This window comes from Cibotium barometz, chromosome 54 (assembly GCF_041138505.1).
Source record: "Cibotium barometz isolate CiBa-2024 chromosome 54, ASM4113850v1, whole genome shotgun sequence".
NCBI classification, from domain to species: domain Eukaryota; kingdom Viridiplantae; phylum Streptophyta; class Polypodiopsida; order Cyatheales; family Cibotiaceae; genus Cibotium; species Cibotium barometz.
The window spans coordinates 27209234-27281322 of NC_141099.1; the positions used below are offsets into that span (position 1 = coordinate 27209234).

The following is a 72089-nucleotide window of genomic DNA, read 5'->3' on the forward strand; positions in this document are numbered from 1 at the left end:
GACGCAGGTCTACTAGGCTCCAATGCTTGCTTGCTGCCACTCACTCAATCCATCCATTTTGCATCATCACAACTACCTCAATAGGTATAATTTCTTCTTCTGAGGCTTCAAGTGGGATCCATGTCCCGTGCTTTTGCATCCATCTTTGGTAGTGCAGATGGATGTACAAAACAGAGCGTGCCTTCAAGAACCTGAAAGACACTGTAGAATCTACAACATTGCCCTTGTACACATCACCTTGGTGTGACCCCTCATTCACCTCCCAACCCTCTCCTAGTAATCCTCGAATGAGGTCAGACCACCGTACCTCCTTACAAATATACATTGTTTTTGTTTGGTGCATTAGCATGGAATTGAACATGTGCACAAAAACATGTAAAGGACAAAACCAATTTAGCCCTACTGACCTAGATGCCTTTGAAAACTTGAGTGATGTCTTGATATCACTTACCATCTTAAACTTTAAGCATAAGATGGTCCAAGCATCAGGTTTGGGCCATTTGGGATTGTTAAGAGGGGGGTTGGGGATCTCTTCTAGCTTGCCAATTAAACCTGGTTTTTTATCTACAAAATATGAGTGAGAAAAGAAAAAGATATTGTTCTATACAAGATCACTTGGGCTTTGAGATACAAACATTGCCTCTCCAATGGATGCATGCATAGCATAGAAAACTCGAGTGAGGCTTTGGAGTATTTGTTCCTCAATATATTTAGAGGGGAAAATATCTGCAGAGAGATAAGAAAATGGAGGATCATAAGATAAATTGAAACAAAAAATCCAACATTAGCATGTTGTTAAAGTTGTGTTTATGTTACACTGACAATTTGAAGGAAACCTTGGTCATTGGCCTTGAATGTACAGGTCTCCAAGGGTATACACATGTTGCACTATGGCAACCAGTCCTTCCTTCTTAGTATGCTTGAAGCCTTGTGGCCGTCCCTTCCAATGATGTAGCATATTCCCCAGTTGACGCACATGATGTGGTCCCTTAGAGCTTGGCTACATGTAGACCCAAGCCCCAACCCTAAATTTTGTTGGAGCGCAAACTCCATTCTCATCTCTTGTGTTATGCAGCACAAGCTCTTCCACCTTCTCCTCCTGGAAGAGGCCATGGTGGTAAGAAAAGAGAAGAAGGGAAAAGAAAATCTTCTTTTACAACAGAGGAGTGGAGAGGAGAGAAAGTTCAGGGTTTTCAGTGTAGCAATGGAAAGCTTAAAAGAGGGTTAGAGTTTAAGAATAGGCTTCCTGAACCTAGAGTAGACTAAAGAGGGATAGAGTTTCCACGACAATGGAGAGGGAGGGAGCTTGAGAGAGAGAGAGAGGGAGATTGAGAGGGAGGGAGCTTGAGAAGGAGGGAGAGCTTGAGAGGGATGGAGTTTCTACAGCAATGGAGATCTTAGAAAAGGAAGAAAGAGGGAGAGTGAGCTTGACAACAAGGTGGGAGAGTTTGAGAGGTATGGAGTTTCTGCAGAGCAGAAATGGAGAGCTTAGAAGAGGAAGAAAGAGGTTCAAAATGAGCTTTCCAAACCTAGAGTATGTTGGGGGGAAGTTTGAGAGGGAAAACACACTTTTGGGAAAAAAATTAAAAATTTTCAAATTTTAGGGTTTTTAATCTACACGATTCTAGGTGGGGGACCTCTAAGTTTGGGCCCAAGAGGTAGGGGGACAAGAGTAGTAATTAGGCCCCATTAGCAAACCAAAGCCTAGGCCCCCTAGGGTCAAAGAAGTCAAAAATGTGCACCCAGTCCTCTTCCTATTGGTCCATTCCTAATCAAAAGTTAATCCAAGAGGCCCTCTTTGGGTCCAAAAAATTCCTAATGAAGTTGATGCTGTGGCGAAGTGCATGAGGGTGTCATGGGACCATGGGGATCCCTATGGCATTTGGTTGGTGCAGCTTTGGTTTATAGTGGATTATATGGCACCCTAAGTGGCTCATCAGAATTTGAAATTATTTCGAATGCAACAACTAGTGGGGCATGACCAAGGGTTCTTCCACTAACTTCATAATATGAAAGGAATTTTATTGACAATGAAGAGTGGAAAAAAGGGATTTTATTTACAGCAGCAAAGAGTGAAAAATTTAAATAACTTATATTAAATAAAATATTTTTAATACAATAGAGATATATATATATTAAATAAATTAAATTTTAAAATAAATAAGTAAATAAAATTAAAAAACTTATAGAAGAAAATTAATTTTTTTTCATTTTTTGAAATCAATATTAAAAACAAAAAGGAAGAAAATGGAACAAGAAGCCAGCATTTTTTGTATTGAAAGGGGAAATAATAATAAATAGTCGAGAAAATAAACTAAATGGCGTGATTTTTTAAATTATTTAAATAAGGATAAAGAAGAATAAAAAGCAATAAGAAATTAAAAATAAAATAATAAATAAATAAAGAGGAAGATAGAAAATAAAATAAAATAAAAAGAAGAGAGAAAAAATAAAATGTATGCAATGTGGCGTGCATGTGTGCATGTAAATGTGAAGGTGTAAACGTGCAAGTAAATGTGCACATGGCATAGGAAAATGTGTAGGTGCATGCTTTTAGTTGTTTTTGACTTTTTTCTATTATGTTTTGTTGAGTTTTTTATGTTTTTTATTATTCTTGGTGAAGGTTATAACTGTACACTTGAAACTTGAGCAAGCAAGAAAGGGTGGAGAATCATTTTCCCAACCACTATGAAAGCTTGAGTGCCACACATGCAATCAAGTTGGCTAAGCCTTCCACCTATGGTGGCAAGTTTGTAAGATTCCTCCCCCAACCCCTTTTTGATGTCTAGTATCTTCCCCTGTAATCAACCCTCTTCAGAAATATAAAGACCCTGTTGCTAACTATTTTAGCCTAGAGAGAGGAAAATTATTCTAGAGAGAGAATATTGAGATTTTGAATATTTTTGGATAGAAAAATATCTCTTATAATTCCCCTGAAACAGAAATTCAAAAAGAATTTTCCAATGTGCAATTGGAATTAATTGGAAATAGGTATAAAGAACCTTAGTCTAAGGGTCTAGATTTTCAGAAATCTTTAGACTATGGTCCAATTAAGGTTCCTACGGGCCAATAGCATCAATCCATGTGTAGGGAAGAGATAAATCCAAATTTGTAAAAAGAAGATACCCAAAAATGAGTAAATGCTCACATAAGGTGAAGAGTTAAAAATGTACAAGGTTTATTAGTAAAAAACTATGAGCAATATTAAAAATATGAGATATTTTGGGTATCCAAAAATGAGTAAATGCTCACATAAGATGAAGAGTTGAAAATGTACAAGGTTTATTAGTAAAAAACTATGAGCAATATTAAAATGATGCCATTATGACACATATATAAGGAAGGGGAATTCTTTAAAGGAGGTGCATATTTCACATAAGATGAAGAATTGAAAATGTACAAGGTTTATTAGTAAAAAACTATGAGCAATATTAAAATGATTCCATTATGACACATATGTAAGGAAGGGGAATTCTTTAAAGGAGGTGCATATTTCACATAAGATGAAGAGTTGAAAATGTACAAGGTTTATTAGTAAAAAAACTATGAGCAGTATTAAAATGATTCCATTATGACACATATGTAAGGAAGGGGAGTTCTTTAAAGGAGGTGCATATTTCACATGCTTGAATGAGTTTTAAACTCATAAAAATTGAGATATTTCATCTCTCCTCTCTCCTCATTCAAGTCTAGTTCCAAAAAGTTAGCTTAACTGACCTAAAAATGGTCAAATATTGACCAAACTGATTTAGAAAATTCTAGAATCAGTTTGTTTGGTTAGGAGCTTAATTTTTCCTATAAATAGAAGCCTCCCCCTTGTTGAAAAATAGATAGTGTTTATGCATCGTTACTCTACTCCACCTAAGCCAAGAACTGTGAATTCATTTAATAATTCACTAGTTTTTGGAGCTTCCCTCTTTCTTCAATCCCCATTAGTGGCTCCATCAACATACTTAACCAATTGATTGGTTAGGGGCCTCTACCGTGAACAAAGAATCAAGCAAGTTGTAAGGTAATTAGTGAATATTGATCTTTCTATAATTTCTCAATGTTTCTCTCTTCTCAACCCCTCTCAAGCTTGAGAAGTTTAATTGGTATGGTTTTTTAAAATGCTATTGAAGTTTGAATAGTAGTGAAGAGTTACATAATTTAATAAATGCTATTGAAGTTAATTTTCATTTATGTTTAAATTCTAATGATTTTTATGTAAATTCTCTCTCTCACTCAAGAAATGCTCATACTCATGACCCGTTCTCAATCCAAATCAAGCTTTTCATAAAGCTTTTCCTTAACCCAAGATTAAGCTATGCTTGAGGTCAAATTAATGGCTTTTTTCTATGCTTTTAGTTTATGTATATTGATGATTCAATCCATTATGGATTAATAATCCAATTAGAGATCATTTTAATTATTTCCTTAATGATAAGCATTATCCCTTAGAAAAATTGAGATTTATCAGTCATAGCAGCGGAGCTATGCCAAAATTTTTATAAAAATTATGCATAAAATAATTTCATTCAAAGCATAAAAAGAGGACTTCCTACCATATTCTAGAAATTATCATCCTAGATTAATTGAAAGAATTTCATTACAATCATGGAGAAATTAAATTTTAATATCATGCATAAAGGATAAGTTTTTATATCAAAAGTGTTATTTTTACCATTTTTATTTCATGCATAGAAGTATGCATAATGGATAAATTTTTATATCAAAAGTGTTATTTTTACCATTTTTATTTCATGCATAGAAGTATGCATAGTGGATAAATTTTTATATCAAAAGTGTTATTTTTTACAGTTTTAATTTTCATGCATAGAAGTATGCATAAAGGAAACTTTTTTATATCAAAAGTGTTACTTTTATCATTTTTAATTTTCATGCATAGAAGTATGCATAAAAGAAATTTTTTATATCAAAAGTGTTACTTTTATCATTTTTAATTTTCATGCATAGAAGTATGCATAAAAGAAAATTTTTTATATCAAAAGTGTTACTTTTATCATTTTTAATTTTCATGCATAGAAGTATGCATAAAAGAAATTTTTTTTTATATCAAAAGTGTTACTTTTATCATTTTTAATTTTCGTGCATAAAAGTATGCATAAAAGAAAATTTTTATATCAAAAGTGTTACTTTTATCATTTTTAATTTTCATGCATAGAAGTATGCATAAAGGAAAAATTTTTATATCAAAAGTGTTACTTTTATCATATTGGATTTCATGCATATAGGTATGCATAAAAGATATTCTTTTTATACTAAAAGTGTGATTTTCCTCATAAATAGATGCATAAGAGAAATTCTTTTATTCTAAAAGTGTAATTCTCTACCAAATTGAAATTATGCATAAGAAGATGCATAAAAGATTGATTTTAATTTCGAAAGTGTTAGTCTCCTTAAATGGAATTTATGTATAAATAAATGTGTAGAGAAATCTTATATCAATTATAAGAATTCTCTTTTTTTTTTTTTAAAGATATGAAATGTGATAAGATGTGATAAGATGTGTATGAGATGTGATAAGAATTGATAAGATGCGTATGGAAAGTGATAGGATGTGATAAGAGGTGTATGAGATGTGATAAGAATTGATAAGATGCATATGGAAAGTGATAGGATGTGATAAGAGGTGTATGAGATGTTGTAAGAATTGATAAGATGCGTATGGAAAGTGATAGGATGTGATAAGAGGTGTATGAGATGTAAAAAGATGTGATAAGATGTGTATGAGATGTGATAAGATTTGATAAGATGCGTATGGAAAGTGATAGGATGTGATAAGAGGTGTATGAGATGTAAAAAGATGTGATAAGATGTGTATGAGATGTGATAGAATGTGTTAAGATGAGTTAGGATGTGTTAAGATGTATATGGGATGTGTTAGGACGAGAATGGATGTAATATGGTTGTATGAATGTGATGTGGATGTATACATGTAGATGTATATGTATGAATGTGAATGTTGATGTGGATGTGGATGTATGGATGTAGATACGGATGTGTATGTATGTATGTGGATGTGTATGTATGAATGAGGATGTAAAAATGGACGTATGTATATAGATGTGGATGTATGGATGTATGTATGTAGATGTGGATGTATGGATGTGATTGTGAATGAAGAGGTGGATGTGAATGTATGGATGTAGATACAGATGTGGATGTATGTATGTAGATGTGGATGTATGGATGTGATTGTGAATGAAGAGGTGGAAAGACCGTATTAGGTAAAGTGGGAAAAATCCCATTCCCACATTGAAAAATTGTATGCATTTAATCTAGAATCTACCTTCTTCAACCTAGTATAAAAAATTTAAAAATGGTTTGCTTTATGAAGTGCTGCTAGATCGAACCTAGCTTGATCTTAGAAATAGAAACTTAGGTTTCAAGATTTTTCAGATCCACCACTTGAAGGTATCCTTATATACACAACCACTACAAATTATCATTATTAAGGATAGAAAGAGTCTCCTTGGAGTAGGATGCACTTTGTGAAAATTACGATTATAAATTTTCATTTTGATGAAGCTAATTCTACTAAAGAAATAATAAAACTTTTGCATTAACAACCAAAAGATAGCTGGATAAAAGGAGTCCCCTTAAAGTAGGATGCACTGTGGATGCATAAGAGGAGTCTCCTTAGACTAGGATGCACTCCATCTATGAATTTATTTATTGTGTTAAAATTTGTTCAATGCATTGCAAAGATACACAATTGAACAGTCTGCTCCCAAAGTTGGCCAAATTACAAAGATCCTCTATATTTTATTATACTAGAGACCATATTCAAAGACCATTTACATTCAATTATAAAATGAAGTAACAAAATGTGCTAGTATCATGGGGGTGTAATTTTGATTTTAAGGGGTTCTAGCTCCACCACATGGTAGAGCTAGAATTTTGAGCTAGCTCTACCATGTGGAGCTACAACACATTGAGGAGCATTTAAAGATTTTTAGATCCACCACTTGGCCATTCTACAGTCCATAAGAAACCAAGATATAACATTTGATTGATCTAGACCCCCAATTACAAACATTGATACAAGAGATTGCATTTTGAGAGTCCCCTTAGAGTAGGATGCACTCTCCAATTTTAAAGCTTCATTGTAATGAACAAGACAAAATGAACAAGATTTTATAAATTGAGGTGGTGAAGGTATTATACTTATATATACAATCGCTACAGATTAACATTATTAAAGATAGAAAGAGTCTCCTTGAGTAGGATGCACTTTGTCAAAATTACGGTTAAAAGATTTCATTTTGATGAAGCTTATTCTACTAAAGAGTCCCCTTAAAGTATGATGCACTTTGTCAATAGATAAAAGGAGTCTCCTTAAAGTAGGATGCACTCCATCTACGACTCCATTATAATAAAACATTGTAAATGAAACTGAATTTATTTTTTTGTGTTAAAATATGTTCAATGCCTTGCAAAAGGCACACAATTGAACAGCACGCTCGCGAAGATGGCCAGATTACAAAGACCCTTTATATTTTATTATAATAGAGACCATTTACAAAGACCATTTACATTCAATTACAAAAGGGAGTAACAAAATGTACTAGTGTCATGGGGGTGTATTGGTTGAATGAGGTATTGAGCTTCTTTTTAAGCATGTTCATTTTGTGTACTCACAAGATTACACACTTAGATTATTCTCTCAATTATTATCTTGATTATCATCTTGATTGTTGAACACATTGTAGTAGCTATCATCGAGTTTCAATGTATTCTTGTTGTTGTACAAAACATGGAGACCCCAAAAGAAATGAACTTTTTTGAAGAAAACTCGTGTAGTTATTTATCTGAAATGGACAATGTAGCGAGATATTTGACTTGTTGCTCATATTGAGGTGTCTAGCTAGCATGGGCTAGCAGTCCAACGTCAATCACTTTATCTCTTCACTTTAGATCTAGCACTTGTCTGTTATAGAGCTGAAAAGGATTTCTTGATCCATGACTTATCCATTCTAGATCCTGTTCCACCACTTGGACATTATAGAGCTAGACTTCAGTGGATGCAAGCTCCACCAAACGGTAGATCTAGACTCAAAATTCTAGTCGTATTTGATGACTTCCAAAGGTTTAGGTCTACCACACATGGATACTAGCTCCACCATGTGGTAAGGCCAAAATTCCATGAAGAGACCATGGCTGCTACCTCCACCACATGGTGGAGCTAGCTAGCTCCATGAAATTATACAGCTAGACTTCAATGGATGGTAGCTCCACCACATGGTAGATATAGACATAGAATGCTAGCTCTACCAACGTGGAGCAAGAACGCATTGAAAGAACCAAGATCTACCATTTGTTCAATCTAGACTCCCAAGTAAAAACATTGATACAAGAGATTGTATATTGAGAGTCCCCTTAGAGTAGGATGCACTCTCCAATTTTATGACTGCATTGTAATGAACAAAGACTAAATAATTTGAAACAAGAATTTATAATTTGACATGGTGAAAGTTTCCTTATATACACAACTACTACAAATTAACATTACTAAAGATAGAAAGAGTCTCCTTGCAGTAGGATGACCTTTGTCAAAATGATAGTTAAAAGTCTTCACCTACTCTTACTAAAAAAATAATAATTTGCAAACTTTGACCAGAAGATAAAAGGATAAAAGGAGTCCCCTTAGAGAAGGATGCACTCCATTTATGACTCAATTATAATAAGACATTGTAAATGAACATGAATTTATTGCTTGTGCTAGAATTTGTTCAATGCTTTGCAAAGGCAAACATTTGAACAGTATGCTCCATAAGAGGCCTGATTACAATATCATATTTCAATATATGGCTTTTTATTACATTAAAAAAAGGCCAAAATACTTGCATCCTCTACATTTGATTATATTAGGGACAAACAAAATGAGCTTCATGGTGGTGTATTACTTTCATGATGCCTCCTCTTGTTGCTTTGCTTGATTTGTACTCTCTGCTTGCCTCTCTGCCTCAGCTTCAGCCTCCTCTCTTTGCTTTCTTTGAATTTCAAGTTGTTCCTGTCTCTCTGCCTCAGCATCAGCCTCCTGCTGTTGCTTCCACACCTCTGCCTTTTTCCTATTCTCTACTTCCAATTTCTCTTCTTCAAGCCATTTCTTCATCACATCATCTGAGAATTGGTTAGGTTTTTCTTCAAAGGCATTATCCCATGTATACTCTTGCCGATCTTCATTCTGTAGCCATAAAAACAACCAATTTCTTAAATCTTCTGTCAAAAAACTATACCTTTCCTTGGAAGGTTGATGGTATAATTCTCGGACTATTAACCAGGTTCCTCGTTCATTCTTAAACACCTTATAGTAGCTATCATCAATTATCAATGTATTTTTCTTGTTGTACAAAGGATGGAGACCCCAAAAGGTCTCAAGCTTTTTAAAGAAAACTTGTCTATTCTGCACAACCCATGTGGATTTTGAACAATGCTCTTGTGAGAGAACACCTGCAAACTTGGGCTTTTGTTGTGGAAATACTGTGTCAATTATTCCAGAGAGCTTAGTTCTCCTACATGCGCTTCAAATAAAAACATAAAAGAATTGAATACACCAATCTAAGAACTCATGTGCATCCTTGTGACATAGGACATAACGATATTGGTTAATTGGATATTTTACCAACTCGTTGCTATAAGGAGGATCCTTCTCATCATATTGGGTTTCGACAACATGGCACAACAAACCATTAAGGTTTAGAATAATAGCCCTCCTATCATCCTCTTTGCGTAGGGGTACGCATATTGGGTCTGACGAATACCATGTCAGTATGATAACCCCCTCGGAGGGATGCACAAAGCGCAACCTTGCATCAATTTCCCGTAGACGGTCAAGACGGCGCTGAACCAACTGTCTTCGTACACTCTGGATTTTCTTGGACATGTGACGTACTAATGCTCTGTGACGAAGAAGTCGCCTCTGCCAATTAGAATCAATCACATGACCTGGAAAAAAATGAGCATGCTTAATGATAAAGGTGTGCATGTGGGGGAAGGCATGTTACAACTACTTTTTAGTGACTATGCACGCTAACATTAAACTATATACTGTTCTAAAATGTTGACTTTAGTTGCATTACAAAATGACTCAAGATGCAAAGACTCTTTCCATTTGATTCTAAAAAGACGCGACAAAATGTGCTAGCAGGTATCAAAATGTGGTGAAATTAGAATGCATTGATCTAGATCAATACGTGGTAGAGCTAGAATGCACTGTTCTAGCTCAACCATGTGGTAGGGCTAGAATATTTTTAAATCTAGTTCTACCATGTGATAGAGCTATATCAAAGTATTCTAGCTCGATCCCATGGCAAAATTAGAAATAATATTTGAAGTCCAGCTCTAGCACGTGGTAGAGCTGTATCAAAATATTTTAGATAGACTCCATGGTAGAACTAGAATGGTTGGAAGGGAAGTCCAACTCAACCATGTGTGGTGACGTGGAAGAGCTAGAATGCATTGATCTAGCTCTACCATATGGTAGAGCTAGAACGCTTTCAAGTCTAGCTCTACCATGTCGTGGAGGTAGAATGCTTTGAAGTCTAGCTCTACCATGAGGTGGAGCTAGAAGGCATTGATCTAGCTCTACCATAGTCCATATATGTAGGAATTAAAATCATAAGACAAAGATCAAGCTTCCATACATTTTCAAATTAGGAGGCCCCTTATAGTAGAGTGCACTCCAACATTTATAAAATTATTTGAAGAGTAATACATTTGCCACTACTTTAAAAACAAGACAAAATTTCTTGTCAATTCATGATTGCAAAAAGATAAAATTCCTCCAAAAAAAATACAATCCTTGGTGACAAATGGCTTCTTTAAGTGAATACTCCTTGGAACAATATCCTTGAAATAAATCGGCAAGAAACCATCATAAATTAAGTTTCTTCATTGTGAATACACAATTGTTGTATAAAATCATGTATTTAGTTATAATTATCATTTATGTTGGATAGTACCTTAGTTATTTCTATCACGTTGGAGAAGATTGTACTCATTTAACACCTTGTTTATGAAAGCCCTTGCATTGGCTGCCTTCAACTGTGTTGTGGTAGAACCCAATTTTCTAGCTAGAGAAATCACTTGTGGTCCCCTCATGCTAGCAATACTGACTCGTTCTTTTGCCATAATTTCTATTATCTCTTCTCTTTTGTTTTCATATTGTCTCGCTAATACCTCTTGATTGTTGACATACTTCTGTATAATCTCTGATAGTGGTAGCCTATCAGTGTAGATTGTCTTCTGTGACCAATTTAAATTGCGCTTTCTCCAAAAATCTACCACACCTCTGTATTCATTTTCATTGGATACTGGAGGTTGTCCGTAGCGATTAGAGCCAATGATCTCACGCACATCTTCACTCTCATCAAGCTGCAATAAGTAAGGGAGCAGCTCATCAATGAGAATATTGTCGACCATCCTTTCTTCATCAAACTTTGCAGGATATATACAATTATTATCAGGAGAAGCACATCCCTTGTATGGAGAGTCATCAATAAGAACCGTTCTACGAGCATCACAATCAAAACATGAAGCAATTTTTGACAATGGCTTGAACATTGCCTGAACTGTTGGATTATCAGGTCTAGCTATTTTACCACTTTTATCCTTCTCGCAAGCCTCTTGAGCCCAAACTACAAAAAAAGGCAATATCTCTCCTGCTCTGTCTTGTAATGTTCTCAATATTTGAAGAACATTACTCTCTGTCGCTGTTGACCAGATCCCAACATTAATATTTTTTAAAAAAATCTTCAAGAATTGGATACATCCTGGCCTTAGTACAATATATCGTTTTGAATCCATTTGAATAGTTTCATGTATTGAAGATGGTTGTTGTTGACAACGTTTCAGTAGTAGACCATTCAGGTCCAACACAATTGTCAACACAGATTTCTTGGAGATAGCAGTGTCGGCACTTCTTGGTACTTCTTCTTCAGGCTGGAAACTCTCACCCATTGCTTCATTTGTTGGAGATTTAGGTACCCCAATCTCATTGTCAGCATTTGTCTTTAAACCTTCTGGATGGACATCACTGAATGTGTGGGAGAAGCTCTCATCCACAGTTTGATTGTGGCATTCCGCCGTAGCTACTTCACTTGGTGCTACTATCTCAATTTCGGGATCTAAAAGAAAAAAAAGTAACATTGACTCAACAGTCTTTCAAACTAAAAGAATTTACAATTGTAACACTCACTCTTAACACATGTTTATTGGTGTAATCTAAAAGAAAATCATGTTTGGATACCAATTATAAATTCTAGTTGCTCACTCTAGAATTGGAGGGTTTAAAATGGATTTCCAAATACACCCATTATTCTAGCTCTACCGTTTGGTAGAGCCAGTTTGCAAGGGAGCTCTTGGAAGTAGCCCTTGAGATCCACTCTTGATCCACTCTTGAGCTCCAAGAGTAGGTGGAGGTGAGAAACACAAAACCACTCAACTATATGGTAAAGCTAAAATTTTAGATGTTTTTGATTTTCCATATGGTAGAGCTGAAATTTATAAGTCTTGCTTTACCACGTGGTTGAGTTGGGGATCAAGATAGCTTCTTTATGGGTGGAGCCAGTAGACTTCCATAGGTTCTAGGTCTAGACTTCAATGGGTTCTAGCTCATCGCACGTGACAAGAACCAAGGAGCTAGAATTGCATTTGAACTAGCTCTGGTGGAGCTAGAAATGCATTGGCCTAGCTCAACCATATGGTAGAGCTAGACTTAAATGGATGCTCTGCAAAAACTGTCTTTGGGGGGGTGCATTGGCCTAGCTCCACCACTTTGAAGAGGTAGCTAGACTTTAATGGATTCTTGGTCCACCACTTTGAAGAGGTAGCTAGCTCCACCAAATTGTAGACCTATTGAAATCTAGATCTACCACAGGATAGGATTGAAGTAAATGAGAGGATCTCTAGCTCTATCATCTTAGATTTGTAAGCAAGATTTTCAGATTCACCAACTGGCCATTGTGCGACCACTAAGTAGGCTTTCCAAATTCACCAATTGGTTATGTAAAAAGTGAATTTGTCAATGAACATGTTAGGATCCATAACTTGGTGATTCTAGATTTCAAAGCCCAATTTGGAGAGAGCTACAAAAATACTACTAAAAAATGAACCAAGGATATAACAAGTCAAAACATCACCAAATCAAAGTATTGAAGATACAAGGAAAGCCCATTAAGAAGTTACATACTGTCTTCAAAATCCAAAAAATCTCGAGCTGAACGAACTTCACCATGGCTCGATCTTTCCGTGGTATTCCTTGGATTGTTAGAAATAGGCGGTACTGGTTGCTCATTTCTTGACTTTGCAAAGTCAAGAAGCCTTGTTCCCATCTTTCTTTGATCTTCAATACTCTCCACTAGGCAAATCACTTCCTTATTTAGTGCTAGCCCTAGCTCGATGATGTAGCCATTACTGAAAAGATCAACAAGCTTGCAGCCTTCTCTGCAATACTTTCGAATACATTGCTTGATCAAAAGATTCTTCTTGATTCTTAGAAACTCAATGTCTGGGATAGTTTTAACATCTTCATTATCTATATCGAGAAGTCCAGTATCCAATATTGTCGCTTGTGTACCTGGATCAGGAACATCTGCTAGTCCTTGAAAGGCATCTCCCTTGCTGAAAAACACTAAGGATGTGAAGAACTCTATTGCACCAATGCATCGGTTGTCACGTCGAAAATGCAATGCCCCATTATACTGTTCCTTTGCTATGTCACTCAAATTTTTTAAAGCATTTTGCAAGTGAATAAAATCTATAATATTTAGAAAGGTAAGCAATACATATTGGGATGGCAAAGATCTACCAGCTGCTGTAATAATCATAATGCCGTTCAAAAGATTGCAAAATGATTCCACATCCCAATGCATATTTCTTCCCAAATCTTCAGTGTTATCCAGAACACATAACCCAATGGAAATTGGATTGTTGAGGTGGCACTTCAAGTAGTAACTCCCGTCGAATGGAAGACTCACAGCATAAATACACCAAGGAAGATCCAAGGACAAGGTTGAACTTTCTTTGCTAAGGCTGATATTCCACTCCACATATTGCCTTGCTTCTACTGGAAAATCAATCTTCTTTGATCCAACCTGTAGCTTTGACTTTATATACACATTACATAACTTCAAAAGAACTGAGTATACAACCTCATTGATGCTATAGGTGATAGTCAATTCTGACCAATCTTGACATTGTTTGTCCTTGTTCAGAGTGTTGAACTCTACAAGCAATGCATCTTGAATAATTTTATCTTGCTTGAGCTGCTTGATACGCTCTGGCATGTCAATCACATCTACATCCTTAGTACCCTTTGAAAGAACAATTTTTCCAGACCTGATTTCTGATTGTATTTGTTTGACTTCTTGTTCATCTAGCCCAGCAAGACATCTGAAAACTGTGGCAGTTGGTTTCTTGTTTTGCTTCTCCATGATTTCAAGCCAGCCTTTGAAAACTTCATCAGAGTAAATGACCATGTGAGACTTCTTTGAAATGAAGGATGCTCCCACCGTAATTCTAGCCATTCGTAAAAATTTCTGCAAAGAAATAAAAGAAAAAAAGATCAAAATCAAGTATTTTTTTCAAAACTTATAATTATAAGAGAGCAAGGGATATGGACATACATCCCAGTCTACACGAGATGATGAGCCCTCTGTTACTCCAGATGGTGGCCTTGACGGAGAATTATTGAAGATCCACTGACTCCTCAAGTGCTGCAAGACATCATAGTATGGTTGTTTGACATATAATGATTGGGCCTCTTCATTAGCTATAGCAGATATGGCCGTCGCAACTTGTGGCTCTGGATCTACAACAATTCGAGCCTTCCTTTTTTCATACACTTGTATCAGATCTTGAGCACGACCATCTTTTTCCATTTCTTGATACCGTAAGAATTTTGCAGCATAGATGGAATGTTGGCCATCAATAATCCAATATGAATACTCAGTGAGTTTCTCCTCTGTTACCTCACTTAGTTTCATTGGAATTCCTTTCTTCTTGCCAGCATTCTTTACAGGCATCAAGTATGCACACGCTCCTGGCCTGTTTGCACTTGCACCAAAAAATAACACGCATTCATCCACACGGTGAGGTTCTATTTGACGGGAGTTATAGTGATCAGGAGCTAGCCAGCATTGATCTACAGGGATCTCATACTCTTTGTACTTGAATGGAAAATACTTAGAGTATTTTTCCATACCCCCTGTATCACTCTTTTGTGCCTTTTGCACCTCATTTTCCAAAACTTTGGGATCCACAAATCTTATTTTTGTTGAATTTTCCAAGCCTGTTTTCTCTATTGTAGATTTAAGAACTGCTTCATCTACATCCATAATACCTGTACTGCTTTTTACCTTTTTTTGAACTGGATTTTTAGAGGGCGTTTTCTCTTTTTTTTGTTTGCCTTTCACACAATAAGCAATGGAAGCTTGCAACTCTTCAAGAGTTATTTCTTGACTTGCACAATCTAACTTCCACCCTCGAGAGAACATAGTATCTTGTTTATCTCTTACTATTCGTTCAATAATGAATGCCTTGGGATCTAGTTGATACTCATGGATCCCAGGTACCCCAATATTTATGCACTCAATATCGGGATGAGAATCAACTACAGAAATATAAGATAGAGTCATTGGTCCTAGATCCTCAAAAGTATCCACGCCCACATCACTAGCAACAAATAGATGAATTTTGTTAAATTGTGAACCCTGAAGACCCCAAATATCTAAGTACCACTGTCGTCGTTGATCAGCAGAGGCAAAGTTAACACTGTCCGGAACTTCCACCACTTTTCTTTTCTGAGACATCTTTCACCTACAACAAAAACCACAATTGTTAATTATAGTTATTGTATTCTTACACTTTAAAAAAAACTTACAATATCATATTCAAAAATCACAATATATATCCATGAAAACACTGTGGAGGAGATGAAGAGTATTTCCATCTTGGAGATCTCAATACATTTGTTAGTCTTGCTCTACCACATGGTAGAGCTAGATAAATCCATTCTAGCTGGACTTCAAAGTATTCTAGTGCTGGTTTTTCAATGGATATTATCTCTACCGAGTGGTAGAGCAAGATTAATAAATGTATTGACCAGAATGCTTTGAAATGTAGCTCTACCATGTGGTGGAGCTAGAATCCATTCTTCTAGCTCTACCATGTGGTAGAGCTAGACTTTAATAAAAGTAACTGGCTGAGCTTGAATGTAACTGTGGTAGAGCTGCATTCTACCTAAACCTTACTGTAGAGATAGAATGCTTTGAGGTCTAGCTCTACCATGTGGTGGAGCTGGAATTGCATTTGAGGTCTAGCTCTACCATGTGGTAGAGCTAGAATCGTAGAGGTAGAAAGCTTTGAGGGCTAGATCTACCATGTAGTAGAGCAAGAATGCATCGATTTAGCTGTGTTCCATACACATCAACAAAACCAATTACTCCAAGAAGAGACCTACTTCTCATGACAAGAATCAAGGATCTAGAATTGCATTTGATCTAGCTCTACCACGTGGTAGAGCTGTATTCTGCCTAGACCACATCGTAGAGCTAGAATGCTTTAGGTCTAGCTCCACCATGTGGTGGAGCTAGAATGCATTCTTCTAGCTCTACCATGTGGTAGAGCTAGACTTCAATGAATGTACCGACGGCTGAGGTTGAATGTAACTGTGGTAAACCACATTATAGAGATAGAATGCTTTGAGGTCTAGCTCTACCATGTGGTGGAGCTATTATTGCATTTGAGGTCTAGCTCTACCATGTGGTGGAGCTAGAATCGTAGATGTAGAAAGCTTTGAGGTCTAGCTCTACCATGTCTAGCTCTACCATGTGGTGGAGCTAGAATCGTAGAGGTAGAAAGCTTTGAGGTCTAGCTCTACCTTGTGGTAGAGCAAGAATGCATCGATCTAGCTGTGTTCCATACACATCAACAAAACCAATTACTCCAAGAAGAGACCTACTTCACATGACAAGGACCAAGGAGCTATAATTGCATTTGAGGTCCAGCTCTACCACGTGGTAGAGCTGTATCCAACCTAGACCACACGTAGAGCTAGACTGCTTTGAGGTCTAGCTCTACCATGTGGTGGAGTTAGAATTGCATTTGAGGTCTAGCTCTACCATGTGGTAGAGCTGTATTCTATCTAGACTACATCGTAGAGCTAGAATGCTTTGAAGTCCAGCTCTACCATGTGGTGGAGCTAGAATGCATTCTTCTAGCTCTACCATGTGGTAGATCTAGACTTCAATGAATGTAACCGGATGAGGTTGAATGTAACTGTGGTAGAGCTAGACCTCAAAGCTTTCTACCTCTACGATTCTAGCTGCACCACATGGTAGAGCTAGACCTCAACTGAAATTCTAGCTCCACCACATGGTAGAGCTAGACCTCAAGGAATTCTATCTTAATTACTCCATCTTGGAGCTCTCAATTATACATTTATTAGTCTTGCTCTACCACATGGTAGAGCTAGATAAATACATTCTAGCTGGACTTTAAAGTATTCTAGTGCTGGTTTTTCAATGGATATTATCTCTACCAGGTGGCAGAGCAAGATTAATAAATGTATTGACCAGAATGCTTTGAAATCTAGCTCTACCATGTGGTGGAGCTAGAATGCATTCTTATAGCTCTACCATGTGGTAGAGCTAGACTTCAATGAATGTAACCGGCTGAGGTTGAATGTAACTGTGGTAGAGCTGTATTCTACCTAAACCACATTGTAGAGATAGAATGCTTTGAGGTCTAGCTCTACCATGTGCTGGAGCTAGAATTGCATTTCAGGTCTAGCTCTACCATGTGGTGGAGCTAGAGTCATAGAGGTAGAAAGCTTTGAGGTCTATCTCTACCATGTGGTAGAGCAAGAATGCATCCACCTAACTGTGTTCCATACACATCAACAAAACCAATTATTCCAAAAAGAGACCTACTTCACATTACAATAACCAAGGAGCTAGAATTGCATTTGATCGAGCTCTACCATGTGGTAGAGCTGTATTCTACGTAGACCACATCGTAGGACTAGAATGCATTCGTCTAGCTCTACCATGTGGTGGAGCTAGAATGCATTCTTCTAGCTCTACCATGTGGTAGAGCTAGACTTCAATGAATGTAACCGGCTGAGCTTGAATGTAATTGTGGTAGAGCTGCATTCTACCTAAACCTTACTGTAGAGATAGAATGCTTTGAGGTCTAGCTCTACTATGTGGTGGAGCTAGAATTGCATTTGAGGTCTAGCTCTACCATGTGGTAGAGCTAGAATTGTAGAGGTAGAAAGCTTTGAGGGCTAGATCTACCATGTAGCAGAGCAAGAATGCATCGATCTAGCTGTGTTCCATACACATCAACAAAACCAATTACTCCAAGAAGAGACCTACTTCTCATGACAAGAATCAAGGAGCTAGAATTGCATTTGATCTAGCTCTACCACGTGGTAGAGCTGTATTCTACCTAGATCACCTCGTAAAGCTAGAATGCTTTAGGTCCAGCTCCACCATGTGGTGGAGCTAGAATGCATTCTTCTAGCTCTACCACCATGTGGTAGAGCTAGACTTCAATGAATGTACCGGCCGGCTGAGGTTGAATGTAACTGTGGTAAACCACATTATAGAGATAGAATGCTTTGAGGTCTCTACCATGTGGTGGAGCTATTATTGCATTTGAGGTCTAGCTCTACCATGTGGTGGAGCTAGAATCGTAGATGTAGAAAGCTTTGAGGTCTAGCTCTACCATGTCTAGCTCTACCATGTGGTGGAGCTAGAATCGTAGAGGTAGAAAGCTTTGAGGTCTAGCTCTACCTTGTGGTAGAGCAAGAATGCATCGATCTAGCTGTGTTCCATACACATCAACAAAATCAATTACTCCAAGAAGAGACCTACTTCACATGACAAGAACCAAGGAGCTATAATTGCATTTGAGGTCCAGCTCTACCACGTGGTAGAGCTGTATCCAACCTAGACCACATCGTAGAGCTAGATTGCTTTGAGGTCTAGCTCTACCATGTGGTGGAGCTAGAATTGCATTTGAGGTCTAGCTCTACCATGTGGTAGAGCTGTATTCTATCTAGACTACATCGTAGAGCTAGAATGCTTTGAAGTCCAGCTCTACCATGTGGTGGAGCTAGAATGCATTCTTCTAACTCTACCATGTGGTAGATCTAGACTTCAATGAATGTAACCGGATAAGGTTGAATGTAACTGTTGTAGAGCTAGACCTCAAAGCTTTCTACCTCTACGATTCTAGCTCCACCACATGGTAGAGCTAGACCTCAACTGAAATTCTAGCTCCACCACATGGTAGAGCTAGACCTCAAGGAATTCTATCTTAATTACTCCATCTTGGAGCTCTCAATTATACATTTATTAGTCTTGCTCTACCACATGGTAGAGCTAGATAAATGCATTCTAGCTGGACTTTAAAGTATTCTAGTGCTGGTTTTTCAATGGATATTATCTCTACCAGGTGGCAGAGCAAGATTAATAAATGTATTGAGACCAGAATGCTTTGAAATCTAGCTCTACCATGTGGTGGAGCTAGAATGCATTCTTCTAGCTCTACCATGTGGTAGAGCTAGACTTCAATGAATGTAACCGGCTGAGCCTGAATGTAACTGTGGTAGAGCTGCATTCTACCTAAACCTTACTGTAGAGATAGAATGCTTTGAGGTCTAGCTCTACCATGTGGTGGAGCTAGAATTGCATTTGAGGTCTAGCTCTACCATGTGGTAGAGCTAGAATCATAGAGGTAGAAAGCTTTGAGGGCTAGATCTACCATGTAGCAGAGCAAGAATGCATCGATCTAGCTGTGTTCCATACACATCAACAAAACCAATTACTCCAAGAAGAGATCTACTTCTCATGACAAGAATCAAGCAGCTAGAATTGCATTTGATCTAGCTCTACCACGTGGTAGAGCTGTATTCTGCCTAGACCACATCGTAGAGCTAGAATGCTTTAGGTCCAGCTCCACCATGTGGTGGAGCTAGAATGCATTCTTCTAGCTCTACCACCATGTGGTAGAGCTAGACTTCAATGAATGTACTGGTGGCTGAGGTTGAATGTAACTATGGTAAACCACATTATAGAGATAGAATGCTTTGAGGTCTCTACCATGTGGTGGAGCTATTATTGCATTTGAGGTCTAGCTCTACCATGTGGTGGAGCTAGAATCGTAGATGTAGAAAGCTTTGAGGTCTAGCTCTACCATGTGGTGGAGCTAGAATCGTAGAGGTAGAAAGCTTTGAGGTCTAGCTCTACCTTGTGGTAGAGCAAGAATGCATCGATCTAGCTGTGTTCCATACACATCAACAAAATCAATTACTCCAAGAAGAGACCTACTTCACATGACAAGAGCCAAGGAGCTATAATTGCATTTGAGGTCCAGCTCTACCACGTGGTAGAGCTGTATCCAACCTAGACTACATCGTAGAGCTAGACTGCTTTGAGGTCTAGCTCTACCATGTGGTGGAGCTAGAATTACATTTGAGGTCTAGCTCTACCATGTGGTAGAGGTGTATTCTATCTAGACTACATCGTAGAGCTAGAATGCTTTGAAGTCCAGCTCTACCATGTGGTGGAGCTAGAATGCATTCTTCTAGCTCTACCATGTGGTAGATCTAGACTTCAATGAATGTAACCGGATGAGGTTGAATGTAACTGTGGTAGAGCCAGACCTCAAAGCTTTCTACCTCTACGATTCTAGCTCCACCACATGGTAGAGCTAGACCTCAACTGAAATTCTAGCTCCACCACATGGTAGAGCTAGACCTCAAGGAATTCTATCTTAATTACTCCATCTTGGAGCTCTCAATTATACATTTATTAGTCTTGCTCTACCACTCTACCACATGGTAGAGCTAGATAAATGCATTCTAGCTGGACTTTAAAGTATTCTAGTGCTGGTTTTTCAATGGGTATTATCTCTACCAGGTGGCAGAGCAAGATTAATAAATGTATTGACCAGAATGCTTTGAAATCTAGCTCTACCATGTGGTGGAGCTAGAATGCATTCTTATAGCTTTACCATGTGGTAGAGCTAGACTTCAATGAATGTAACCGGCTGAGGTTGAATGTAACTGTGGTAGAGCTGTATTCTACCTAAACCACATTGTAGAGATAGAATGCTTTGAGGTCTAGCTCTACCATGTGCTGGAGCTAGAATTGCATTTCAGGTCTAGCTCTACCATGTGGTGGAGCTAGAGTCGTAGAGGTAGAAAGCTTTGAGGTCTAGCTCTACCATGTGGTAGAGCAAGAATGCATCCATCTAGCTGTGTTCCATACACATCAACAAAACCAATTAATCCAAAAAGAGACCTACTTCACATTACAATAACCAAGGAGCTAGAATTACATTTGATCTAGCTCTACCACGTGGTAGAAAGCTTTGAGGGCTAGATCTACCATGTGGTAGAGCAAGAATGCATCGATCTAGCTGTGTTCCATACACATCAACAAAACCAATTACTCCAAGAAGAGACCTACTTCTCATGACAAGAATCAAGGAGCTAGAATTGCATTTGATCTAGCTCTACCACGTGGTAGAGCTGTATTCTGCCTAGACCACATCGTAGAGCTAGAATGCTTTAGGTCCAGCTCCAGCATGTGGTGGAGCTAGAATGCATTCTTCTAGCTCTACCATGTGGTAGAGCTAGTCTTCAATGAATGTACCGGCTGAGGTTGAATGTAACCGTGGTAGAGCTGTATTCTACCTAAACCACATTATAGAGACAGAATGCTTTGAGGTCTAGCTCTACCATGTGGTGGAGCTATTATTGCATTTGAGGTCTAGCTCTACCATGTGGTGGAGCTAGAATCGTACATGTAGAAAGCTTTGAGGTCTAGCTCTACCATGTCTAGCTCTACCATGTGGTGGAGCTGGAATCATAGAGGTAGAAAGCTTTGAGGTCTAGCTCTACCTTGTGGTAGAGCAAGAATGCATCGATCTAGCTGTGTTCCATACACATCAACAAAACCAATTACTCCAAGAAGAGACCTACTTCACATGACAAGAACCAAGGAGCTATAATTGTATTTGAGATCCAGCTTTACCACGTGGTAGAGCTGTATCCAACCTAGACCACATCGTAGAGCTAGACTGCTTTGAGGTCTAGCTCTACCATGTGGTGGAGCTAGAATTGCATTTGAGGTCTAGCTCTACCATGTGGTAGAGTTGTATTCTATCTAGACTACATCGTAGAGCTAGAATGCTTTGAGGTCCAGCTCTACCATGTGGTGGAGCTAGAATGTATTCTTCTAGCTCTACCATGTGGTAGATCTAGACTTCAATGAATGTAACCGGATGAGGTTGAATGTAACTGTGGTAGAGCTAGACCTCAAAGCTTTCTACGTCTACGATTCTAGCTCCACCACATGGTAGAGCTAGACCTCAACTGAAATTCTAGCTCCACCACATGGTAGAGCTAGACCTCAAGGAATTCTATCTTAATTACTCCATCTTGGAGATCTCAATTATACATTTATTAGTCTTGCTCTACCACATGGTAGAGCTAGATAAATGCATTCTAGCTGGACTTTAAAGCATTCTACAATGTGGTGGAGTTAGAATTGCATTTGAGGTCTAGCTCTACCATGTGGTGGAGCTAGAATCGTAGAGGTAGAAAACTTTGAGGTCTAGCTCTACCATGTGGTAGAGCAAAAATGCATCGATCTAGCTGTGTTCCATACACATCAACAAAACCAAGGAGCTAGAATTGCATTTGATCTAGCTCTATCACATGGTAGAAAGCTTTGAGGGCTAGATCTACCATGTGGTAGAGCAAGAATGCATTGATCTAGCTGTGTTCCATACACATCAACAAAACCAATTCCTCCAAGAAGAGACCTACCTCTCATGATAAGAATCAAGGAGCTAGAATTGCATTTGATCTAGCTCTACCACGGGGTAGAGCTGTATTCTGCCTAGACCACATCGTAGAGCTAGAATGCTTGAGGTCCAGCTCCACCATGTGGTGGAGCTAGAATGCATTCTTCTAGCTCTACCACCATGTGGTAGAGCTAGACTTCAATGAATGTACCGACTGAGATAGAATGCTTTGAGGTCTACCTCTACAATGTGGTGGAGTTGGAATTGCATTTGAGGTCTAGCTCTACCATGTGGTGGAGCTAGAATCGTAGAGCTAGAATGCTTTGAGGTCCAGCTCTACCATGTGGTGGAGCTAGGATGAATTCTTCTAGCTCTACCATGTGGTAGAGCTAGACTTCAAAGAATGTAACCGGCTGAGGTTGAATGTAACTGTGGTAGAGCTAGACCTCAAAGCTTTCTACCTTTACAATTCTAGCTCCACCACATGGTAGAGCTAGACCTCAAAGCTTTCTACCTCTACAATTCTAGCTCCACCACATGGTAGAGCTAGACCTCAAGTGCAATTCTAGCTCCACCACATGGTAAAGCTAGAACTCAAAGCATTCTATCTCAATTACTCCATCTTGGAGCTCTCAATACATTTATTAGTCTTGCTCTACCACATGGTAGAGCTAGATAAATGCATTCTAGCTGGACTTCAAAGTATTCTAGTGCTGGTTTTTCAATGGATATTATCTCTACCAGGTGGCAGAGCAAGATTAATGAATGTATTGACCAGAATGCTATGAAATCTAGCTCTACCATGTGGTAGAGCTAAAATACATTCTTCTAGCTCTACCATGTGGTAGAGCTAGACTTCAATGAATGTAACCGGTTGAGGTTGAATGTAACTGTGGTAGAGCTGTATTCTACCTAAACCACGTTGTAGAGATAGAATGCTTTGAGGTCTAGCTCTACCATGTGGTGGAGCTAGAATTGCTTGTAACCGGCTGAGGTTGAATGTAACTGTGGTAGAGCTGTATTCTACCTAAAGCACATTGTAGAGATAGAATGCTTTGAGGTCTAGCTCTACCATGTGGTGGAGCAAGAGTCGTAGAGGTAGAAAGCTTTGAGGTCTAGCTCTACCATGTGGTAGAGCAAGAATGCATCGATCTAGCTGTGTTCCATACACATCAACAAAACTAATTACTCCAAGAAGAGACCTACTTCACATGACAAGATCCAAGGAGCTAGAATTGTATTTGATCTAGCTCTACCATGAGGTAGGACTGTATTCTACCTAGGCCACATCGTAGAGCTAGAATGCTTTGAGGTCTAGCTCTACCATGTGGTGGATCTAGAATTGCATTTGAGGTCTAGCTCTACCATGTGGTAGAGCTAGAATGCATTGATCTAGCTGTGTACCATGCAAATTAACAAAACCAATTACTCCAAGAAGAGACCATGACGAGAACCAAGGAGCTAGAATTACATTTGATCTAGCTCTACCACGCGGTAGAGCTGTATTCAACCTAGACCAAATTTTAGAGCAAGAATGCTTTAAGGTCTAGCTCTACCATGTGGTGGAGCTAGAATTAATTTGAGGTCTAGCTCTATCAAGCTAGAATTTATCGATCTGGTTATGTACCATGCGGATCAACAAAATCAATTACTCCAAGAAGAGATCTACTTCACATGACAAGAACCAAGAAGCTAGAATTGCATTTGATCTAGCTCTACCACGTGGTGGAGCTGTATCCAACCTAGACCACATCGTAGAGCTAGACTGCTTTGAGGTCTAGCTCTACATTGTGGTGGAGCTAGAATTGCATTTGAGGTCTAGCTCTACCATCATGTGGTAGAGCTATGCATTGATCTAGCTGTGTACCATGCAAATCAACAAAACCAATTACTCCAAGAAGAGACCATGAGGAGAACCAAGGAGATAAACAAGTGTGTTGAATGGCGCTGGGACCCAACTTTGACGCGCTGGGAGAAGTGATTACGTTACCCAAATCCGTACACGGAGTGATTTGGACATAGAGAAACTTCCCTAGCACAAGTCCGTGTGGTCCGTTCTTTGATGGGGTAATGGATCCTCAACTTCTAACTGTCTGAATCCGGGTTCTCGAAAAAGATGCACGAGCATGCCAAATGGCAAAAATTTCCAACAGGGGCGCCCAAACAGCGCCAAAGAGGCATGAAATTCGCATCATGCATGGACAAATGTGTGGCAACCAACCTGGATCTTTCTTGTTGTGTTCAGATGCGATTCGGACTCATTTCGGATCCGAAACTCTGCTATGGCGATTTTGCACTATCTTCGCCGGGACCTAACTTTGACGCGCTGGGAGAAGTGATTGCGATGCCCAAATCCGTGTGGCACGGAGTGATGTGGAGATAGAGCAACTTCCCTACCACAAGTCCGTGTGGTCCGTTCTCTAATGGAGTCCCAGCTCCATTTTGCATCTTTCTAAATGCAAAGAAATTAAATTTAATAATTAATATTAGTGGTATCCATGCATATTCATAGGTGAATATGTACATGGAGTAAATTAAATTTTTTCTATAGAATGCACAAACAGGGTGAATTACTCTTTGGGAATAACATAAAAACAAACTTTCTTTTCCACAAAAATATGAAAAATTTTGCCATAACCTCCTTTGTATGGTTGACCATTTCTCATTTTTATCATTCTAATTGTAACTTAAATTAACCCCAATTAGATGTATAGTACTCTAATCTACACAATTCTTAATTTTCAAGAGAATAAATAAAAAGAAAAGTTTAATTAATTTTTTTGTTAATCATTCTAGGATAAAGAAAGGGTGGAATGTAAAGAAGACAAGGAGGTGGCCTATTCATCAAGGCATAGCATTAGAATTTACTTTAATCAACTATAAACAAGAAAATCAAGAAAACCATAGATTTAAAATTTTTTAAAAAAAGAAAAATTTAGCTTACATGAAGTTGTAAGCTTTCCTTTGTCTTGAGGGATTGAGGGTTCTACTCTTGTTTTAAGCAAGAGTGGCCACCAATTAGACATAGAGCAACGTCCCTAGCACAAGTCCGTGTGGTCCGTTCTCTGATGGGGTCCCTGATGCTCAACTTCTAACTGTCCGAATCCGGGTTCTCGAAAAAGATGCACGAGCGTGCCTAATGGCAAAAATTTTCAACCGTGGCCCAAACGGCACTAAAGAGGCATGAAAATGGAATCATGCATGGACAAATGTGTGGCAAGCAACCCGGATCTTTCTTGTTGTGTTCATATGCGATTGGGACTCATTTCGGATCCGCCGAAACTATGTTATAGCGATTTTGCACTATCTTTGTCAGGACCCAACTTTGACGCGCTGGGAGAAGTGATTGCGATCTCCAAATGCATGCACCGAGTGATGTGGACATAGAGCAACTTTCCTAGCACAAGTCCGTGTGGTCCGTTCTTTGATGCGGTCCCGGATCCTCAACTTCAACTATCCGAATCGGGTTCTCGAAAAAGATGCACGAGCGTGCCAAAGGGCGAAAATTTCCAACCGTGGCCCAAACGGCGCCGAAGAGGCATGAAATTGGAATCATGCATGGAAAAATGTGTGGCAACCAACCCGGATCTTTCTTGTTGTGTTCAGATGCGATTCGGACTCATTTCGGATCCGAAACTCTGTTATGGCGATTTTGCACTATCTTCGTCGGGACCCAACTTTGACGCGCTGGGAGAAGTGATTGCGATGCACAAATCCATGCACGGAGTGATGTGGACATAGAGCAACTTTCCTAGCACAAGTCCGTGTGGTCCGTTCCCTTATGGGGTTCCAGATCCATTTTACATCTTTCTATGCAAAAAATTTAATTTTAATAATTAATATCAGTGGTATCTATGCATATACATGGAGCAAATTAAAATTTTTCTAGAGAATGCACAAACAGGGGGAATTACTCTTTTGGAATAACATAAAAACACTCTTTTCCACAAAAATATAAAAAATTTTGCCATAACCTCCTTTGTATGGCTGACCATTTCTCATTTTATCATTCTAATTCTAACTTAAATTAACCCCAATTAGATGTATAGTACTCTAATCTACACAATTAGATGTATAGTACTCTAATCTACACAATTCTTAATTTCCAAGAGAATAAGCAAAAAAAAAAGTTTAATTAATTTTTTTGTTAATCATTTTAGGATAAAGAAAGGCTGGAATGTAAAGAAGAGAAGGAGGTGGCCTATTCATCAAGGCATAGCAATAGAATTTACTTTAATCAACTATAAAACAAGAAAATCAAGAAAACCATAGAATTAAAATTTTTAAAAAAAGAAAAATTTAGCTTACATGGAGTTGTAAGCTTTTCTTTGTCTTAAGAGATTGAGGGTTCTACTCTTGTTTTAAGCAAGAGTGGCCACCAATTACTTTGGACATAGAGCACCTTCCCTAGCACAAGTCCGTGTGGTCCGTTCTCTGATGGGGTCCCTGATCCTCAACTTCTAACTGTCCGAATCCGGGTTCTCGAAAAAGATGCACGAGCGTGCGAAATGGCGGAAATTTCCAACCGTGGCCCAAACGGCGCCAGAGAGGCATGAAAATGTGGGAATCATGCATGGAAAAATGTGTGGCAAGAATGCATCGATCTAGCTGTGTACCATGCAGATCAACAAAACCAATTACTCTAAGAAGAGACCTACTTCACATGACGAGAACCAAGGAGCTACATTTGCATCAGATCTAGCTCTACCATGTGATGGAGCTAGAATGCATCAATCTAGCTGTGTACCATGGAGATAACCAAAATCAATTACTCCAAGATGAGATCAACTTCACATGATAAGAACCAAGAAGCTAGAATTGCATTTGATCTAGCTCTACCACGTGGTAGAGCTGTATCCAACCTAGACCACATCGTAGAGCTAGATTGCTTTTAGGTCTAGCTCTACCATGTGGTGGAGCTAGAATTGCTTTTGAGGTCTAGCTCTTCCATGTGGTAGAGCTAGAATGCATTGATCTAGCTGTGTACCATGCAAATCAACAAAACCAATTACTCCAAGAAGAGACCATGACGAGAACCAAGGAGATAAACAAGTGTGTTGAATGGCGCTGTAACCCAACTTTGACGCGCTGGGAGAAGTGATTGCGATGCCCAAATTTGTGCACGGAGTGATGTGGACATAAAGCACCTTCCTTAGCACAAGTCCGTGTGGTCCGTTCTCTGATGGGGTCCCGGATCCTCAACTTCTAACTGTCCAAATCTGGGTTCTCGAAAAAGATATATGAGCGTACCAAATGGCGGAAATTTCCAACAGGGACCCAAACGGCGCTGAAGAGGAATGAAAATCGAATCATGCATGGACAAATGTGTGGCAACCAACCCGGATCATTCTTGTTGTGTTCAGATGCGATTCGGACTCTTTTTGGATCCGAAACTCTGTTATAGCGATTTTGCACTATCTTCACCGGGACCCAACTTTGACGCGCTGGGAGAAGTGATTGCGATCTCCAAATGCATGCACGGAGTAATGTGGACATAGAGCAACTTTCCTAGCACAAGTCCGTGTGGTCCGTTCTCTGATGGAGTCCCGAATCCTCAACTTCTAACTGTCTGAATCCGGGTTCTTGAAAAAGATGCACAAGCGTGCCAAATGGCAGAAATTTCCAACCGTGGCCCAAACGGCGCCGAAGAGGCATGAAATTCTAATCATGCATGGAAAAATGTGTGGCAACCAACCCGGATCTTTCTTGTTGGGTTCAGATGCGATTCGGACTCATTTTGGATCCGAAACTCGGTTATGGCGATTTTGCACTACCTTCGTCGGGACCCAACTTTGACGCGCTGGGAGAGGTGATTGCGATGCACAAATCCATGCACGGAGTGATGTGGACATAGAGCAACTTCCCTAGCACAAGTCCGTGTGGTCCGTTCTCTAATGGGGTCCCGGGTCCTCAACTTCTAACTGTTCGAATCCGGGTTATCGAAAAAGATGAACGAGCATGCCAAATGGCGGAAATTTTCAACCCTGGCCCAAAACGGCGCCGAAGAGGCATGAAATTCGAATCATGCATGAAAAAATGTGTGGCAACCAACCCGGATCATTCTTGTTGTGTTCAGATGCCATTCGAACTCTTTTCGGATCCGAAACTCTGTTATGGCGATTTTGCACTATCTTCACCGGGACCCAACTTTGACGCGTTGGGAGAAGTGATTGCGATCTCCAAATGCATGCACGGAGTAATGTGGACATAGAGCAACTTTCCTAGCACAAGTCCGTGTGGTCCGTTCTCTGATGGGGTCTCGAATCCTCAACTTCTAACTGTCCGAATCTGGGTTCTCGAAAAAGATAAACGAGCGTGCCAAAGGGCGAAAATTTCCAGCCGTGGCCCAAACGGCGCCGAAGAGGCATGAAATTCGAATCATGCATGGAAAAATGTGTGGCAACCAACCCGGATCTTTCTTGTTGTGTTCAGATGCGATTCGGACTCATTTCGGATCTGAAACTTTGTTATGGCAATTTTGCACTATCTTCGCCCCGGGACCCAACTTTGACGAGCTGGAAGAAGTGATTGCAATGCACAAATCCATGCACGGAGTGATGTGGACATAGAGCAACTTTCCTAGCACAAGTCCGTATGGTCCGTTCTCTGATGGGGTCCTTGATCCTCAACTTCTAACTGTCCGAATCCGGGTTCTCGAAAAAGATGCATGAGCGTACCAAATGGCGGAAATTTCCAACCGTGGCCCAAACGGCGCCGAAGAGGCATGAAAATGTGGGAATCATGCATGGAAAAATGTGTGGCAAGAAACCCGGATCTAGCTGTGTACCATGCAGATCAACAAAACCAATTACTCTAAGAAGAGACCTACTTCACATGACGAGAACCAAGGAGCTACAATTGCATCAGATCTAGCTCTACCATGTGGTGACGCTAGAATGCATCGATCTAGCTGTGTACCATGGAGATCAACAAAATCAATTACTCCAAGATGAGATCTACTTCACATGACAAGAACCAAGAAGCTAGAATTGCATTTGATCTAGCTCTACCACGTGGTAGAGCTGTATCCAACCTAGACCACATCGTAGAGCTAGATTGCTTTGAGGTCTAGCTCTACCATGTGCTGGAGCTAGAATTGCTTTTGAGGTCTAGCTCTTCCATGTGGTAGAGCTAGAATGCATTGATCTAGCTGTGTACCATGCAAATCAACAAAACCAATTACTCCAAGAAGAGACCATGACGAGAACCAAGGAGATAAACAAGTGTGTTGAATGGCGCTGGGACCCAAATTTGACGCGCAGGGAGAAGTGATTGCGATGCCCAAATTCGTGCACGAAGTGATGTGGACATAGAGCAACTTCTGGAGCACAAGTCCATGTGGTCCGTTCTCTGATGAAGTCCCGGATCCTCAACTTCTAACTGTCCGAATCCGGGTTCTGGAAAAAGATGCATGAGCGTACCAAATGGCGGAAATTTCCAACAGGGACCCAAACGGCGCCGAAGAGGAATGAAAATCGAATCATGCATGGACAAATGTGTGGCAACCAACCGGATCATTCTTGTTGTGTTCAGATGCGATTCGGACTCTTTTCGGATCCGAAACTCTGTTTTGGCGATTTTGCACTATCTTCGCCGGGACCCAACTTTGACGCGCTGGGAGAAGTGATTGCGATCTCCAAATGCATGCACGGAGTAATGTGGACATAGAGCAACTTTCCTAGCACAAGTCCGTGTGGTCCGTTCTCTGATGGGGTCCCGAATCCTCAACTTCTAACTGTCCGAATCCGGGTTCTCGAAAAAGACACACGAGCGTGCCTAATGGCGAAAATTTCCAACCGTGGCCCAAACGGCGCTAAAGAGGCATGAAAATGGAATCATGCATGGACAAATGTGTGGCAAGCAACCCGGATCTTTCTTGTTGTGTTCAGATGCGATTGGGACTCATTTCGGATCCGAAACTCTGTTATGGCAATTTTGCACTATCTTCGTCGGGACCCAACTTTGACGCGCTGGGAGAACTGATTGCGATGCCCAAATCCAAGCACGGAGTGATGTGGACATAGAGCAACTTCCCTAGCACAAGTCCGTGTGGTCCGTTCTCTGATGGGGTCCCGGATCCTCAACTTCTAACTGTTCGAATCCGGGTTCTCGGAAAAGATGAACGAGCGTGCCAAATGGCGGAAATTTCCAACCCTGGCCCAAACGACGTCAAAGAGGCATGAAATTCGAATCATGCATGGAAAAATGTGTGGCAACCAACCCGGATCTTTCTTGTTGTGTTCAGATGCGATTCGGACTCATTTCGGATCCGAAACTCAATTATGGCGATTTTGCACTACCTTCGCCGGGACCCAACTTTGACGCGCTGGGAGAAGTGATTGCGATCTCCAAATGCATGCACGGAGTAATGTGGACATAGAGGAACTTTTCTAGCACAAGTCCGTGTGGTCCGTTCTCTGATGGGGTCCCGAATCCTCAACTTCTAACTGTCCGAATTCGGGTTCTCAAAAAAGATACACGAGCGTGCCTAATGGTGAAAATTTCCAACCGTGGCCCAAACGACGCTAAAGAGGCATGAAAATGGAATCATGCATGGACAAATGTGTGGCAAGCAACCCGGATCTTTCTTGTTGTGTTCAGATGCGATTGGGACTCATTTCGGATCCGAAACTCTGTTATGGCGATTTTGCACTATCTTCGTCGGGACCCAACTTTGACGCGCTGGGAGAACTGATTGCGATGCCCAAATCCAAGCACGGAGTGATGTGGACATAGAGCAACTTCCCTAGCACAAGTCCGTGTGGTCCGTTCTCTGATGGGGTCCCGGATCCTCAACTTCTAACTGTTCGAATCCGGGTTCTCGGAAAAGATGAACGAGCGTGCCAAATGGCGGAAATTTCCAACCCTGGCCCAAACGACGTCAAAGAGGCATGAAATTCGAATCATGCATGGAAAAATGTGTGGCAAGCAACCCGGATCTTTCTTGTTGTGTTCAGATGCGATTGGGACTCATTTCGGATCCGAAACTCTGTTATGGCGATTTTACACTATCTTCGTCGGGACCCAACTTTGACGCGCTGGGAGAAGTGATTGCGATGCACAAATCCATGCACGAAGTGATGTGGACATAGAGCAACTTCCCTAGCACAAGTCCGTGTGGTCCGTTCTCTGATGGGGCCCCGGATCCTCAACTTCTAACTGTTCGAATCCGGGTTCTCGAAAAAGATGAATGAACGTGCCAAATGGCGGAAATTTCCAACCCTGGCCCAAACGACGCCGAAGAGGCATGAAATTCGAATCATGCATGGAAAAATGTGTGGCAACCAACCCGGATCTTTCTTGTTGCGTTCAGATGCGATTCGGACTCATTTCGGATCCGAAACTCTGTTATGGCGATTTTGCACTATCTTCGCCGGGACCCAACTTTGACGCGCTGGGAGAACTGATTGCAATGCCCAAATCCATACACGGAGTGATGTGGACATAGAGCTACTTCCCTAGTACAAGTCCGTGTTGTCGGTTCTCTGATGGGGTCCCAGATCCTCAACTTCCAACTGTCCCAATCCGGGTTCTCGAAAAAGATGCACGAGCGTGCCAAATGGCGAAAATTTCCAACTGTAGACCAAACGGCACCGAAGAGGCATGAAAATCGAATCATGCATGGACAAATGTGTGGCAAGCAACCGGATCTTTGTTGTTGTGTTCAGATGCGATTCGGACTCATTTCGGATCCGAGACTCTGTTATGGTGATTTTGCACTATCTTCGCCAGGGACCTTGACGCGATGGGAGAAGTGATTGCGATGCCCAAACCCATGCACAGAGTGATGTGGACATATAGCAACTTCCCTAGCATAAGTCCGTGTGGTCCGTTCTCTAATGGGGTCCGGGATCCTCAACTTCTAACTGTTCGAATCCGGGTTCTAGAAAAAGATGAACGAGCGTGCCAAATGGCGAAAATTTTCAACCGTGGCACAAACGGCACCGAAGAGGCATGAAATTCGAATCATGCATGGAAAAATGTGTGGCAAGCAACCCGGAACTAGCTGTGTACCATGCAGATCAACAAAACCAATTACTCTAAGAAGAGACCTACTTCACATGACGAGAACCAAAGAGCTACAATTGCATCCGATCTAGCTCTACCATGTGGTGGAGCTAGAATGCATCGATCTAGCTGTGTACCATGCAGATCAACAAAATCAATTACTCCAAGATGAGTTCTACTTCACATGACAAGAACCAAAAAGCTAGAATTGCATTTGATCTAGCTCTACCATGTGGTAGAGCTGTATCCAACCTAGACCACATCGTAGATTGCTTTGAGGTCTAGCTCTACCATGTGGTGGAGCTAGAATTGCATTTGAGGTCTAGCTCTACCATGTGGTAGAGCTAGAATAGCTGTGTACCATGCAAATCAACAAAACCAATTACTCCAAGAAGAGACCATGACGAGAACCAAGGAGATAAACAAGTGTGTTGAATGGCGCTGGGACCTAACTTTGACGCGTTGGGAGAAGTGATTGCTATGCCCAAATCCATGCACGGAGTGATGTGGACATAGAGCAACTTCCCTAGCACAAGTCCGTGTGGTCCGTTGTCTGATGGGGTCCCGGATCCTAACTTCTAACTGTCCGAATCCGGGTTCTCGAAAAAGATGCAAATGAGAGCTCTCATGCAAAAAGAGCTCTTACTAAATGCGAGCTCTCATGGATAGGGAACTCACATGCATATAGAGATATCATGCAGCGCAAGAGAGCTCGTACACTCAATGCAAATAAATGAAAATAAGAGATCTTATGCATAGAGATCTCTTGCAGCCATGAGATATCTAATGCTCTTATAAAAAACTCCCATAGCACCCTGATGGGTTGCAACATAAAAAAGAGAGCATTGGGTTTAGAGCTTACCACAACTCGGTAGGTGGTGAGGACCTAACACCAAAGCATGGTCAGGACGTGAGGTCAAGAGAATAACACAATAGAGAATTATTTACATACTTTTATTTACTGTGATGCATGTGTTATCGATTATGCATAGAGGGCTCTCATGCATATAGATCTTGGATATATCTACGCAAGGTGTGAGAGCTCTCATGCATAGAGAGTTTTCATGCATTATGAGAGATCTTACATAAAGCTCTCAAGCGTGGATCTCTTCCATGAGAGATCCATGCATATAGATCTCATAAATATAGAGCTAACATTGTGTGTGATTCATTGTGAGAGCTCCCATGCATATAGATCGCAAATCTCATGCAAAGAGAGCTCTAATGCATATAGATCAGCTATTATCAAGTGCGAGTCATTGTGAGAGCTCTTATGCATAGAGGGCTGTCGTGTGCATATATATCTCATGTATAGAGGGCTGTCATGCATATATATCTCATGCATGAGAGCTCTTATGCATATCGATGAGCTCTCATGCATATAGAGTTATCATACATGAGATCTTATGGATCGAGCTCTCTTGTATTCTAAGAGGTCTCATGCATGAGATCCCTCTTGCATTGTAAGATCTCTCATGCATTAATAGCTCTCATATGCATAGATCTCTCATATCATGCATGAGAGCTATAGAGATTTTGGTCTTGCACTAGAGCTCTCATGCAAAGAGCTAGGTCTTACATTAAGAGCTCTCATACATAGAGCTCCCATGCATAGAGCTTGGTCTTGCATTAGAGCGTTCATTCATAGAGATAGGTATTACATTAAGATCTCTCATACATAGAGCTCGCATGCATAGAGCTATATCTTGCATTATTATAAGAGTTCCCATGGATAGATCTCATGTATAGAGTGAAAGAGCTCTCATGCATAGAGCTAGGTCTTGCATTCAAAGCTCTCATACATTGATCTCACATGCATAGAGTTAGATCTTGCATTATTATGAGAGCTCCCTTACATACATCTCATGCATAGAGCTATAATATCTTGCATTATTATAAGAGCTCCCATGGATAGATCTCATGTATAGAGTGAAAGAGCTCTCATGCATAGAGCTAAGTCTTGCATTAAGAGCTCTCATACATAGAGATCGCATGCATAGAGTTAGATCTTGCATTAATTATTATAAGAGCTCTCATACATAGAGCTATATCTTGCATTATTATAAGAGCTCCCATGGATAGATCTCATGTAAAAAGTAAAAGAGTTCTCATGCATAGTCTCAATGACATGCTTAGAGAGTAAGAGCATTAGGAGCTACATCTTGCATTATTATGAGAGCTCTCTTGCATAGATTTAGAGTGTAAGAGCAGGAAAGTACAATTTCAAGCAAGGAGAGGGGAGAAGCTATGCTATGAATAGAGGTACGATACTAGATGGATGGTTTTTCATTTCAAGTAATCTTGCACTAGTTTAAGTCATTTCAACTCCAGCTCTACCATGTGGTAGAGCTAGAATGCATTTTTCCAGCTCTACCATGTGGTAGAGCTAGAATGCATTTTTCCAGCTCTACCATGTGGTAGAGCATTCAAATTATCCCGCCCAATTTTAAATTCAAATTATCCCGCCCAATTTTAAATTCAAATTATCCCGCCCTTAAAGAATTTAAAATGGTCTTGCTATTTTTCAAGTTTTCCTTGACGTCCATGTCGTTTATGTAATACAAACCTACTTTCCCATCTTGTCATTGACAACTAGCACTTGGACATCACCGCATCTATTATCAAATTCAACGATACAACAAGGTACACATATTTTTGTCTCAATGCATATTAAATCATTATCTATGATTAGATTTAAAGTTTTAAACATGTCAATTAAAAATCAGATCATACACATTGACATAGAGTAGAAAATAAAAGCATGCAAGAATTCAAAAACTCGGGAAATTATGGTTGAAGAGAAAAAACCTGATTCAGAAGAGAAAATCCAAGTATATGCTGGCTGCTCTCTCTTATTGCTGTAGAAGATGTGGCCTGCAACTATGCAATGTCTTGTATATGCTGCGTAGGAGAGTGGGCCTGCTCACAGCAATAAGAGACGCCTAATGAAAACCAAGCATGAGAGATTTATGGCCAGGGCCTGTTTATTGCCCTTTATGACCTACAATGCTCTTGCTAATGAAACTACTACTGTAACATTGTATCGTCTGATTCAGAAGAGAAAATAAAAAAATTAAAGTTTAAGAGACTCCCATATACCTGCTAGAATCCAGATTGCATGGCTGTGGAGGGACGGATAAGCTTAGATAGATTATAACCCCAGTGCTGGCAGGTGTACATAATGCTAGGCATCCTTTGATTTGGAGGTAAAGAGTAGCTGCTAGGTAAGAGCAAGGTGGAGCTGCTGAAGGGGCGAGTGGCTGCAGAGAGATAAGAGCAAGGTGGAGCTGCTGAAGGGGCGAGTGGCTGCAGAGAAGAGCCGCCCACAGAGAAGCACGCCACACTATGTATTAAGAGCAGCAAACGCTGCAGAGAGAGCCGCCCAGAGAGATGCAGGCCAGACAAACGTGCGCCCAGTAGCTTGTGTTGATGGAGGGCCACGAAAGTGCGCCCCGCTTTAGGATAGAGAGCCGCCCAGAACAGAACCTGCAGTATGAGAGCCGTCCGCAGAGAGAGCGCCGCCGGATACGTTTAGGGGAGAGCGCCGTCAGGATACGTTTAGGGTTGAGGAGGATAAGTCTAAATTCAAGATTTTCATAAAATTAGAGTTGGTATATAAAATTAGCATTCAATTTGGTAACATACCAAATTTGAAGTTACAAAGATCTCTTCATTTCTCCATACATTTGGGATTAGGCCATCCCATCATGTACACAATTTTGAAATAAAAAATCAAGAGCAAAGATAATTTCATATAATTCTTTTTTTGCTCTTGGATTTACTTAAATTATGAAGATCAATTATTACGAATTTATCTTGACAAATCACCTTGTTTTATCTTTTGAACATGCAATGGCTGTGCAAAATCAATATTGAGGTCCCCGGCTCTTGACGACTAATCCATAGTTTCATACTAGACTCATCTATGCTCCTTATGCATCCATACACACGTGTGCGCGCATAGCGGACCGACATAGCTCGAGAGTAGATGTTGTATGAGTTTCAAAAAATTAAAGCTATTTCTATCAGTTATTGAGAGAACTAAGAGAACTTGGAAAAAAGAGCAAGATATTATAGTGATTTCTACTTGGTGAACCTCAAGTTATCAATTTGAGCCTTGTTAAGCATGCATCATATAGGCTTATGGAAAAACCGTAATGGTAATTTTTTATAAAAGGTGATTTCTATAATTGATTTAGTGAACCTGGAGCTCCGATTGAAACTAGATAAGTTTAAGAAGGCGAGGGTTAATTTGTTTTTTTGGGATTTATGCTCATAGGCACTTATTCCAACTCACCGTGCCTATAGGCACTTATTCCAACTCACAGGTTGCAAAAAAGGGTTGTGATAATCCTTGTAAAGCATAGGAATAATTATAACAATAAGGTGAGGCTTGTGTCGAATATGATGTTTTTGAGGTCATGTGTTGGGCATGGGTCAAGTTGATACGTGGCCCCATTTCACCTTCTAAATCTAGAACCACCAACAAATTTATGCTTATGTGTATTAAAGAGCCTCAGGTTAAAAGGTATTGAGACTGAACATTGCCCTAGTTTTGATCATTATTTGGCATAGATATTTATAACTTCTTCAACTTACCTTTTTCAAGCCTCGTTAGGTCTTTTTTTAATTGTAATGTGAAAAGACCCTAGTGTTTATAGAAGTGGCACGTGTGGGAATGGCCCCTTGACTGGACGGATGGGAGAGAGAGGCGAGCGATGGGCCGTGAAGCGCTTATTTAAATAGGATTAAAGCTATATTTAAATATGTAGGTTAACTATAGTAACTTAAAGCATGTTTATAGTTTACAATTATACTTTACTTATTTATAGACTTTATATAGCTATATAAATCAAACCTATAATTTATATATAAACCCATATAATTTAAGTTTATAAATAACCTATTTTTAGGAGTAATGGAGTCTGACCTTTTTTCTAGATCCTTGGTTCTCATTTTGTGAAGTAGGTCTCTTCTTGGAGTAATTAGTTTTATTGATCTGCATTAGCTCCACCACATGGCAGAGCTAGACCTCAAATAATTCTAGCTCTATGATGTGGTCTAGGTAGAATAAAGCTCTACCACGTGATAGAGCAAGATCAAATACAATTCTTGCTCTACCACGTGGTAGAGCAAGATCAAATGCAATTCTAGCTCCTTGGTTCTTGTCATGTAAAGTAGGTCTCTCTTGGAGTAATTGGTTTTGTTAATCTGCATAGTACACAGTTAGATCGATGCATTCTAGCTCCACCACATGGTAGAGCTAGATCGATGCATTCTAGCTCCACCACATGGTAGAGCTAGACCTCAAATGCAATTCTAGCTCCACCACATGGTAGAGCTAGACCTCAAAGTATTTGATCTAGCTCTGCCACGTGGTAGAGCTGTATTCTACCTAGACCACATTGTAGAACTTTAAGGTCTAGCTCTACCATGTGGTGGAGTTAGAATGCATCAATCTAGCTGTACCATAAACCACATTGTAGAGCTAGAATGCCTAGAGGTCTAGCTCTACCATGTGGTGGAGCTAGAATACATTGAACTAGCTATACTATCTGGTAACTATATCATGTGGTGGAGCTAGAATGCATCAATGTAACTATATCATGTAACAGAGCTAGAGTTCATTGATCTAGCTCTACCATGTGGTAGAGCTATATCAAAATAATCTATCTAGACACCATGGTATCGCTAGAATGCTTTGAAGTCTAACTCCACCACATAGTAGAGATAGTCTTTAATGGGTTCTATCTCTACCATATGATAGAGCTAGTTCTAGCTCTAGTTCTAGCTCGACCACATGGTAGAGCTATACTTCATGGTAGAGTCTGATGTACGTTTCAATCTAAAAAAAATTGCTTGCTAGATTTGATTACTAGTTTAACAAGTCCAACATGATTATGTGCAGGATGGATTTCCAATCTGGAGGGAGGGTCTACATGATGTTGAACAATGATTCTGTTGGTATTGGCTGCGTGTGTAGAATTGATCCAAATTCCACTTGTAGTGGAACAAAGATTGGTCAAGGAAATGTGTCATTACTTGTGGAGGAATGCTTGAAGGATGTGGAACTACCATTCCCTACTATGGATACCATTTATCTAAAAAATGCATTATGGAGTAATGTTCGTTGGCCAAAAATGCTTTTAAGGCCTTTCACAAGGGAGCTAGAATTTGGAGAGTGGAGTGAAAGATGTAGTGATGCAGATCAAGAAGAGTCTGTGGAACCTCCAATTATAGATGCAATACCGATAACATCTCCAGAACTTGACATGCAAATCCGACAATCTTGGAAGAATGAGATGGTTCTTCTAAAGGATGAGAGCATGGTGCAAACTATCAATCAAGGGACTATCTTATATGTGTTTCCATTTGAATGTGTCAACTTTCAACAACTTGGTGATGATTGTGTGGGTGTGGCTATTGAAAGTGCAAATGTATTTCAAACTATGCCGCAAGTGGATAGTATCACCCTAGTTAAATGGCCTATTAAACAGCTGACAATGCTGGATGGGAGCCCATTGCAACGCTATGTTCCGCTTAATGGCATGCATGTTGAACATGCTGATGTATGTAATGAGGATAATGATGGAGATGTAACTAATGAGGCTATTGTTGCCCAAACCTCTGCAAAAAGACGCTACACTTTCATAAACAGGATTCCAAAGCAGAAACCACAACCAGCTTCTGCATTATATATGTCACGTGAATCAGTTCAAAGGATTTCATCCATTGATTGTTGTGCAAAAAAATGTTGTCAGCTAATCGATCGTGATGTACTAATGAGGATACGACAAGACTTTTGGGGACAATCTCAGGAGTCTCGTACAAATTATTTATATGATGTGCTTTCTACAGCTTGGCATCGTGATTCAGCTCAAAAAATTAAATATGAATTTAGGTTAAATGGGGTGATTGTTTGTTACAGAGCATGGTATACCAAAGACATCCTTTTACCGTTACAGGGAAAAGTTTGAGTCCGGTGTGTGTCAATATCTGCATGGAAACACAGGGGTATTGAGGAGAGGCCTACAACATGCTAGTGAGGCAAGAGCACTACTTGATGAATTTGTGAACATGAACTCCGAGCCTGCGCCACACAAAAGTAGAACAATGCTAGATGGCTCAAGGGAAACCAGGTTGTCGATTCCATCAATATTCAAGCAAGTTGACATTTTAAATGAAATCAACGCAACACTTGAGCAGTTGGGACATGAGAAGAGGCTATCAAAGTCATCGTTTAGTAGAATTTGGAATAAAGAGTACCCACAAGTGTCCCTAACAAAGGCAAGTGAGTTCTCCAAGTGCACCTTGTGTAGTGGTCTCAAGGCAAAACTAGAAGCCAAACCTAGTCTAGAAGAAAGAGCAAGGCTCCTCAGTGAAAGAGATATTCACATGCGACAACAACAAAGTTGCAGGAGCTTATACTATGCATGGCGCATATTTTCGGAAACCCAACCACAAAAGTATGTATGCATCATCCATGACAAGATGGATCAAAAGAAAACAGCCATTCCCAGACTACGGGTCCTTCCCAAGGGTGTGGATTCGGGATATAATTTACCAATTGCATTGATTGGTATGATCACTCATGGCCATGCAGAAGGTCATTATGGACACTTTATTTTGAATGGTTTATGGCCATCTGATCCCAATCTAACAATTGGCTCAATTGCAAGTTGTTTACATAACTTAGAGAGGATGGATAAGCATCCTCTTGGTGATCTAGTAACAAATGGGCTTCCAAGGAGCAATGTTTCACTTCTACATGCTTTAAATTCAAGGACAGCTTTAGACAACCACAATATGAGTGATGGTAAAGATCCCATTGTTGAACCATGTATAAATCAGGGAGACACAATGAATTGGGTTTCCTCGTTTTGCAAGTTGCCAGAAAACTTGTTGCTACAACTAGATAATTGTGCTGGAGAAAATAAAAATCGGTACTTATTTGCCTATTTGTCATTGCTTGTTGCACGGGGTGCTTTCAAAACTGTACAGTTGGGATTTCTAATGGTCGGACATACACATGAGGATATAGATGCCATGTTTAGCAGGTTTTCAGAGAAATTAAGAGTGGGACAAACCTTTACTTTACCACATTTGATGGATACTTTAAGAACCAGCTCAACTTCTTCTCCAGCTCCCTTCTTGCTTACAGAGGTCCCTGACTTCAAGGCATATTGTGATGGCTACATTTGTGATGGGCAAGAAGCACTTATAGGTCACTCCAAACCACTTCTATTCAGGTTCTTCATGGAAGGAGACACACCGGTAATGCAATTTAAGGCACATGTAGCTATTCGTAATTGGAGTGGAAGTATCCGTCTTTGGAAGACAGACAGTGAAGGTAAACCAAGGTTACCAAAAGGAGATCCACCTCTACTACCAATGGCCGAGCATATAAAGATGCATGCAGAAGCAATATCAGGATTGAAGGGTTACATAAAATTTTGGCAGAATCTAAGTAATGGTTCATTTGTGCCAAGATATTATAGGCCCGTCATAGATTATTGGAGTAATGTAATCGAAGAGCTTGGAAAACCAATACAATCAGAGGCAAGAAAGTACATAAATTTTTGGCCAAAATCTGAAGGGTCCCATCAATTAGATGATATGAATGTTGAACAATTGCAGGCACAAAGATTCTTAGGTATTGAAGAACATAATGATCATTATTGTGGGCTTGCACGGGATAAACCAAGGGAGGCATTTAACCCTATGCTACATGTTCAGCAAGGACACTTTGTTATGCTGCACCCAGATGACACAAACATCTATCCAGTTTGGCTTGCTATGGCTGAATCGGATATTGATGATGAGCCTACATCACCAAATTACAAGAAACTCTTGATTCAATATTGGGGACCTTGTGCAAGGAAGAAAGGTTTGACAGATACTCAAGCTTATGCTGATTGTTGGAAGGGATATTGGCAAATTAATGAGGCAGAACAACAAGTATGGGAAAATGCTGATGCAATTCTTTGGTCGTGGAGACCAAGGAATCCACCACCATACAAAAAAATCAAGATACCAGAAAAGGAAGCCCGTAAAGCAAAAGCATGCTTAGGCTTGGCCTGTGAGGATGAAGCTCATATTGATGGTTCCTTCAATGAGGAGTAGCATTTGTAGATGCAATATTGACAATGTGGATTTTTAGGTTATAACTCTAATATCCAAATGAGATGTACTTTTGTACTATCATCTTTTAAATTACTTTTTATTTTCACTTATTGAATGAAATTTTTCTTTGTGCCTCCTACATTTTTTTGATATAATAATGTTTCTATCTTATTTGTTCAATTGTTTCATAAATTTTGTGCAGTGTACAACTCAATTGGTGCAGGTCCTTGTTGCAAAGAAACAAATACCACTTTCTTATTAATGGTGTTTATCAACACCACCTTTCTACATGATTATCAAACTCCTTTCAAAATATGTTTATGCACAAATACTAATTATATCACTTTTTTGGTTCGAACAGTGATTATCTCAACACTACCTTTCTCCATTCTATATTAAGAAATTCCACAATAACTATTCCCACATTAAGTGGGAAATTCCCATAATACATGAAACCTCTCAATTTCAAATTTCCCATAATGCGAGATTTTTCCCATAATACCTAATACGGTCTTTGGATGTGAATGTATGGATGTAGATACCGATGTGGATGTAGGTATGTGAATGTGGATGTATGAATGAGGATGTGAAAATGGATGTATGCATGTGAATGTGGATGTATGAATATGAATGTGGATGTGTGGATGTGGAAATGGAGGTATGGATGTATGAATGTAGATGTGGATGTATGCATGTAGATGCGTATGTATGAATGTGAAATTGGATGTATGATGTGGACGTACGAACATGGATATGTATGTAGAATAATGAATATGAAGATGTATGTGAGATAATGTAGTCTACATGAGTGAATGGATGAGAACGAGTACACACTGAATGGAATGTGGAATAAGTAATGTGGTCCGAGAGTGGATAATATGGAAAGACAAGAGTTCGTTATAGAAACTATATTTGTGACTGTTTGTAAATGACTGTTTTTATGTCAAGAATGCTGGAGAAGCATTTTGACCGTCTTGAGGATTAAGGTCATGAAGACTGAACTGATAAAGTTGCAACTGCTGACGGAGAGTCAATGGAGGACGTCTCGCGTAGCAAGGTCGATCGAGGTCTTGACCAGCCTCGGCTCGATTTAAATGGTGAGCTTCCGGTACGGTGGATGAGGGACCAAGGAAGCGGCCTATGAGTGAAGCGCTAGGTCACCTGTGAAGGATCCTAGAGGGTGCTGACCATACGGTGCTCGGGCTCTGGGTCACCGAAGATACCCACACGTGCGTCGTGGAAGATATTGGAATAAGGAGTAAGAGTTGTTTTCTGAAATCGGGCATGGATCTGGTTGATTGACCTTACTGGTCCTCAACAGATGAGTCCATGGCTCTTTTATATGGATCTGTGGGTTGATCTTGCTGATCTTCCATGGAGACTCCATTCTATTATATGAATATATTGCCGGTTACTATGAGCTAGGAACCATGGAAAAGGCCCCTGAGAGAAAAGGTGGTGAGCGTTTTGGTTGCCAATGATGCCATAAGTATACCGATGAAAGAATGACTGGAAATAAGGATTCAACTAGAGACTTTGAGGATTGTCATCAGTGACATAATGGTTTTATTAAAGGATTGTTTTAAAGCTAGTTGATGTTAAGAAAAAGGCAATTTCATATTGGGTGTGTAAGTGGTATGACTAGTTTTATGTTTGCATGAACTTCCGGCTAGGGGCCCTTGGAACTCTTTTCCTTGGTACCCGGGACAAAACCTAACCAAATTCCAAATTGGATCCCATCACTACAGTGGTTGGGCGGTTGGCTAACCCATGGGATCGGATGGGGTTAGGCTGGACTGATGGATCCGTAAATCGAGATTTAATTTCTATTATTACGATAGATGAAGTAAATCCCAGATAGAAATTGTTCTATGGATAGGAATCAACGGCTGTGCCTCTTGATGGGGAAAAAAGCGTTGATCCCAATGATCCAAGTGCAAGTTCTTCCTTGATTTGACCAAGTACCGTTAAAGGTGCAGTCAGATCAGTTTGATCAGTAATGATCTTGACTACATTAGAGTAAAGAGTTATCCTGGTGGAATCGCCCGTGCTTTCCGGGTAAAGGAAGTTTTTCCGGTTTCGGTTTTGGACAAACCGACGGATTAGTCTCTTGTCCGGATATCCGTGGGCGAGGCCCCGAGTGTGGGACCCCTGTCCCACGCGAGAAGTGCTACTTCCGCTGCTAGTACCCCGAATCCGTTGCTCGGTGGGAACACGGATCTCAGGGTTGGTATCAGAGCAGCTTTTGAAAGCTAATAAAGATAATTAAATTCTTATCTGAAATTGGTAATAAGAATTTAGAAACAGCATTTTCATAATGTATTTTCATCCCGTAAGCTTCTTTAATGAAGAAATTTTAATCAAAGAAATTGTTTTTATAGATGGAAGTTCCACATTTATCTGGTATTCCCGACCTCACCCAGTCTCAAGATATGATTGCATTTGCCTTCGAGCATCTCATCTCTTCCGCTTCAACTCAAACAAGCCGAGCAAGACTCGCACGCCATTTCGCGGATTTATATTTTCCTACCCCAGCGGAGAGAATACAACATAAGTGGTTTGCAGGGCAATATGTCCACGCCCATTGCAATCGCCGTACAATGCTGTGGCAGAATCTCTCATTGACTATGATCTTGTTAAAGCTGAAAATGGTGCGTGGTGTCATTCTATATCATTCGACACCTCGAAATTTCAGACTTTCATGTCGAATTTATAGACTCCTTAGTCGATTTATCCCTAAGGAGAAAATAATAACTCCCTTCGCAGTTAGAGAACTTATGTAACAGGGCATGACTATGGCCCAGTACCGTCGTCTTATGCGTCTCTCGAAGAGATTTTGAATTTTGGAGCCGAGCCACTCTATGTAATTATTGCAACTTGTATATAAATATACAAATGTTTTTTTTTAACGGACGATCGGATAAAGAAAAATCTATTTATCAGACTTAAGTCATAGATCTCCAATAAGATCAACTGAGGAGCAAATTATGTCAAAAGTTTATCAAGACGCACAAAAAGGTTGTAATTGTTTGATATAATTCATACAAATTGTTAATTCAAATTGAAATTCGTAAATTAGTAATTGGGTCTTCAATTGGAAGTACCGCAATTGTATGGAACCCTGACTTGCTTGAGACCTAGACATGATGGTATTTACCTTATAGTTTCGAGTATCATGACTATCCGTATATACCGAGGGTATAACTGCAGCTCTTTACCGACAGTATATACGAGTAAATCTAAGACTTGAAATTATAAGCGTTAATGCTATCCAGATGATGATTTTGAATGTGGTTGATATGATTTTTAATTCTGTTTGAACTGATGAATTGATTTGGATTCTGATTGAAAAATGATGATCCTTGAAAATGGGTTGAAATGTAATAAGCTGAGCGAAACCACAATGTGGATGATTGGGACGAGTCCCTGTAATGATAAATGATGAAAATGATTCAGCAAATCACTATGAGATTAGTGGATTATGTTGTTAAATTGCTACTGTTAATACTTGAGACGGTAGATCAAGTTAAGAAATGACAAATTGAGAACTTGCTTAACTTAAATTCCGTGGAGGAATGTTCAGAAGGAAATTTTCGGTCTAATGGACCATTATCGTGTTAAAGATATGAATGATATGATTTGAATGAATTGTTATTTAATGATGAATTCTATATAAGGGATATTTATCCCCATATTCTGTTGGGTTGACCGGAATATAAGGAACCCCAGAATAAATTGGATCTTAAGCAAAAAAGTTGTCCTCTACTTGCGAGATGAGGACATCTTGCACCTTTTAAGTGGGGTAGAATGTAAGATTCCTCCTCCAGCCTTAGAGTTATACAGGAGTAAGAATCTCCCTTTCTGATCTTATAATTATTCTCTCTCTAAAATAAAAGAAAGATTGTGTTTAAAAAAAAGGAAGAACCTTTTTCCTGAATACTTCTCAAGAGTCCCACCTGTTTTAAGGATTCAGAACAATGAGTTCAGAAGTGAGAATCGATGTTTTGGATATCAAGGTTTTGGTCTCGAGTACGGCCCAAAAGAAGTTCTTTATCTCTTGGGAAGTATAAGAAGTTATCTCCCAGATATTGTGGACCAAAGAAAGTAGGTGATTTAGCTTACGAACTTCTTTTATCTCCTCATCTCAAAGTTCTGAATGCCTTCTATAGAAAAATGTGCCAAACCCAAATCATGGAAAGACGGTAAAACTTCAGTGGCAAGTTACCGTTGGCTTCTAAGTTACGCTAGCTCCTTCCTTTATATAAGTCATAACTTTTACTTGTCGTTCACAGTAATCTTACTTCCATCGATCTCCTTTCTTTCTTAATCTCCTTCATGGCTTGGCAACAAGAATTAGTTTTATCCATAATGATTCCTCACCTTCAAGACGCAAGTGAGTCTGTGAAGAAGGATTTTATAGAACAGTATGAGCGCTCACTTTTTCCTCACCTAGGAACTTCTGTAGCGCAGACCAAATGGCGGACCTATCAAGACATAACTAGGGTAACACCCTGGGGTCAGCAGCACTTTCGTAACAATGTCCGCTTGGCCATGGTTATCGAAGCCTTGGGTTTGGGTCCTCGATACTACTGCGTCATGAGATCAAGACATCTTGGGTTTTCTGAGCGGGTCTTCTTACTGGCGTGTTTTCTTCCTCATGAGAAGATATGCCTTTACCCCGTTTTTGGCTTGCCTCTCAGAGGTCCTTTTGTTAGAACACCTCATACCACTGAGATAGGCGCAGCAATAACCCACAGAATCATTCCCATAGATGAGTTACCTTATACTTGTGCAGCTTGTGAGGACTGCTTTTGTGACCATATGATGGACGGGCTTATGGAAGTGTAAAGAGTTCCTCTATCTTTACTGTATAAGTTTCGAGAATGAATAAAGTTTAAATCTTGTTCGTATTTTGAATCTTGCTCTCTTTAAGACTTATCTTGGTGGTTAATCTTGATTAAAATTTTTCTCTAAGTCTCATATTCGTGAATCTTGCGAAATTATCACAAGTTGCGAGATGAGGACATCTCGCGTTTTTTAAGTGGGGTAGAATGTAAGATTCCTCCCCCAACCCCTTTTTGATGTCTAGTATCTTCCCCTGTAATCAACCCTCTTCAGAAATATAAAGACCCTGTTGCTAACTATTTTAGCCTAGAGAGGGGAAAATTATTCTAGAGAGAGAATATTCAGATTTTGAATATTTTTGGATAGAAAAATATCTCTTATAATTCTGATGAGTTCCCCTGAAACAGAAATTCAAAAAGAATTTTCCAATGTGCAATTGGAATTAATTGGAAATAGGTATAAAGAACCTTAGTCTAAGGGTCTAGATTTTCAGAAATCTTTAGACTATGGTCCAATTAAGGTTCCTATGGGCCAATAGCATCAATCCATGTGTAGGGAAGAGATAAATCCAAATTTGTAAAAAGAAGATACCCAAAAATGAGTAAATGCTCACATAAGGTGAAGAGTTGAAAATGTACAAGGTTTATTAGTAAAAAACTATGAGCAATATTAAAAATATGAGATATTTTGGGTATCCAAAAATGAGTAAATGCTCACATAAGATGAAGAGTTGAAAATGTACAAGGTTTATTAGTAAAAAACTATGAGCAATATTAAAATGATGCCATTATGACACATATGTAAGGAAGGGAAATTCTTTAAAGGAGGTGTATATTTCACATAAGATGAAGAATTGAAAATGTACAAGGTTTATTAGTAAAAAACTATGAGCAATATTAAAATGATTCCATTATGACACATATGTAAGGAAGGGGAGTTCTTTAAAGGAGGTGCATATTTCACATAAGATGAAGAGTTGAAAATGTACAAGGTTTATTAGTAAAAAAACTATGAGCAATATTAAAATGATTCCATTATGACACATATGTAAGGAAGGGGAGTTCTTTAAAGGAGGTGCATATTTCACATGCTTGAATGAGTTTTAAACTCATAAAAATTGAGATATTTCATCTCTCCTCTCTCCTCATTCAAGTCTAGTTCCAAAAAGTTAGCTTAACTAACCTAAAAATGGTTAAATATTGACCAAATTGATTTAGAAAATTCTAGAATCAGTTTGTTTGGTTAGGAGCTCAATTTTTCCTATAAATAGAAGCCTCCTCCTTGTTGAAAAATAGATAGTGTTTATGCATCGTTACTCTACTCCACCTAAGCCAAGAACTGTGAATTCATTTAATAATTCACTAGTTTTTGGAGCTTCCCTCTTTCTTCAATCCCCATTAGTGGCTCCATCAACATACTTAACCAATTGATTGGTTGGGGGCCTCTACCGTGAACAAAGAATCAAGCAAGTTGTAAGGTAATTAGTGAATATTGATCTTTCTATAATTTCTCAATGTTTCTCTCTTCTCAACCCCTCTCAAGCTTGAGAAGTTTAATTGGTATGGTTTTTTAAAATGCTATTGAAGTTTGAATAGTAGTGAAGAGTTACATAATTTAATAAATGCTATTGAAGTTAATTTTTATTTATGTTTAAATTCTAATGATTTTTATGTAAATTCTCTCTCTCACTCAAGAAATGGTCATACTCATGACCCGTTCTCAATCCAAATCAAGCTTTTCATAAAGCTTTTCCTTAACCCAAGATTAAGCTATGCTTGAGGTCAATTTAATGGCTTTTTTCTATGCTTTTAGTTTATGTATATTGATGATTCAATCCATTATGGATTAATAATCCAATTAGAGATCATTTTAATTATTTCCTTAATGATAAGCATTATCCCTTAAAAAATTTGAGATTTATCAGTCATAGCAGCGGAGCTATGGCAAAATTTTTATAAAAATTATGCATAAAATAATTTCATTCAAAGCATAAAAAGAGGACTTCCTACCATATTCTAGGAATTATCATCCTAGATTAACTGAAAGAATTTCATTACAATCATGGAAAAATTGAATTTTAATATCATGCATAAAGGATAAGTTTTTATATCAAAAGTGTTATTTTTACCATTTTTATTTCATGCATAGAAGTATGCATAATGGATAAATTTTTATATCAAAAGTGTTATTTTTACCATTTTTATTTCATGCATAGAAGTATGCATAGTGGATAAACTTTTATATCAAAAGTGTTATTTTTATCATTTTTAATTTTCATGCATAGAAGTATGCATAAAGGAAAATTTTGTATATCAAAAGTGTTACTTTTATCATTTTTAATTTTCATGCATAGAAGTATGCATAAAAGAAAATTTTTATATCAAAAGTGTTACTTTTATCATTTTTAATTTTCATGCATAGAAGTATGCATAAAAGAAAATTTTTTATATCAAAAGTGTTACTTTTATCATTTTTAATTTTCATGCATAGAAGTACGCATAAAAGAAATTTTTTTTATATCAAAAGTGTTACTTTTATCATTTTTAATTTTCATTCATAAAAGTATGCATAAAAGAAAATTTTTATATCAAAAGTGTTACTTTTATCATTTTTAATTTTCATGCATAGAAGTATGCATAAAGGAAAAATTTTTATATCAAAAGTGTTACTTTTATCATATTGGATTTCATGCATATAGGTATGCATAAAAAATATTCTTTTTATACTAAAAGTGTGATTTTCCTCATAAATGGATTTTATGCTTAACTTAGATGCATAAGAGAAATTCTTTTATTCTAAAAGTGTAATTCTCTACCAAATTGAAATTATGCATAAAAGATTGATTTTAATTTCGAAAGTGTTGGTCTCCTTAAATGGAATTTATGTATAAATAAATGTGTAGAGAAATCTTATATCAATTATAAGAATTCTCTTAAAAAAAAAAAGATATGAAATGTGATAAGATGTGTATGAGATGTGATAAGAATTGATAAGATGCGTATGGAAAGTGATAGGATGTGATAAGAGGTGTATGAGATGTGATAAGAATTGATAAGATGCGTATGGAAAGTGATAGGATGTGATAAGAGGTGTATGAGATGTTGTAAGAATTGATAAGATGCGTATGGAAAGTGATAGGATGTGATAAGAGGTGTATGAGATGTAAAAAGATGTGATAAGATGTGTATGAGATGTGATAAGATTTGATAAGATGCGTATGGAAAGTGATAGGATGTGATAAGAGGTGTATGAGATGTAAAAAGATGTGATAAGATGTGTATGAGATGTGATAGAATGTGTTAAGATGAGTTAGGATGTGTTAAGATGTATATGGGATGTGTTAGGACGAGAATGGATGTAATATGGTTGTATGAATGTGATGTGGATGTATACATGTAGATGTATATGTATGAATGTGAATGTTGATGTGGATGTGGATGTATGGATGTAGATACGGATGTGTATGTATGTATGTGGATGTGTATGTATGAATGAGGATGTAAAAATGGACGTATGTATATAGATGTGGATGTATGGATGTATGTATGTAGATGTGGATGTATGGATGTGATTGTGAATGAAGAGGTGGATGTGAATGTATGGATGTAGATACAGATGTGGATGTATGTATGTAGATGTGGATGTATGGATGTGATTGTGAATGAAGAGGTGGATGTGAATGTATGGATGTAGATACGGATGTGGATGTAGGTATGTGAATGTGGATGTATGAATGAGGATGTGAAAATGGATGTATGCATGTGAATGTGGATGTATGAATATGAATGTGGATGTGTGGATGTGGAAATGGAGGTATGGATGTATGAATGTAGATGTGGATGTATGCATGTAGATGCGTATGTATGAATGTGAAATTGGATGTATGATGTGGACGTACGAACATGGATATGTATGTAGAATAATGAATATGAAGATGTATGTGAGATAATGTAGTCTACATGAGTGAATGGATGAGAACGAGTACACACTGAATGGAATGTGGAATAAGTAATGTGGTCCGAGAGTGGATAATATGGAAAGACAAGAGTTCGTTATAGAAACTATATTTGTGACTGTTTGTAAATGACTGTTTTATGTCAAGAATGCTGGAGAAGCATTTTGACCATCTTGAGGATTAAGGTCATGAAGACTAAACTGATAAAGTTGCAACTGCTGACGGAGAGTCAATGGAGGACGTCTCGCGTAGCAAGGTCGATCGAGGTCTTGACCAGCCTCGGCTCGATTTAAATGGTGAGCTTCCGGTACGGTGGATGAGGGACCAAGGAAGCGGCCTATGAGTGAAGCGCTAGGTCACCTACGAAGGATCCTAGAGGGTGCTGACCATACGGTGCTCGGGCTCTGGGTCACCAAAGATACCCACACGTGCGTCGTGGAAGATATTGGAATAAGGAGTAAGAGTTGTTTTCTGAAACCGGGAATGGATCTGGTTGATTGACCTTGCTGGTCCTCAACAGATGAGTCCATGGCTCTTTTATATGGATCTGTGGGTTGATCTTGCTGATCTTCCACAGAGACTCCATTCTATTATATGAATATATTGCCGGTTACTATGAGCTAGGAACCATGGAAAAGGCCCCTGAGAGAAAAGGTGGTGAGCGTTTTGGTTGCCAATGATGCCATAAGTATACCGATGAAAGAATGACTGGAAATAAGGATTCAACTAGAGACTTTGAGGATTGTCATCAGTGACATAATGGTTTTATTAAAGGATTGTTTTAAAGCTAGTTGATGTTAAGAAAAAGGCAATTTCATATTGGGTGTGTAAGTGGTATGACTAGTTTTATGTTTGCATGAACTTCCGGCTAGGGGGCCTTGGAACTCTTTTCCTTGGTACCCGAGACAAAACCTAACCAAATTCCAAATTGGATCCCATCACTACAGTGGTTGGGCGGTTGGCTAACCCATGGGATCGGATGGGGTTAGGCTGGACTGATGGATCCGTAAATCGAGATTTAATTTCTATTATTACGATAGATGAAGTAAATCCCAGATAGAAATTGTTCTATGGATAGGAATCAACGGCTGTGCCTCTTGATGGGGAAAAAAGCGTTGATCCCAATGATCCAAGTGCAAGTTCTTCCTTGATTTGACCAAGTACCGTTAAAGGTGCAGTCAGATCAGTTTGATCAGTAATGATCTTGACTACGTTAGAGTAAAGAGTTATCCTGGTGGAATCGCCCGTGCTTTCCGGGTAAAGGAAGTTTTTCTGGTTTCGGTTTTGGACAAACCGACGGATTAGTCTCTTGTCCGGATATCCGTGGGCGAGGCCCCGAGTGTGGGACCCCTCTCCCGCGCTAGAAGTGCTACTTCCGCTGCTAGTACCCCGAATCCGTTGCTCGGTGGGAACAGGGATCTCACAAAGTTGATGTCGTTGTGCAAAGTGCATGAGCGTGCCGTGGCACCATAGGGATCCCTATACCACCTGGGCCAATGGAGCTATGGGTTATAGTGGATAATATGGCACCCTAAGTGACTCATCACAATTTGAAAGAATTTTGGATGCAACCACTCGTGGGACATGACCAAGGGTTCCTCCACCAACTTCATAATATGAAAGGAATTTTATTTACAATGAAGGGTGAAAAAAGAAATTTTATTTACAGTGAAGGGTGAAAAAACAAAACCTTGCATAATATGGAATTCACTTAAAACAATAGCAAATCTTTGTTTTTTTTAACAATAGCAACGCGAAAACTAGCCCATTCACGAGTAAAATATATTTTCGTAGCTATAGGAGAAAAAAAAGTGAATGGGGTGATTTTTATAATTATTTAAATAAGGATAAAGAAGAAGAAAAAGATATAAGAAATTCAAAAAATAATAATGAATAAAAAAAAGAGGGTAGCGTGTTCTGCACGTTTGCCCACCCATTCCTTACGCCTTTGAAAAACCTTTGAGCATGAATTAAAAATTAGTATTTCCCGTATAAGGAGGGAGGCGCGAGAGGGAGTTGTAGAGGGTCATCAAATGGAGTGGATTTGGAGTAGTGTAGATGGGGAAGGCCTCTGTGTATGCTTCCTCTTGCTCCCCACCGTGCTTGCTTGTGTGATGATCGGCATCCTATGGTTCAAGAAAGTCACATAGAGAGAAGTCCAAGGGAACTTACATCCTACCTGACTCTCATCTCTCCAACCCTCCTTTTACTCTAACACCCAAACAGTTTTCACACACTCTGCTGGTCTTCTCACTACAAACTTAAGAAAAAAAATTATAGGTACTCCAGCCTACACACCTCAATTAAAGAAAAACATCATGTAGGACACCACTCTACTCAAAACTCTCTTTCTTTTCTCTCTCATGATCTCTTCCAATCACTTCTCTGTGAGAGTCCTCCCAAATAAACTCGATCCTCTTCTTTGAAACACCATCACCGCCTCAACTCCCTTTTGGAACATGTGTAGCCCACTTCACTTGGATCACCATAACCTTTCTATTTTCAATTTCGCGCAGTTGCATTAATCCATTTGGACACTCACCATCTTTTGCCACTCTAGATTTATCACACGTCACCCTATGTACATATCATCTATCTACACACTGTGTTTGGGAGGGGATTGGGATCCCCCTTAGAATGTGGAAACATGACCTTATGTACATATCATATATCTACACACTGTGTTTGGGAGGGGCTTGGGATTCCCCTTACAATGTGGAAACATAAAATTATCACATCATCAAAAGTAGTCCATATAAACAAAACCCTTGGAACAAAAGCTCGCAAAAAAAAATCCTCTTTCGAGGAGTGGTAATTATTACTGATGAAGTTTTATGGTTAAGATCTTGTTGCTTGCTTGGTGACATTGTGGAGACATAATGGTTGTATCTTGGGTGGCTCTTCCTTCCAAAGATGTGGCCCTTACTCTGAGCCTTGGTGAAATGGAATGGTAGTCACGTTCATGGATATCTATAGTTTAAGGACTCTGAATATGTCGATTTGGGATTGGTTCCTTCTTTAGGGATATGGCTAGTTTAAAGAGCCCATCGTTATGGTTCTTCACGATGGAGAGGATGGGTCTTAGTAGGGGTATATTAGAGAATTGGGAAAAATCCCAATTCCCATTTTACAAGATTGCAAAAAAAAGGACTATGGTGAATTTTTTTAAGGCTTTTGTCAAAACCCCCTCATGTGACATATCATTGGAAAGAGCTTGCTTAATGAGTAGGTTATAAATGAACATTCTCCAACAACTTTTGAGATTGTTTGCTTAAGACACACCAAAAAGTAGATTGAAAAGAAAATTCTCAAAATCTTGGGACTTTTCCAAATTCTCCAATATGGTAATAAAAGGTCATAAAGAGTATTGAGTGTTATTTCATCCTTCTCATAGAATGACACCACCACTTCTTTGGTAAGAAATCTTTAAGGCACATGTTTGGCTCACAAAGTTTGGTACAACTGACACCAAGGTAGCTCAATCCCTTCCTAGGATAAAATCTGCTTCGAATACATTGTATAACACACACAAATCTTACATTCGAAGGGTTAGCCTCTACATAAATTGTGCATTCAGTGTAAGTCCCCATAGGTGAATATATTCATGAACCTATACAAGATTATCTTACCTATATAACACCATAGCTCATATGTAATGCAATTATTTTCCCTATTATGAATTGACCTGAGATTGCATGCTTTTGAATTCCAAGCTCATTTCAAATCCATTTTCTATTCTAGGAATCCACTAGAATGGTTCACGTTAGGGAGTCTTAATTTTTAAATCTTTAAGGTGTTGAGCTTTTAGCTATTTTAACTCTAGTAAGATAAGAGGATAGTTTGATTACAAATCATTTCAAACCTCTATCAGGGTTAGAGGTGGAGATTCCCCATATTTTGATGAGTTGATCTCTTTGTTTATTGTGGAGGAGATGAAACTTGGTTTAGGTGCTTTATGTAGTACCAGTGAACATGCAAGGGATCAAGCATTTTATACTCACAAACGTGCTAGAGATAGGGGAAGATCTAGTTCGAGAGAGGACAGATAGGTGGACGTGGTTGGGAAGATAGGTCACCATAGTCTCAATACAATTTTCAGCCATCGTTCTCGTGCTTGTGGTTATGCACCTCAAAGAGGTCAAGGGAATGCCTGTGGAAGAAGTCGTTGGTGGGTGGCAAGGCCAACAATCATCTTTGCAGAATGTGGAATGTCAGTATTGAGGAAATTTTGGTCGCACCGATTGTGAGTGTTGTCGCAAACAAAATTGTTTGAGATTGGGTAGAGTACATGGTGGTATTTTTGTATCCAACAGTCTCATGATGGTACTGCAAATCACTTGTTTGCACAATGAAGCATGTATTGGAGGTGAAGTCTATGTATTGGAGGTGAAGTCTATGTAAGATGTTTTGTATATGCCTTCTATTACAAATAGTTTGGCTTATGTTAGTCAAATGGCTGAGCAAGTTTTACAGACGATTCAATGAGTATGGTTGCCTCGTTGTTGAAGACTTTAAGAATAGCTATAGAGTTATTGCCAAGGGAAAGAAGGAAGGCAAGTTATTTAAATTAGTTGTAGGTATTCTAGAGTTAAAATCGACTATGTTTTCTAAAGCCCATAATTCAAGATATTGAGATGTGGCACAAACTTATAAGGCATGGGAACATACATAAATTGAAGAATATGCAAGTAAGAGCCATAGTTAATGGGCTGCCCAGATTCAAATATGATGGAGCATTCATGTATGCGATGCTTGCCAATTTGGAAAGCAAGTAAGGTTTCCATTCCCTAGAGAAGGCAATATGAGTAGAAGGCCACTTGATTGTTTACAGTGCTGTATGGGGGCCTGCACAAAGCCCATCCATCACAGTGGTGGCAAGCGGGTACTATGTAACCTTCATTGATGATTATAGCAGGATGACTTGGATCTATTTTCTCAAAGAGAAGAGCAAAGTGTTAGCAAAGTTCATGGATTTTAAAGAATTTTTAGAAAAGTAATATGTTTGTTAGATCAAATTCTTGAGGATAGATGGAGGTGGTGAATACACCTCACATGCATTTGGACTTCTTGAGGAATAACGGCATTAGAAGGTAGCTTTCATGCATGGTGTGATGTGGTTAGGGTAATGCATTAGGGAAAAAGGGAGCTCATTTTGGGGCCTTTTACGGTTTGGAAAAATAAGCTCTCAACCAATGAACAGAGGGCCAACGTAACGTTGGAAATTCACAAAAATAAGAGAAAATAGATAAAAGAAACAATATTTTATGTAGGTACAAGCGTGCTACATTAATGTGGAGATTGGTTTTTTATTCTCACAAGATCTTTGGACATGAAGATAGAATCTAGTCTGACATTTTCTCTGACAAGGGCCTTCCCGCTTCCACCTTCCTTTGAACTTTGAAATGTTGTGCTGCCTTTTCTTCAAAAGGTCTACCATTCTACACCACTGCCTCATTGTGCAGCAACCTCTTCTTTTCCAAAACTGCTCCCTTGATCCTGTTTGGCTTAGAGTAAGATGTTTCTTGTCAACTGTCTGTCTGCCCACTTTCTCTTTCTTGAAACTTCACTTTGTAATCTTGTTTACATTACTTTACTGTGGTTACAGAATCACAAGGTCTCCATGGTGAATAAAAACTATGGCCGTTCTTGTGGAAGACGCTCTGTGGATGATAATGCTATGAAGGCAGAATTATACCACACATCCTTACCCCGTCGACTTGCTTCTTCTATTTCTTCGGTAGAGAATTCAAGTACAGTCAAAATAGAAGGAACTTGGGAAAGGTTTAGTGTTTCGAAAGGATCATGGGTGCTCATGCAACCTAGCAAAAGAAAGAGACCCCAGACAAAAAACATTTTCTTGGCATCATGGAAGGGAAGAGTATGAGATTTTAAAATCACCAGAGGGAAGATATCGGTGAAAGAAGTTTTGATTCAACATGTGTACATGCATAAAGAACTTGTCTTGCGAGACTATCCAAATGATCTTCCGCAACATAGGCCTAATTGTATATTTTTCTATTGTGGTTTTGTTCTTTATGAGGTGTATGGATTTTTAAGATAAAACTTTCTTTCTTTGCTTATTGACATTCTTGTGTTATTTTATTTCAGATTTATACCCTTCGTCGTATGAGACATGGAAAAATATCGATTATTTTCTGGGATTTATAGATGTTTTGCATGGATCGATAGGAGAACAACAATACCAAGGTCGATGTGCAACAGAGCTAGCTCAATCCGGTATATTTTTTACAGATCATTTTTATCAGTTGTTGCTGGACAATGCAAACACACATGGTGTGTTAAGAAAACAAGCCCGGCATGGAATTCAGTGGATTGGCCTCTCCCACATTTTAGTGTTACAGAGGCATATAGGGCCAAGCTTTTCAAAGAAGTACAAAAAGCTCTGAGGTCCAATATTGCCACAAGGATAATAAAATTTTTTTTATGCATGCCTCTCATAGTTTTTGTAGACTTGTTTAATACCTTTCTATGATGATTTAGAACACTTTGTACCAATATCAAATTTTTTAAAGCTAAATGAAAATTATTTTTTCTTACAAGCTCTGGCTGTCCTATCTCAAAATAGCTTGAAAGTATATATTTGGCACTAATCAGCACTCTCCAGCTATAGCTACTTGAATTATCTTGTTGTGGTGTCTGGATAGTTGGAAAGATATGTTAGAAACTGTTAATATCTGAACAAAATAAAATTATTCAATAAGTTCAAAGACGCCATCAGAGCTACCTTGTGGGCATGGGCTGCTACAAGCATTGCATCTTCAAAGTACTTCTCCAAGTAATCCTTTGCCATTTCCTGTAAGGAAAGAATGGCAGTCCTGTTCCACTTGAAACCAAGGTGCCAACTATCACATATTTCTCTCACTAGTCTCTGAAAAGGTGCCTTGGGGATTGCAAAGCCTATAGCTTTTTGTTGTTTCTTGATCTCCTTTAGCACACCTGCAGAATGTTTTAATCTCTTGGACTTTTGCTGGAGCATGCTCATTGGCTTCCCCTTCCTGCCATGTGCAACTCTTCCCTTTGGAGGCACACTAGATTCCTTGATATCAGTCCCAGCTGCTGCTGCTGCAAGCCCTGGCCCCTTGCCAGACCTCCTTGCAGTTGCCTTGGTTCTTGCCATCACTCTGAAAAGCTGCATACAAAGCAATGGAAAAAGATTACAACCATGGAGAACATGGAATGATAAAAGAAGGCAATGACAAATTGGATAAAGCAAAATTTAATAATTTGTAACAAAACGCGATTATGATAATTTGAAAATTCTAACAGCTCATCATCGCGTTTTTCTGCAAATACTTGAAACAACATGCTATTGCATTCCTACAGTGAATTCTCTATTTTTACAACTACAAACAATATGGATTGAGTTTATGCAAGGAGTATACAGCCTTGAATAGCCTAGAAAGACACAAAATTACAATGATAGGGGTGGATTAAGCAGCACTTTCAAATTTGCAACAAAATGCAATTTGGGCTGTTTGAGATTTCTAAATTCCCCTCCTCGCGTTTTACTGCAAATTCTTGAGACAGCATACTAGAGCATGCCTTCAGTCATTTCAGTGTGTATACAACTTGGTGCAAGATGGATTGAGTCTATAGAAAGCAAGAAGTGATCAAGCTCTCACTCAACAAGCCCAATTAAAAAGTCTTCCTGCTTCTACTTGCAGTGGAAAAAATCTAAGAAATGCATATAATATTTATCATAATATCTAACCTACATCACATCAATCAGTACCTTACCCTAATATACTATTAAACAAGAAGAGAAGGAAATAGAGTGTCTTACTGACTTGGAAGCTATCTGTAGGTGTGCTGTGCTGATGATGAGTTTCCTGTGCTGGGGATGAACCTGTGCTGCTGGTCTGGATGCTGATGGTGTAGAGTAGGGAGGTAGAGATGCAAGAGAGCTGAGTTGGGAGAATAGATTATTGCAAAATACCAATAAAGTAGCTATTAAATACCACACGTGTGAAATGTAGTCGTTTTTTCACACGTGTGGATCCCACCCAGATCTTTTGGAATTTGAAATTTGACACGTGTGAAAGTCACTTTTTGCCTTGGAAATTGTGCCAGTCATGATTTCATAATCAGATCCATTAAAACTCTTCCCTTCCTGTCTTCCATCCCTGCCAGCACCCTCCCATCATCCTTTTCCTTCCCCCTCTGATCACTTCTTACCCAACACACTCCATCCACTCTGCAACCTGTCTAAGGACTACTACCACTGCCAGATCTCTAGGTTACCTGGGCTGCAGCTCAAGTTTGGAAGAGAGCAAGAGAATCACCAGGGAAACTCCAACAGTATGGAAGAGGAAAAGAAAGGTCAGAGATCTATACTCTTTTCAATGTTTTCTGATATATATTTCTTCCATCTATAGAATTCTTGAATCTTACTGGCTAGGAATCTAGTACATCACCCTAGGATTTGATTAGAGATGGATATGGATAGGACTTAAAATTTTGCAACAAAATGTGAGGAGAGTGCTTTACATTTTCCAAAATGTCCAAATCGCGTTTTCCTACAAATTCTGATATTAGTTTCAGTTTTTATTTCTTCCTCTTTTTTTTGCTCTCTTTTGCCCTGGGGAATTCCTCCTAGTGTCATTTACTATCCAGAACATTGTGAGATGTTCCTAGCATTTGATTGGAGATGGATGTCAATAGAAATGTAGAATTTGCAACAAAATGCGAGGAGAGTACTTGACATTTTCCAAATGGCCCTGCATCGCGTTTTCTTGCAAATTCTTGTGTCCCTTTTGGTTTTCACTTTTTCCTCATTGTTTTGGTTTCTATGTCCCTGGGGATTTCTTTCTTGATGATGAGAAAAGTTTTTGCTTTGGAACAGTTGATTCTCAGGCCCCTCCTTTCAAGAGGAAGCTGGACTTTTCTGCTGCTATACTCAGACCACAGCAATCACCAGGTGATTCATGTGTGCTCATGAAGAGAGTTGTTTGGTGATATCCTATACATTACCTGATTGCATATGTCAGCATATAGAATTCATGATATATAAATTTTTGTTCAGGCAAAAGTAAGAGACTAGAGCAGAAAGGTGAGTCTTCCCTTTCAAAAAAAAGGGAACCAGAAGAGGACAAATCTCCAGATTTGCTCCTATTTGACTTTCTTCACAAGTGCAAGGCTCAGAGGAACTTCCACATATACCACAGTATTTTCAACAGGGAGTTCTCCATGAGCTCTGTTTTGGAGCATCACATAGATTTTCTTTCAGAACATTGGGATACCTTCAAACAACTGACAGAGGCAGGAAGAATTGTGGAAGCTGAAAAGATTTTTGTGCATATAAATCATATTGTCTCCATTGACAAGCTGAGGTACCATGTGAATAGAAGATTTGACAGCCTGCCTGAGGAATATAAATTCAGCTGTAACTTGCACACCAGAAAGTGTAGAGTGCTTGAGGAAACCATGGCATTCCTTATGTACATTGTCTTCCATCAGCAATCTCTAGAAGAGCAAGGGCAGGAGGCTGAAGAAGAAGATATATCTGTAGCGGAGGTAAAAGAGGATATTCCTGTGGCAACACATATGGCAAAGCAGGAAGAAGATATCAACCTCGAGGATGAGGGGCTGCAAGTGGCTGCTCTTGACCTTGTTCAACTGAGTACTGAAACTCTTAGGGCAGCACAGCCAGTTGAAGATTTTGATGTTCAGAGTAGCAACTATGCAGTGCCCATGCTGTTGAGATTCAAGCTCGATGTCAGTGAGCCAGCTATGCTATGTGCTAGCAGATTAGGTAGGAACATGTGTGAGACATAAATGACCGCGTGTCCAGCTGGTCATAGTGTGTGGACATTAGCTAGGGTTAGTAGAGTGTGGACACAACTCATTGTGTGTTGTGTGGATTATGGATTTGTGCATTATGCTTTGTGTGAGAGTGGACATGGCTTCCCTCTATGGTTAGGGTTTGGAATATACATTAGGGTTTGCTCCTGTGTGTGTGTCTCCTCCTCCTCTACCGTTCTTTCAACATGGTATCAGAGCCTTGTGCTGTTTATTAGGGTTTATGAGTGAGTGAGTGAAGAGGGAAGAAGAAGCTGTGAAGCTGCCATTGGAGCTGTGAAGCTTGGAGCACACCGAATCTTATCAGATCTGAGAGCTTGGCCTACCGGGTAAGGTCTTCTAAACATCCTTGAGCGGATTGCAGGTGAAACAGGCAAAAGCAAAGCATTTTAGAGCAAATCAAAGCAAGGCAAAATTCTGGTTTTTTGAAGCTTTCCATTAAAGCTTGGGGAACATTGATGTATGGTGAAAATACAAGTGATTCTGGCAAAAGACATGCATTTGTCAAAGAGGGATGTATTAGCAAACCATGTGCAAGCCTTGAACAAATTTTGGAGCAATTTGGATGTATTTAATTGAGTGGAAAACTCTGGTTTTTGACCTCACACAAAACAGAGAAAAGCAAGTCAAAAATTGAAGCATTTGGAGCCTATTTTTGGTGAAAATCAAAGCATTGGTGGGTTGCACACATACCTAGGTGTCTTGGGCACTTGTAGCACTCTTCAATTAGCATCAAAAACACTCCCAAACCCTTCTACAGCAGGCGGCGCAGCCATCTACAGAGAAACAGAGCTGTTTTCTGGTTTTTTCACTACGAGGAGGTTGATTTCTCATTGGTTACTTGACATCTTCCACAAACTTCTTAGCAATTGGATGCTTTACATCTTGGAGAAGAGGGCTATGTGATTTGTTTGGCCAATGATGCTTAATTGAGCTTGGAATGAGCTGATTAAAACAGGCTGTCCACTGGTTGCAGAGAAACAGAGCATTTTAATCGAGCAATTAATCTTTGGTGTTTTACAATTGGACAAATTCCTCTTACATGGAGTTGATGGACACTATTGCTAAGCTAATGAATTCCTGGTTGCTCAATTTGGTGAAATATTGAAGAAATTAGAGCCAAATCATTACTGGTTTTTCTGGTTTTTTCAAAAACAGAGAAAGGGGTTTTCAAAAATTGATAATTACACATGTCAAATGGAGTTGATACTCAACATTGAGGTTCATTAGGTGTGAATGCAAGTTGCCTATACTTGATTGCACCATTACATTGCGATTTGGAGCCTTGGAAGGCGTGCCAATTCAGGGTATTCCGCACTGAGTGAGACAGTTCGTCTTGGATGCTTACAGGTTGATTTTATACATCAAATTTGGAGTTTGTTGGCTATCTTGGAGTATCTGCAACATTCATTGGAGTGTGGTTGAGCTGAGGAAGGCTCATTTACAGATTTGAAGTGTGCGGAAGGTGTATGCATTGAGCAACATGTCGGATAATCCAGTTCAGATTGTTGGTGAAAAGCTGGATAGGAAGAACTTCCAGGCATGGAAGTACAGGATAAAGAGTTTCTTGAAAGGGAAAGGATTTTGGAATCTCATTACAGGTGCTGAGCCAGAGCCTGAGCTACCTCGGCAACCTACACAGCAGCAGCTTATTGCTCATAAGCAGTGGTCAGAGAGAGCATTCAAAGTGCTGCATTATTTGTCTATATGCATTTCTGATGCTATGCTCATACACATTCAGGATGCTGAGAATCCCAAAGATGCATGGGATACTTTGGTCAAGATGTTTGATACAGATACGAGTGCTCGCAAGTCTCAATTGCGACAGCAGATACACAATGTGAAAAGGAATAAAAGGAGCATACATGATTATGTGCAAGAAATTAAGAAGTTTGCAGATGCATTGGCCACAATAAATGCCCCCATGCCTGATGATGATTTGGTGGATATTACCTTGCGTGGTCTTGGCAAGGAATACAAATCTTTTGATACATCTATCTCAGTGAGGAGTACAGGTCTACCCGACTTCGATGAGTTGGTTTCCCTCTTGTTGGTTGAGGAAATCAAGCTCAGTGATTCATTTTTGGATGCATCTTCTAGCCATGATGATGGCAGAAATCAGGCTTTCTACTCGCAGAGAGGCTTTAGAGGTAGGGGGAGATTCGCATCACGTGGACGTGGTGGTAATGGTCGTGGATGGCAGGATAAACCTCCACAACAGAATTTTCAGCCTTCATATGGTGCTCGAGGTGGACGTGGATATGCACCACAAAGAGGCAGAGGTAACCCCCGTGGTAGAGGACGTTGGCAAGGCCAACAAAATTCTATGCAAGATGTTGAATGCCATTATTGTGGCAAATATGGTCATATGGCGAGAGATTGCTTTCGCAAACAGAATGATTTGAGAGGGGGAAGAGCACAACGTGGTGGTCATTATGGTGGAAACTATGCACAACATGGTGGCAACTATGCATCAAGTAGCAATGATGGAACTGCAAATCATTTGTTTGCCATGAAGCATGTTGTGGGTTCTATGACAACAAATGCTGAGAATGATGATACATGGTACATGGACTCAGGAGCATCAAATCATATGACATGCCATGGAGAATGGTTTGAGCACATGAAGCCCATGGATGTGAAGGGCTATGTGGAAACAGGTGATGATACTCAGCATGTCATTACACATGTTGGTAGTGTACCTTTGGTCATGCATAATGGTCAGACAAAGTCTATGTCAGATGTGCTGTATGTGCCTTCAATCACTAAAAGCTTGGCCTCAGTTGGTCAAATGGTGGAACAGGGATTACAGGTTTGCTTCAATGAGCATGGATGCTTCGTTGAAGATTTTAAACATGGATGTAGAGTGATTGCTAAAGGCAAGAAAGAAGGAAGATTGTTTAAGCTGGATGCTGGAATTCCTGAGCTAAAATCAGCCATGTTCTCAAAGAGCAGGAATGTGGTACAGGATATTGATATGTGGCATAAGAGGATTGGCCATGTAAATATACAGAGATTAAAGAATATGCAAACAAGAGGCATTGTCAATGGTTTGCCTAGGTTCAAATATGATGGACATATGCATGTTTGTGAAGCCTGTCAGTTTGGTAAGCAGGCAAGATTGAGATTTCCTAGAGAAGGAAATATGAGTAACAGGCCACTTGAGATAGTACACAGTGATGTATGGGGTCCTGCACAAAACCCATCTATCAAAGGCAGCTTATACTATGTTACATTCATTGATGACTTTAGCAGGATGACATGGATATATTTTCTCAGGGAGAAGAGTGAAGTATTGGAAAAATTCATGGATTTCAAAGCTTTTGCAGAAAAGCAGTATGGCTGTTGGATTAAATGTCTGAGGACAGATGGAGGTGGTGAATACACCTCAAAGGCCTTTGAGCATTTCTTGAGGAAGCATGGAATAAGGAGACAATTGACATGCAGGTATACACCTCAGCAGAATGGTGTGGCTGAGAGAAAGAATAGAGTTATATGTGAAGTGGCAAGGGCAATGCTTAATGAAAAGAGCATGCCAGATTACTATTGGACAGAAGCATGTGCTACTGCAGTATACATATTGAACAAAACACCTACAGCAGCCATTCATGGAAGCATGCCAGAGATGCGGCTCACAGGTTACAGGCCAGACATTGGACATCTTAAAGTTTTTGGATGCATAGCCTATGTGCATGTGCCTGATGAAAGAAGAAGGAAGTTGGATCCTAAGGCAGAGAAATGTATATTTGTGGGATATGCACAGGATCGAAAAGCCTACAAGTGTTATAATCCACAAACTAGACAAGTGGTCATCTCACGTCATGTGGTGTTTGATGAGCTTGCTAGTTGGTATAAGGCAAAAGATGAAGGTGTTATTGAGTCACTGGAAGCAGATGTGCCTGTGAACTTGCCATCACAAGCAAGTTCTAGTTCTACTACTATGTCTGGGCCAGCAGCAGAAGCTGAGAGTAGCAGTGTACGTCCATGGTCAGGACGTTTGAGGCATGAAAGTGTAAGCACTGGGAGTAGTGCTATGGATAAAGGCAAAAAGAAAGTCGAAGGAATTGGAATCACAGGATATGAGTCATCCAGTTCTGAAAGTTTGGATGAGGAGCTTGGCATACCTGTTTTACGCACACCTGGTGCGAGGCAGGACAGATATGTGCCACCACATGCTAGAGTCACAGGTGTACAGAGTGACCCGCATGCATTGCGGAGATCCCAGAGGGTCAGATATCCTGTTGACAGGTTGACATATAGAGATTTTGCTATGCACTATGCATACATGACATCTATGGTGAAGCATGTGGAACCTACATGCTATACAGAGGCTGTTGGAGAGCATGTATGGGAGAAAGCAATGGACATAGAGATGGACGCATTGGTCCATAATGATACATGGGATTTGGTTGTCCTACCAAAGGACAAGAATGTTATTGGATGTAAATGGGTCTACAAAGTGAAGTGCAAATCTGATGGTTCTATTGAAAGACATAAAGCAAGATTGGTAGCAAAGGGTTATGCACAGACCTATGGATTGGATTATGATGAGACGTTTAGCCCAGTGGCTAAGATGGGCACAGTGAGAGCAGTCATTGCTATGGCTGCAGCTAATGGCTGGGAAATGCATCAGATGGATGTTAAGAATGCATTTCTGAATGGAGATCTACAAGAGGAAGTATACATGGCACAGCCAGAAGGGTATGTACACCCTAGATATCCCACTCACGTATGCAGGTTGAAAAAGGCATTGTATGGTCTGAAGCAAGCACCACGTGCCTGGAGTGATAAGATGAGCAGATATCTTATCTCACTTGGTTTCCAGATTTCTACAGCAGACTCTTCACTGTATGTGAAGAAGACACAGCATGGGATTGTTTTACTAGTCATCTATGTGGATGACTTGATTATTACAGGTGATCATAGTGCAGATGTGATGCATGCCAAGAAAGCTTTGAGTGGGCAATTTGACATGAAAGATCTTGGTGAGTTGAGATACTTCCTTGGCATTGAAGTGGTGAAAGATCATGCAGGTACTTGGTTAGTACAGCGCCAATATGCCTTGGATATGTTGGCAAAGTATGGCATGACAGGGTGTAAGCCTATGAGTACACCATTGGAGCAAAATGTGAAGTTGCGAGCTGATTATGGCGAGGAATTGGATGATCCTTCTATGTACAGGAAGATGGTTGGTAGTCTCATATATATGACTATCACACGCCCAGATTTGAGTTATGCAGTGGGGCTAGTTAGCCAGTTTATGCAGAGCCCCAGGAAACCACATTTGGATGCAGTGAGACGCATCATGAGATATGTGAAAACCACAGCACATTATGGTTTATTCTATGAGAGTGGTAAAAGCTTGGACATACATGGCTACACAGATGCTGATTGGGCAGGTAGCGCATATGACAGGAGGTCTACTAGTGGATATGCTTTTACACTTGGAAGTGCCGTGGTGAGTTGGAGTAGCAAAAAGCAACCTACAGTTGCTTTATCCAGTACAGAGGCTGAGTACAGAGGTGCAGCCATTGCTACTTGTGAGGCTATATGGTTAAAGAGTCTCTTGGCAGATTTATGTGAGCCTCTTGATGGGAAAGTTGTCATACATTGTGACAACATGAGCAGTATGCAGTTGGCAAAGAATCCAGTATTTCATGCGAGGACCAAACACATAGAGGTCCATTATCACTTTGTCAGAGAAAAGGTGCTGGATGGTACAGTTGATCTTCACTATGTGAAGACTGATGAGCAGGTGGCTGATATCTTCACGAAGCCACTTAGCAGGGAGAAGTTTGAGTACTTCCGGACTATGTTGGGAGTACATGGGATGAGCTTGAGGGGGAGTGTTAAGAGTGTTGATATCCCAAGCTCATCTACATCTTCATCGGCAGTACATCATGAGCTTGAGAGGGGCTGTTGAGATTCAAGCTCGATGTCAGTGAGCCAGCTATGCTATGTGCTGGCAGATTAGGTAGGAACATGTGTGAGACATAAATGACCGCGTGTCCAGCTGGTCATAGTGTGTGGACATTAGCTAGGGTTAGTAGAGTGTGGACACAACTCATTGTGTGTTGTGTGGATTATGGATTTGTGCATTATGCTTTGTGTGAGAGTGGACATGGCTTCCCTCTATGGTTAGGGTTTGGAATATACATTAGGGTTTGCTCCTGTGTGTGTGTCTCCTCCTCCTCTACCGTTCTTTCAACACATGCTTCCAGGTGTCTTGATTGGTGGTAAAGATTATGTTTTCCTCCATGATATAGAGTGTATGTTCAATTTGAGGGAGGACTATGCCATTTCCCTTATTGCCTAGGCTTCAAGGCTTGACAAGGAGGTTGGCATAGAGGATGACCATTCACTACTAGCTTTGGAAACAACTTTTAATCCTGCAGAGGCCCTTACTATTTGTTTCAAAGAGGCTAAAAATTTCCAAGAGCCAGATGAAGCTGCCTTCCAGCTCACCCAGGAAGCTATGAATCTCTCAGCACTTCATAAGGAAAAGCTTAAATAAGAGGCTAGACTGGAGGGGAGAGGAATAAATCTTTGGAAAGATGAACTTCTTGTTGCTGATGAAAATGAGAAGGTATGATATTATTACTTCAAATCAAATACTTTATCTTGTGTTTAAATGTTTTGTAGTTATGTATTATTGTCTCACTCCAATCTTTTGATACGTGGCAGCTACAAATTGAGGATGACACATTCCTCCAGAGAACAAGTGGAAGCAGGCCGGCTGGGCTTGGCAAAATGTCAAGCCTAGCTCATTATATTCATGATCTAGGCAGTGCTAAGATCTTGATTTACCATAAGCAGTTGAGCAACAATGGAGAAGCCATTGTTTACTTCTTTAAATGTTTGTCTAGGGTTTTAGGTGGACATGATCTTCCATGGCAAAAGGAAAAGATCATTTTAATAGAGAGGTTGTCCGCCATAGATATATTTGGGGATTATGTGAATAAACAGGCCTCTAGGGCCTCTTACTTTTTGTCTTACACTTCTTATGCATTAGAATGTGGTGTTAAGGAGCCCAAATGTCTAGAGGGCTATGGAAAACACAAGCTCATAAGGTTTCGAGAGCCACCCATGATTGCATCAGGCCACACAATCCAAGAAGAAGAACACGTGGAGATAGCTGAAGACAAGGATGCCCCTCTCCAACAAGCAACAGAGGCAAGCATTGAAAAACAGACAATCGACATCAAGCCAACAAGGAAGAAAAAGACTCCAATCAAGTTCAAAAAGAGAGTTCCGACTGGCAGGCCTTGGGAGTAATAGGATTTAGTCATCAAATATAGCACAAACATTATGTTGAAGTTGAACTGATTTGTACAAAGTCTTTGATCCTCATCAGTTTCTTGTCCGTACGGACGATCAGTACCCTTTTGCATTTGTCCCATCACCGTACGACACTTCAGTACTCTTCCCACACTCAGTAGCTTCTAAAAGCGTTTGACACTCAGTACCTTATTGGTAAGGATCAATAGTGTGTCTAGCATAATTAAGTAGTATTGATTGAATTTTTTGTGTGTAGCTCATGGATGTATTGATGCTTGTTAATATAGATCACATGTTTCATAAAAGAAATACTTTTGATGGAGTCTCAAAACATATAGGCATAACACCAAGAGTCACTTGTTCCACAGAATAAAAATCTATTGATTGAGTTTGAAAACATGTGGACATAACACCAATAAGTTACAAACTGCTATTCATGTTTACTTGTCCATTTATGGTTTCTAAATATCTTCGAATCCCTCCATTGTCTATGTCTCTCTGTTGCCATTGAATTGTCCAAAGTTTGTCTTCGTCTTTGCTTTTGGGCTAGAATAAAAGCAAGTTTGACTTTGGAACTAGCAACTTTTCTTTTAGCATGCAGCCTTTGTAGAATGCCTCGGTAAAACCATTGGAAGACTTCCTTCAGACTTTTTGCCTTTTGACTCCCTCCATAGTGTTGTGTGTGTCTGAAAAATGCAGTACGTGCCATGTAGTGAGACTTCTCCATGCTGGAAGGTGGTTGTAGATGATATGCTGTTTTCACAGAGACATAAGAATGCATAGTAAGTTATAAAAGAAAAGAGGATCACACTTAAGTAAAAGAAGAAGACATCACTTTACCATATAGTGAGTTATATTGCAGGCTGTCCACGCGTCTTTCATTGATTTCCCAAAATGTTTAATTGCCTCTTCAAAGTTCTTGTAATCACTCTTTGTCCATGTTACATTGTCACAGAACATGAAGAGTGATCAAGAGACCTCCACACCTCTGCCTTCACATTTCGTGCTTCCCCATCTGCCTCATGATCTTTCACGGCATTATGGACTTGCTTCCACAATCCATAACTAGTCCTTGAAACTGTTCTACCTTGCCTTACTTGCTTACTACTGTGTTTGGGTCGAGACAAGAATCTTCTTGCCTTAACACCACCAATAGAGGGCTTGATTGGTACCTCCTTGCCATTGGTAGACTTTTTAAAATCCTTTGTGATATGAACATCACCTCCATGCAGACCTATATCGGATAACACTTTTTCCAATGCATGAAGAGCATCCTTTCTATTTCTTTCGGGACGGAGTTTCCAAGCAAATCCAATATATAAAAATACCAATTTCTCAATAATTCGACATAGAGCATGCAATGTGCATATGTGACTCGGGGGGGGAGGGGGGGGGGGGGGGTCACTCACAAAAAAATGTGAATATCATGTGCGTTCAACAGAAGTATAATTTTAATTTATGAAACTTACAGAAATATATTTACATAAGGGTATGATTTAAAATTTTTTTTAAAAAATTTACAGATTCATAAAGAAAAGGGGATATTATATAGATTTAAAAAATCACAAATAAGGGATTTAAAATATAGGCCTTGAACGCACGCGAAAGGGATATTTTACATATAGTGACCCCCCCGAGATATGTGAACATTACATAGTGGAATGTCAAGAATGGCCTTGAAGTCAGGGTCAACTTTATCTCTATTAGGTGCTCTCTTCCACCATTTGGAATCCATTACTTGAGCTGATTCTTTGCTGTAAAGACAAGGAGACTTTGAGTTACCTCCTTTACTAACGTTATACATGCACTTAAGTGTTTTAAGATCCCTCGCCATGTGCTACTCTACTTGAAAATCACCTTTTCCTGCAACATGGAGATTCTCTCCTTGCACTTGTCTTTTAATTATTCTTGGTATTTTCGTGTGGTGAAACACCCAATCTACTGTTTCATGGTCTTTTGTCTTCACCTGTGATTATACAAAACAAAATTCTTACTATAAAAGATTTGAAAACATTGACTAAAATCAAGTACGAAATAAAAAATAATCATACCTGGAATGAGCCTAACCACCATATGTGTTTCTCCGACTGCACACTAAAATACTTCGAACTCGCTTCAGTCAATGATGTATCAAGTGCTCCATTCATCAATGTAATAGTAATCCTTTCCATTTTCTTTTTCTTTACAACCTCACACTCATCCAGTTTGATAACAAATTTCAAAATGCCTTGATAATCGCTTCTTTTGAGATTGTAACTCACTAGTATCGGCCATTTTTTGTGCTTCTGAGGTTGCAAAGTTTGCTTGTCAATCTCATAGTCTTTTTGTAACATGAATCGTGGAAGTGTGGCGGTATCCATACAATCATTAAGTTCAGTGATGGATTCTTTATGAGAGGCCTGCACCACACGTCGTCAAAAGAGATGTGGAATCTTCGAGAAACAAAAAAAAATTTAAGGAGATATTTAATGCAAAATCGTGTTAGTTAGACAAAAGATTATCTTATTTTTTTCTTAACTGACAGTTCGGTAGTCCTTACTGATAGTTCTGAGCCACGTTTCCATATTTTATTATTTTTGAGTTCTTTTAGGAGAGAAATAGATCGAAAAATAGTGAATTTCTTACAGGGCCCCAAAATGAGCTCCCTTTTTTCCTAATGCTAAATGAGAAGAACATGCCAAAATTTTATTGGGTAGAAGCATGCACCATGGCGGCATATTTACTTAACAAGACACCTACAACTACCATACACGAAAGTATGCAAGAGATGCGTCTTACTGGATATAGTCCATACATTGGGAATCTCAAAGAATTTGGTAGCAATTCGTATGTTCATGTGCCAAATGAGAAGAGGAAGAAGCTTGATACAAAGGAAGAAAAGTGCATCTTTGTTTGGGTATGCACAAGATCGCAAAGCATACAAATGTTACAATCCAAATATTAGGTAAGTGCTCATTTCACAAAGAAGCTTGATACAAAGGAAGAAAAGTGCATCTTTGTTTGGGTATGCACAAGATCGCAAAGCATACAAATGTTACAATCCAAATATTAGGTAAGTGCTCATTTCACAAGATGTGGTGTTTATTAGCTTACTACTTTGTTCAAACCAAAAGATGAGAATACCAATGATTACAATGATGAATATATGCATGTAGACTTTCCATAATCAAGTTCTACTTCTATGTTTGGGCCACATGATGAGTCAAGTGGTAGCAGTGTACGTCCATGGTCAGGGCATTTGAGGCATGATAGTGGAAGCACTAGTAGTAATGTTGTGTAAACAAAGGAAAGAAGAAAGTTGAAGGTATTGGCATTACAGGATATGAGTCATTTAGTTCGAAGAGTTTGGATGAGGAACTTTGCATACCAATCTTACGCACACCAGGTGTGAAGCAAGAAGCAAGAGAGATATGTACCTCCACATGCTAGAGTGATAGGTGTACAAAGTGATCCACAAGCTTTGTGGAGATCACAGCGAGTCAGGTATCTAGTTGACAAGTTGACATACCATGAGTTTGTTATGCACTATGCATATATGACCTCTTTGGTAAAGAACAACCACTCCAAAGCCTCACTGGAGTTTTCTATGCTATGCATGCATCCATTGGAGAGGCAATGTTTGTATCTCAAAGCCCAAGTGATCTTGTACAGAACAATATCTTTTTCTTTTATTACTCATATTATGTAGATAAAAAACCAAGTTTATTTGGCAAGCTAGAAGAGATCCCCAACCCCCTTCTTAATAATCCCGAATGCCCCAAACCTGATGCTTGGACCATCTTATGCTTAAAGTTTAAGATGGTAAGTGATATCAAGACATACTAAAGTTGTAAGATCCCCCTGTTCCCCACCGATCAACGGATTCGGGGTACTAGCAGCGGAAGTAGCACATCATGCGTGGGTAGGGGTCTCACACTCGGGGCCTCGCCCACGGATATCCGGACAAGAGACTAATCCGTCGGTTTGTCCAAAACCGAAACTGGAAAAACTTCCTTTACTCGGAAAGCATGGGCGATTCCACCAGGATAACTCTTTACTCTAACGTAGTCAAGATCATTACGGATCAACTGATCTGACTGTACCTTTAACGGTACTTGGTCAAATCAAGGTAGAAACTTGCACTTGGATCATTGGGATCAACGCTTTTTTCCCCATCAAGAGGCACAGCCGTTGATTCCTATCCATAGAACAATTTCTATCCGGGATTTACTTTATCTATCGTAAAAACAAAGTT

General features: G+C 39.4%; 1 protein-coding gene across 1 annotated transcript; it reads right to left on the reverse strand.

Moving 5' to 3' along the window:
- Window positions 1-9032: 9032 nt before the first annotated feature.
- LOC147607998 (uncharacterized) lies at window positions 9033-36810 on the reverse strand. The gene is made up of 5 exons (XM_086790141.1): window positions 36786-36810; window positions 35935-35976; window positions 35644-35754; window positions 9768-9951; window positions 9033-9190 (listed from the first exon to the last, which is right to left on the reverse strand). Coding segments are annotated over exons 1-5 (363 nt in total). The 3' UTR covers window positions 9033-9189.
- Between the last annotated feature and the right edge of the window lie 35279 nt (window positions 36811-72089).

What these genes read in the sequence shown, in the direction of transcription:
- LOC147607998 (XM_086790141.1), bottom strand. Translation starts at nt 36,810, where the DNA reads ATGTCGGTCCGCTATGCGCGCACAC. An exon ending in GGTCCGCTATGCGCGCACAC is followed by an intron (nt 35,977 to 36,785) that starts GTGTGTATGGAT and finishes AATCTATCTAAG; the next exon opens with CTTATCCGTCCCTCCACAGC. An exon ending in GATTTTCTCTTCTGAATCAG is followed by an intron (nt 9,952 to 35,643) that starts GTTTTTTCTCTT and finishes ATTTTTTTCCAG; the next exon opens with GTCATGTGATTGATTCTAAT.